The following is a 69,433-nucleotide window of genomic DNA, read 5'->3' on the forward strand; positions in this document are numbered from 1 at the left end:
TAAAGGTTCTATAATCGAAATAAAAAGCAGGGGGGAAAGAGGGCATGGTGCAGGAAAACGGAGGGGGAAAGGATGCCATTAGTACAAACAGATAATTTAAGGGCAGAGTATAGAAGCTTAACCCAGTCGACAAATGCCCCACCCAATCCGAATTTGGCCAGTACAGAATAAAGGAACCTCCACTAGACTCTGTCGAAGGCTTTCTCTGCATCAAGAGAAACCACAACCTCTGGTAGCAAAGAGTCAGGGGAACTGATTATATCAAAAAGGGGTCTGGTGTTGCAAGAGGACTGCCTTCCCGGCAGGAAGCCTGTCTAATCCATATCTATGACCGAAGATAACACATTGTGTAGTCGGGTGGCTAGAATTTTTGACAGAATTTTAAAATCCACTTTCAAAAGGGAGATGGGCCTATAACTACTGCAAAGGAGGGGATCTTTATCCTTCTTGAGAAGAAGGGAGATTGTGGCGTCTGAGAGGGTATCAGGGAGGCGACATAGTGTAAACGCTTCATTGTACATGTCTTTCAGGAATGGACCAAGCAGATCTGAAACTGCCTTAGAGTATTCTACGGTGAAGCCGTCAGGTCCGAGTGACTTGCCACTTTGAAGTGCCCTAATAGCTTCTAGGACTTCAGCAGTAGTAATGGGAATGCCCAGATTGTCTGCGGATTCAACTCAAATATGTGGTAAATTTGTATAGTCCAGAATGGAATCCGGGGGACGGGGCATGTCCAAGGTATAAAGATCAGCATAGAACTCAGGGTTTTTCGATTTTGCCTAAAAAACTGCATAGGCCTACTTATATTTAAAAGACCAAATGTAACGCTTTTAGAAATAGATCAAAAGATGATCGGAGTGGGACTTTAATACACAGCATTTCAAACAATACACCAAATTAATGCATTTCCACTGCAAATAAAAATGGGACGGAGATAACTATTTTGGAAATAGCAATCTTTATCTATTACTACATTAGCACGTAATCTTTGTATAAGAGTTGGCATTAAATATACTCAAAATGCACACCATAAAATGTTTTTATTTTCATTATGTGAAATGTGAAATATGAGCTGTTTGGAATTGTCAACCTACTCTTGTTTAATTAAGTTTTAGCTTTACTTTTTCAACTTTGTTCTACTGTGACTTTACAATGTTGTGATTGTAACTGTACAACTATTTGGGGAGGGGGATGTCAATTAAGTTACATCCTGTAGTTTGTTGTGGATGACAATGAGCCATTAGAACGATTTTTTTAATACTTGAAATACTAATTTTTCTACCAGACACATGATACACATGGTATAATTAACGGTTTCACAGGAATTTGTTTCTGTTGGGCCAACAAATTTAGAGGGAGGGATATTCCCAAAAAGAATGTGAACTGTTTTCGCGGAGGGATATGTGATGCGGTCCGACCGTGTGTAGTCTTTGGGCGTGGTTTGAGTCGTTGCTGTGAACAGATACTTCTTTTCTTACATGATTTAGTAAACAATAAATGTTCCAAAATCTTGGATAACGCCGGCGTATTCTTGTTGTAACCTGCAGGATAGCACAGTTTCTGAAGTTTTTTTGTTGCTTTATTTACAGATATCTGTTCTCCAGAGCAACTAGACTCTAAGGTTGTACTGAAGTGAAGAGAAGAAGCTGCTTGAACTATCGTGCAGCGATCATTGGTCAATATCTAGTCCAGTTGCGCTGAATAACAGAGCACCGTGGTATATTTTTTGATATTATTATAATTACTTGGTCGACAAAGGTTCTTCAGACACATTTTAAACGTTGTTTTTAGAGTCGCGTGACTGCTTCACGTGCCGGTCTGTGTCCACAGCAGGTCATGTTCCTGACTTTCTTCACCGTTTTCTATGTCCTCTTTGGTGAGTTCCGCTTATTTAATTTAATGATCTTTAAGCAAAAACTGGTTTTGGCTTAAAGGGTAGGAGGAAAGAAAACCCTTTTCTGAAAAACATTTTTAGCTCACACAAGTTTGGTCTTTTCTTTTACTTTCTTTGTTCTACAATGTATGCATCTCTGGAAGTAAAAACACGTGAAGTGTCACAGTTTGGTAAAGTTAGAATGGTATTCACAGATTCACAGCGGTAAAGTGAGCCGACAGCTGTGGAAGTGCGGTCTCGCTAGCCGTCACTGGCCTTTTCGCATGCGCGTTTACATCATAGTTTACGGTACACACGCCCAGCGAGCTGGAAAGACTGCATAGGTGCTAATATCACCCATGTCACAGTTACCCATTATCAAATAATCATCTCAGCAAGTTTGAAGAAAAATGACTGCAAAAAATACTCTAACCATGTAATACTTTATATGGAGGTTTATAAACATGATATGTTCTGACTATGAATGACGAGGCCTGAATTGGTCTATAATGTCAATATCTCTACTTTTCTACAGTCATTTTTCTTCAAACTTGCTGTGATGTTAGTGAACATCACTACTAACAATAATCCAGTGACAGTTTGGTGTCACCTTAAATGAAGCAACTTTAGAAAGAGTTGACAAGACCAGATGTTCCCCCTTTACGTGGAGTTTCTTCATTTCTGTTTGATTCCATTCCATGTCATGCTCAAAAACCCACAAAACACTCTTGTCAGTGTTAAATCTCACTTTTAGAATTTGTCTGATTGATTATATTTCAGACAAAACACATTATTTCTGGTAGTGTTATATGGAATGAACAGACATGCAATAGAAATGAATACATTTGTACATCAAATAACAATATAGGGCTTGCAATAACTCTCATTTATTTCAGAGCACAGTACATGTTATTTGATAATGGGTAACAGTGACATGGGTGATAAAAGCGCTTTAAACCGTCTTTCCAGCTCGCTGGGCGTGTGTACCGTAAACTATGGTGTAAACGCGCATGCAAAAGTTCAGTGACGGCTAGCGAGACTGCACTTCCACAGATGTCGGCTCACTTGACCGCGGTACAGATTCGGACTTCCGACCTCAATAACTCTTTTGATAAACGTTCAAATCAATCAATCAATCAATCAATCAATCAATCAAAACTTTATTTATAAAGCACTTTTCATATAAAAATATAACACAAAGTGCTTTACATTAAAACACAAAAAAATAAATAAAAAGAAAATAAAACACAACAAAATATAAAAACAAGCATGACGATTAAAATAAACAAGCACAAAAATAAAAAAAAATGGGCTCCCCTCCCCGTACCTAGCCCCCCACTCCTTTCACACCTCCCACCCAGGGCCAGCCCTGGTCTTCCGGGGGCCCTAAGCGAAATTTAATTTGTGGGCCCTCTAACTGATCAGCAGCACCAAAAAAACGCAACTGTTGTTGTAATATAAATGAGATCTGTTTATTAATACATCTGTGAATTATTGTTGCTGCCGAAGAATTGAATACAGTTTATTGCCTACATGTTGGATGCACATTTAATGGTGCCAAACAAATTTTAAATGCAAAGAAAAAAATATGAATGACAAATTTGTATATGTATATATATATATATATATATATATATATATATATATATATATATATATATATATATATATATATATATATATATATATATATATATATATATATATATATATATTTTTTTTTTTTTTAAATATTTTTTTAATGTAACATTAGGCACTCAACAAATTACATTCCCAAAAAACAGCAAATTAATAGCAAATCAAATATCAGTAAAACAATCCAACATAAAGAAAACAACAGCTCAATGAGGGGGATTTCGGAAAGTCATAGTCTTTCTCAGTCTGAAAAGGATCTCTTTGCACCAAATCCATTCTTACTGGATCAGAGAGTGTGGTTGGCCATTCAGCCGGACCAATTTGATTTGAAGTACCGGTAAGTGGAATTTTGGATCCAGTAGGCTCCTCTTTCATACACGCCTCTCTTGGAGCCTCTGGAACACAAGATACAGAACTTCAATAAAAGCAAACAGTGAAAAGTCAAACAGTCAAATGTTTTCCCTTTCAACAGTAGAAGTGGTGACAGGAGTTTATTCTGCAGCTAAAAAAACAAGAATTATTATTATACAATAATCAATGATAAAGCTAATAAAATATCTATAGCAGAATACTAATAATATATTGGCTCATTAAAATCGGTCTGCAGGTTTTTCCACAATTTCATGATCTTTTTATATATTTATAAGAGATTTATTGTTTGATTATTTGCATGAGGTCATATTTATTAATTTAATTATGAACAGTTTGGGGCTCCATACTCTTCAAGTGGTGTTTATGAAAAAAGGGGTTATGCAGCCACTGTTTTTTTTTAAATTACCAATACTTTTTGATGCTTTTTGAGAGCAGAAGAAACTGTCGGCTGAGACGGAACCGTGCGAAACATCCTCATGTAAAACCAAAACTGCAAAATACAAATAAGAAATAAATGTACCCATTTATTAATAATAAATGTGAACAATAATTTGAGTATAAATGGAAATATAAGCATTTATACACTTCTTTATCTATTATTTTGTATGTTCATAATTTTAAAATTAGTACATTTATTTTGTTTGTCATTCATAAATGAGAACATTTATTTCCTATTTGTATTTGGTAGTTTTGATTCTCCAGATTCCATGCCAATGCAAGATTTTAAGACACACACATTATTGAAAAGTCAGACTACCAGACTGTTAACTCTATAACAGATAAACAGCAGTTTTTATACTGACATAAACCGGAAAATCCAGAACGCACTAAATATGTGTAGCAAAACAATTAAACAATACGATAACATGAGTTAAAACATTGATCAGCCATCACCGTTGTCATTATTTACTCTTCTCTCCACTCCACCGTTTTAGAAGGTCATGTCGGACCTCATCTTGGAAACTGGGGTATCAGAATTATTTTCCAGTTTTCCATTGGAAGTTACGACAAACGGGGTCGTTTATGTACCATCTTCACCTCAGATCGATTAGTATCTTACGTAAATTGCGCAGCTGCACAGAAATACTGGATAATGTAAAAAACATCCTTCAAACTTACCTTGTGATTGATGTTGAAGTTTTTCATCTTTTTTCAGCTCCTGATGGATAAAGTCTCTGTGGCATGAAGTTCTCTTGTTGTCGCTTTGATCATTGTGACAAAATGCGCTCGTTTTTTTATTCTTTTTCCCAACTATATTGAAACAAACTGCGCTTGTAAATGCACATTGTGCCAGGATCAGATGCAGTGATGTTGACCAATCGTAGCTAAGAGTGGTGTAACGTCATTATTTGGGTTGCCAGATTGGTTCAGGTGTGTTGAAGGGGGGATCATTAAAGTGCAGGCATCTTTATTTTGCACAATATTCAGAGCGCACGTTGGTACGGAAGTTCTATGAAATGGGTTGCCAGATTTTGGTCTTTTTTATTTAATTTTTTTCGCCACTTCAGGGCCCTGGTGGTGACGGGGGCCCTACGCGGCTGCATAATTCGCGTAGAGGGAGGGCCGGCCATGCTCCCACCCCCTAACTGATGGGGAAAGACAGTGAGAAATAGGCTGAGCACGAAAACAACGCTGATAATTGAAACCTCCCCCTCTGTGAATAGCCGCATAGACAGCCAAATGCAGCATCACAGGTGTGGACCGCTCCACCACAGCTAAGTGGTGATGCAGTTTCCCATCCAGAGCCGCAGTGGCTGAACAGCAGCCGACCCAGAGGGAGAGGTTCCAGCTGAGGAAGCACCGGAAATAAAAATGAAAATAAAAATGAGAATGAAAAAGTAAACATATTGATAAAAACAATTAAACACTGAAATAAGGAAAATTAAAATAACGCGGTAAAAATCTAGTTCAAGTTCATAAAACAAGATGAAATGGGTAATTAAATAAATAAATAAATACATATAAATAAATAACTAACTAAATAAATGAAAGTAGTAAAAAATTAGCTGAAAGCCAGGTTAAAAAGATGGGGCTTTAACCTTTTCTTAAATGCATTAATGCTCTCTGCGGCTCTCAGGTCGTCTGGCAGACTGTTCCATAAACGGAGGCCATAGTGCTGAAATGCAGCCTCTCCATAGGTTTTGGTTTTATAGTCGGAATGGTTAAAAGACCAGTGCCAGAGGATCTCAGGGTCCGCGAGGGTTCATACTTTACTAAAAGATCTGATAAATAAGAAGGCGCAAGACCCTTAAGACATTTAAAAACTGTTAAAAGTATCTTAAAATCAATCCCAAAGCATATGGGGAGCCAGTGCAGGGATTTTAAAGTTGGGGTGATGTGAGCCCGCCTCCTGGTCTTGGTGAGAACTGGTGCAGCAGGATTTTGGAGAAGCTGAAGGTTCCTAATGTTGGTTTTTGGAAGACCAGCAAGCAGGGCGTTACAATAATCAATTTTACTCATAATAAAAGCATGCATTAGCATCTCCATATTAGCAAGAGAGAGTAGTGGGCGGACCTTAGCCAGATTTCTGAGATGATAAAAACCAGTTTTATGTGGGGGATAAAAGTTAGCTTAGAGTCAAAGATAACACCCAGGTTTCTGGCTGTTTCTGAATGACTTAATGAAATTTTCTGTAGCTTCAGAAACTGTTTTTCCCTCTTGGCTTCAGGACCGATACCTAAAATGTGACAGCAAGTATCTCAATCCTTTTGTATTAACAAAGAGAGTGAACTACAAATGCATATCAAAATAATTTTTTTTGTTTTTTTTCACTTTTTGATCAAAATTGTTCTCTTCGAGGTGTAAATGCAACAAAGTGCAACCTCTATGAAACAACTTTCTACAAAAATCAATAATCTTTTAAAAAGCGAATAAATGTCTTCATTTATGTGAAATGGTAATGAAGACCTGTCAGCATATTCATGCTACAATAAATGTTGTAGCAAAAGAGTTATTGAGGCCGGAAGTCCGAATCTGTGAAGATCTTTCTAACTTTACCGAACCAAGTGTCCCCCTCAAAAATGCTCATAACATTGTTGGAGACAAGCTACAAAATAAAACACACACAAAAAACTAAATGTAGGATCAACAGTCTTTATTAAGAACCAGAGTTTATCCCTTGTGCTATCTTAGATGACCCCACCCTTACATTGACATGTTCCCCCTACCATGACAAAGGTGGATAAAGGTGGAAAGATTTCATGTAATCCATGGACACCAGTGAAGATCACAAATCATTGAGGAAAAAAGGTTCAGCGCACTGTCTAGTGGGTCTAGATGACGCAACTCCCAATGTTAAAGTGCCTAAGATAGCACAAGGGATACAGACCAACTCCTAAAAATGGGACAGAGACGGTCAGAAAGAGCTGCATGGTGTCTGTAGGACAGATCAAGTCTATGACAGAGAGAGGACCTGTGGTTTTGTCTGAGGAAGTCTGACAGTGAAGCATGTTTGAGTTGTTCAGGACATGTGTGTGAGAGCTGGAGGACCACGGTGAGATGTGCTGTAGGTGTGACAGATGAGTCCAAGCAGGAGGTGGGACTACACCGAGGATCAGGTGGAGGAACACAGAGGTGGAGGTTTGCTCTGGAAAGGAGGGGAGAGAAGATCGGCTGCAGCAAGATGGAGTATCTGCGTGTCAATGAGAGGAACTGAAGTTAAACTGTGAGGTTTCAGGGAGCAGAAGTGAAGATGGTGGAGGACTTTAAGTACTTGGGATCAGCAGTCCAGAGATACTGAGCTAGCCAGTCAGGAAGGGTGGAGGAAGTAGGTTTTATTTTGGAGAAAGAAAAAAAAAAGTGTCAGGAAATGTATTATTATTAATATCAATGTTTTTTAAAAAGAGGCTTCTCTCAGTTTCAAATGCAAATCCAGCTGACTGATCAGAAATCATCACTTTTGTTAAAGAATTTACGCATAAATTTGGGTTTTGACCCGATTTACCCTCTGAATCAGCACCCTAAATGCACTCAGACAATGTTGCCATTTGTTAAATGAACAGAAACTGGGCAGTGTTCATTTTAGAATTCCTTTACGAAAACAAATGCCAGAATGCCTGGATTGGCGCCACCGGCGTTCCGCACTAGCGAGACCTGAGGTTGGGGCTCTCAGGTTAGTTCCTGCAGTGGCTGGGCCTTTTCCCACTTTCTGCTCTTCCCACCGTCTCTAAAGGATGCTGGAGGTTTTGTGTGAGTTTGGTGTCTGGTCTGGATGCCTCCTTGGGGAGGTGGTTCAAGCATGTCCCACTGGCTGCAGACCCCAGGGGTTTCCCAGGGATTTACTGGAAAAATGACATCTCTTGATGGAGAAAGGGAAGTCCGGGCCTCTTTGCTTAGACTGCTGTCACCGTGACCCCTGTCCTGGATGAGCGGAAGAAAACGGATGGATGGATCGTTTTAGTTTTAAGTTCTTTGTTGTTTCCACATCTCTGTAATTCATTTCTCTGTCTTTCTTTGGTTCTGCTTTAGGTTCTTCCTGTGGTTTTCAGAGAAAAGAAGTGTGCTACGGGCGCAGTGTAGATATAGATATTTATTCATATCCTTTTTACAAAGGGCCTCTGTATTTCTATCCAAAAGCAGGAGGAGCAAGGAAATTACTGATGGATAATCGACAGGTGAGTAGTATTTGTTAAAACAATAATATAGTTATTTTCCAGACATTCTAAGGTTAGTCTCTGTTCATAATAACTGTTTTTATTCTTTCTTAGGCCATGGATGCACGGCTCAAAGTGCGCTATTCCAAAGTAAAATTGACACAGTTGACTGAAGCCGATAATGGAAATTTTGTTATTACAGGCAGTGATGGACAAAACTTAAATCTATTTTCACTGAATGTCTTGGGTGAGAATTTCAGTCTTTGCATTCCTTTTCTGTCAAGTGTTAATTTAGTTTCACTAAACACATTAAAGCTGAACCTGCTGGAGTCACAATAATCAACACTGTTGTAATTTTTTTAAACATACATTTTATGATTTCATTATTAATCATATTAATAATAATAATAATTAGCAATTCATCATCATAATCATTATTAATATATTAAATGTATGATTTACTTGAAATGTAATAACCGTTACAAAGCTAAAGGTATTTTAATAATACATCACAATAGAGATTTAGTGAAGTTTGATGAGTCTAACTAATCAACCAATCCTAATTAAACTAAACTGTGGCTCCAGATTAACATAATTAACTGTACTTTCTTTTTAATTTTGCATTGTTTGCTTTTATTTTTAGATTGTTCTACAAAGAAACCGTTGTTTTACGAGGAGGAGTTTGCGCACAATGTTCCTAGACAAGCTGAACTCAGAGAGTTCACTTTATCTCAGGTGGACAATAATGGTGAGCCAAAGAACATTCTTTGAAAATGAGACGAACCAATGTTTTTTTCTTCTTCTAATCAGTATAACAACATCTAATATTTATGCTTTCAGAATCTAAGCATACGAAGACATATGTAATCGTGGCTGTCGTGGTTGCTGTTGGGCTTCTCCTCTGCTGCTGTTGGTGCTGTTGTAAAGCGTGCTGCTGTGGTGATGAAAAGGCTCAAACAGTACAGCTTATAACATATAATCATGTTAGTATTTATTTGAAAATAAACACAGCACAAAGTGGTTCCTTTTATGTGATGCTTTAAAATATAATCTCTTAATTTCAGGATTTAAATGAGCCTGCAGGTCCAGGATCTACTGCTCCACCTTATTCTGCAGTTTTGCCCCCCCTAGAAGTGAATGTTGGGATTTCCCATGATGCTGCAGCTGCTTCCACTGGACCTGTGGTAGGTGCAATGACAACTGGTGTTTTTCACTCTTTTTAATTTGTGTAATTAAAAACTGACTTGATTTTGTATCCTGTACATCTTCAATAACGTTTTGAAAAAAAAAAGGAAAAAAATGACAACTGGTGTAAGTGTGGGATGCCAATGAGTTATATCGCCAGATTAGACACACACGCTTGAGAAGCCTGACCGACAGTGGCGGAGTGCGACGCCATCTTGGTGAGGTCGTCGGCCCCCACGTGACAATGCTTTCCATTGCTTTTAGTGGCATCTAAGTAGGTTTTATATAATAAATATATTTTTACATTTATATATATTTATATATAAATATATTATATATATATAATATATATATACATCATTTGTCGTTGTTAAAGAAGAGAAACAGTCAGCCTTAAAAGCTCAAACTTTAATGAAAATGTATTGTGCGGGACTTCTTACAAATAAAAAAGTTATTACAAAGAATTTTTAAAAATAATTTCTAAACATTTAGAAGTTTTAGACCCCTTTGACATGTCATTTAAATTATTATAGAAAAACTCAACCATAAGTCAATAATATTAATAATAACAAATCAATAGTAAATCAATAAAAACAATAAATAAATAATAAGTCAATAAACAATAAAAAATATTAATAATAATTAATTAGTAATAATAATAATAATAATTATTATTATTATTATTATTATTATTATTATTATTATTATTATTATTATTATTATTATTATTATTATTATTATCAATGATAATAATAATAATATTAAAATAGTCAACAAAAAGTCCAAAAGTGAATAATAGATTTACCCTTAAAAAAAAACAACAACAAAGAAAAACAGTAGATTCATACTGATTCATGTGAGTGATCAATTTGGTGTAACACAGATATTATGGTGCTGGTTTCAAGCGAACAGTTTGACCTGTCTTTTCAAAATGTACTGTATTGCTAGTTGGTACCACAGTGATCCATCTGGGTTAGATGTTGTGATAGCTAAGGCCCACTTTTGTGAAGTCTGAATCCAACCTGCAAGAAAAGTTTAGTCACTGAGTCAGAAATGTATAAATCTATATTACTATAATAGCCTAGTATGCTGTATTTAGGTTTAACAAAATAAAGTTTACATTTATGTCGACAGCAAATTATACATTCATCATGCAGCATGTTGATAATAGCCCTGCAGCATCATGCATGTCAACATGAGTATGATTAATGAAGCCCCTGCAGCATTAAAAGAAAAAAATTATAATACTTACCTGTCAGATGTTCTGCCTTCCTCCTTCATGGACTCATTTGTCCGATTTTGGCAGTTGAAACCCGCACAATGAACTGGCATTTTGCAAAAAATGTTTTCACATGCATGCACGCCAGCAGTAAATTGACCTCACCAAGATGGCGTTGCTCTCCTCCCATGAGGAATCACGTGATGTCTCCTCTAGCAATAGAACTCATTGTGGGATGCACCTTCAGAGGAGATTGAGGGACTGGTTATGGTAACAAAAAACTGGTATCTCAGTATCATGGCATAGCAAAGATGAGTCTGTCTTTATAAAGGGTTCATTTTTACAACATATGCATCCAGTCACTTGTTTTAGTTTCCAAATATTTTATGTTCAGCTCTTAAGAGTCAGTCTGCTGTAGATTTTATGTTCTGGTTGGTTCAAAATCCCTCAGTACCTATATTTACTTATTATAAGAAAGTTGCAGTCAAATTATTTAAAAAAAATGAAAAGAATGAAAAATGGCATCAAATAATAGTAAAACAAGTGTTAAATATAAGGGGAATAGTTGTCCTGCTGCTTGTTTTTTTCATTTTTTAGTAAAAAAGTTAATAAGAAATTGTTCTTATGTGTCCAAGTAATATATTATCATAGACATGGAAATTGTTTATTATAAAACGCCTAAGAATTAGATTAAATTAAACTTCATTTGTATAGCCCTTTTCCAGCTACAAAGCTTCTCAAAATGCTTCCCATGATAAAATAGATAATAGTAAGATAGAAAATAGTAGTTAAAATAGTAAACAACATTAATAATAAAATAACAAATAAATTAAAAACGCATAAAATCCAGCACATACACATCCCACAAGTACAATCAAAATAGATTTAATTATAAGTTAATGAGATTTAAAAAAATCAAATAAAAACACGTGGACAAGTAAAAACTACATAAAGGCTCTCCTAAAAAGATGAGTTTTAAGAATTTTGTCTGAAAAACATCCTCAGTGGATGAAGCCCTCACCTTCTCAGGTCCATGCTATTATAGCAATGTATAGGCCCTTTAAGCCTAAAAAAACATTTTTTTCAATGAAACACTGATTGTAGGTCACACCTAAAGTTTCAAAGAAATCTGCTCCATCTACAATCCTCCATCTTTAGACTATCAGCCAACTACTAAGCTCCACTTTTGCTCAGTAATGACCTATGAAAATATGAATTTCAGTGCCGTATTTTCACAGCTGGGTTTTTTTCTAATGTGACCTTGGGTTAGGCATGATAGTTTGTCTAAACCTAATGCTGTAGCTTTGGTGTATTTTATTAACTATCGGTGAGTCCTTACCGTGAACGTTTGTAAGCTATAAGTTCATGAAGAATGTAAAATAAGCTTTAACTGTTTGGGGAATAGTTGTCTTCCTGCTTGCATTTTCCCTTTTAATATCAGTAATTAATGAACTGTTTTTTCTCTTTGTATTTCTCAGCAGTCATACCAACCAACATTTCAGATTAAGAATATCTCTCAGCCTGAGGTACATAAATAAACAACAGCACTTTAAACTTTAACAAAATGTAATCATTTGTATTGATATGGACCTTTTGTCACTCTCTCTAAATTACTGTTTGTGTTTTTGTTCTCTGTGTTTTTTTTTAACTCATTGCAGGTCACACCTGTTGCGTCAGAGACCTCTGCTCCATCTTCATCTTTTGGTTACAACCTTCTGTCTGCAGACTATGAACCAGTGTTTCAGGTGAAAGGACTAAGCTCCACCTGTGACCTGCCTCTCAGTAAAGAAACCTCGTCTCCAGATGTTTACAACTCAGAAAAAATGAACTTTCTATAAAAATAAAAGTGCTTTATAAACAACGCACTCCTTCATACAACAGTGTTTTACAGGCTTAAAACAATTAAAAATGCATTGATAAAACACTCATGGTCCATTAAAGGGCCTAAACCATGCAGAATCAACTTTTTGAGCTTTTAATTGTATTATAATGTTAATTTCTCAGGAAAACAAACCTCAGAGCGGTATTTTGATCCATTCACACATTTCTGACTTCCTAAAAACCTGCACTCTGACCACCAGCCCCTCCCAATCCACAAAACAAGCGGGTTTTCACATTGTGACGTAGATAAGTGAGAACAGCCCCTTCCAGGAAGAGTCTGCCCTGTCAGCTCCGCCCCCAGGCTAACACACACACACTTTCTCGGAAGAAGAGCTAGCGGTAATCCGCAAAAATGTTTATTTTATATACACAACATGCATATCCATCTTTGCAAAAGTTCTAATGTTGTTTTCATTGGAGAAACGCAGACACGCGGCAGAGGCCGACTCTAGGATGACATCGTTAAATGGGCGGCACCCACAGTGAGCAATAGGCCATGCCTCATAGATCGAGCCGTCTTACTTCCAGGTTAGAAAAGAGCTTGAGAAAATAACTAATATTTGTTTAAAAATGTGTTATTTTGCGTGCCAAAGGTAATAATATATTATCATAAAGATGGATACTGTTTACTATAAAAGGGCTTAAGAATAGCATAGCATAGGCCCTTTAAAGGTCAGTAGGGCTGTAGACTCTGTGCTGAGCTTACTTATCAGGCAGAGGATAAAAGTGGTTTCATTTACACTGTGATATCACAAAATCGTGAAATGCAAAGTTGCAAAGTCAAACGATAATCATCAGATACATTAGTAAAAAAATGTTACCATGTACGTTAATGACACTAATGCTGCAAATGTAATATGCAACAATTAGCCTGTGTTGGGTAAAAAATAGAAGGCTTCTGCTTATATTTAGCATGCATAAATTGTACACACTTTTCTTTAAATTGTCTTCTATGTTAAAGAAACCAAAGTGTAACAAACTTTGGTTTCTTATGCCAATGTGCCACTATATCTTTGTATATTGTTACTGGCTATACCACTATATCTTTGTATATTGTTACTGGCTATACCACTATATCTTTGTATATTGTTACTGGCTATAAGGTGTGTAAAGTTGCTGATATTTCAAGTGGGTGATCTCTATACAAATACTCTAAAAAAATGTAGGTTTTGTTTTTTTTTTTCTGTGTTTTTTAAGTTAAGTTAACCAGCTTTAGGCTGTAGCTTTATGACATAAATTTAAATCTTTTCTTTTGTGTCCGCTTTTTTCACGTGTTTATAATGTTAATATAAACTACATTTCAAGGCTGTGAACACACTATCTTGGAATTTAACAAGACTTAAATGTTTATGATCCTTGAGCAGGAAACTTAAAAAAAATGTCTTGTAGAATTCACAAATCATGTACTTTTTGTTTGTTCATGTCAATGACTGTATATGAGAACCGGACTGAGTGACCCCTCCCCCTTTTGCGTTCCAAACAGGAAGTACCCGCTGGTCCCAAAAAGCTGACTTCACGTAGACTACTCTTGAGAAATAAACTCTGTCATTTTTATCAGAATAACCATTCTTGCTCTGCTACCTCCTTTTTTTTTACATGTTGTTCGTAATCCTTATTTATTTATTTATTTATTTTTGCTGTAGTCCAAGTTAATCAAGTTATAAACCGACCAATCAGATGTCTCAATAAAAGTAGGTTGCCCCACATTTGATGAACAGATTGTCCCAAGCCCACTTTCATAAAGGGGTGTGGTCTTCTAACAAGCTCACTCTTGATTGAAGAGAATAGTTGCCACTGTGGACTCAGATCAATCACTGCGCACTGAGGAGTTCTGGTTCCAACATGGTAACTGAATTGACTTCATTTGGTTGGAACCAGGAGCAAGTCATTTTCTACACTTGCTCAGTCCAGCTCTCTTATACAGTCAACGGTTCATTTGTGTTTGACAATTAACCAAAGATCTGCCTATAGGAGCAAAAGGACCTCAAATGCCTTCATATCAAGTCGTCAGTCGTGTTAGAAAAAAGGAACATGTGAAAACCTGTTGAAGTCGGTCATTTATTTCTATTGCAACTGATTCACTTTTCACAGAGATGCCTGGAATACACTGCATTGGGAAAAATGTTCAGCTCAAATGGGGGTTAACTCTCTAAACTTTTCTGTTTCGAATCTGAAATACGACATTTTTGTTACCTTAAAGCAGTGGTTCCCAAACTGGGGGGCGCGGAGGTATTGCAGGGGGGCGCGGTGGAGTTGTTTTTTTTTCATACTTTATTGACAAACAACATAATACAATAACAATTTGAATGTCTCAGGGGGAATTGAAATGTGTATATATTGCAGAAAAATATAAGAAATAAAACAAAAAGTATATAAATATATACACATACATATACAACATAAGACAAAAAGAATTATTACTTCAAAAATCTTTGGGGATTAATAAATTTTAAATCTTTCAAAAATTAAATGAGTTGGAATTGCTTTTTGGTTTTGCAGATGTTTGATAATGGTACAGTACTGATTGATTTCACTCAAAAACTGCTGGAATTTAGGTTTTGAGTTTGACCATTTGGCTTTATGGATATGGAATTTTGCCAATAATAAAAACAATTGTGTAATGAACATACTATCTTTGTCTACTTTGACATTAAGGTAACCCAAAATAATGTCTTTATCTAAAAATGTAACAGTTTGTTTAGTTATATTTCCAATATAGTTTTCCACTTCAATCCAAACCTTATTTGTATGTCTGCAGTCCACAAACAGATGATAAATAGTTTCCTCCTGAGTTCCACAGAATGAACAAAACAGGTCCATGTCCACAACAAATCTATTCAAAGTTTTTTTGGTAGGATATATACAATGCAATATTTTGAAGGACACCTCTTTTATTTTGTTATTTAGACAGTATTTATTGCTAATAGTCCAAGCATAAGTCCATTTATGTCCACAAATTTGGATTCACAATAAAACCTCCCAGCAGGTAAGGTTGTGGTATGTAAAAGATTTCTTATTTGTTTATTGGAAACTGAATTAACACAAATATCCACATTGTCCAAAAAAATTGTCTGGGTTCTTAATTGACTTCTGTTATAAATCCCTTTAAACAGTTGAAGTAGACTGGTTGGAACGGCATCTAACACAATTGCATATTCTCTGGGTGGAGCAGGAATACCAAATTTTAAAAGAAATTCTTCATACGTCAGAAGATGTCCATGAGAATTGAAAAGTTGTCTAAAGATTGCATTAAAACAATATCATTATCATACCATCTAGGAAAAAAAGTGATTTATTCTTGTATTGTACATTACTGTTATTCCAAATAAAACAAGTTGTTGGAGAAAAATTATGTTTATAAAGGAGTTTCCAGGCCAGCAGGGCTTGTTTGTAAAAGTTTGAAAGTTTTGTGGGTAATTTTTCAATTTTACAATTACATTTTAGCAAGAATTTAATGCCTCCCATTGTGTCAAATATATATTTGGGAAATGCATTCCAGATATTGTCTTCCCCTTTCAATAAATTACTTTATTTTAAAAGAGTTGTTTAAAGTTTCAAAGGTTAATACATCCATGCCCCCATGTTTTCTGGTGTTACACAAAACAAATTTTGCTTAAGTAATGACATTTTTTCCTCCAAATAAAATCAAATAATGTTTTGTTTAATAGGTTATAGATGTGTTTTGGCATTTCTAAAGACAGAGACGCATAGACAGATCTAGAGATTCCTTCAGCTTTAGATAGCAGAATTCTACCGTTCAGAGAAAGATTTCTCATTAACCACATGTTATAAGGCGCGGTGGAGTTTAGAAACAAAGGATTTGTATATTTGTGTCAGTGTGGGGGGCTCGAAAATATTCTAATCTTCAGAAAGGGGGGCCCTGCAGAAAAAGTTTGGGAACCACTGCCTTAAAGTAACACAAAATAAGTGAGAATTTTTGTCATGGTTTCAGTTTGTTGTGTCTTGTTTTTCGTTTTAGTTCTTGTCCTGTCCTGTTTGGTTCTGTTTCTTGTTTTATTTTGAAAGGTTTCCTGTCTTGTCTTGTTTCTTGAGTTTTACTTCCTTTTGTCCCATCTGCCCTGATCGTGTTCACCTGTGTCTTGTCTGCCCTGTCTGTATATAAGTCTCGTCTCTGCCTTCCTCCTGTGCTGGTCCATTACCTTTTGTCATGGTGTTCATGTCTCCATGCTTTTGCCACACTCATGTTTCCATGTTTCATGCCTCGCCACAGTGAGTTTTTGTTTTGTTGTTGTCATCCTGCTCTGCAGCGCCTTTTGTTATAATTAAACCCTCTAGCCCTGAACCCGTTTGCCTCCCGCCTCTGCGTCTGGGTCCTACCGGCTCTCGAGCCTCCCGCACATGACAGAATGGACCAGCCATATTTTCTGGACCCAGCAGAGCGGGACATGCGGCTTCTGGAGGCCTACTGCCAGGAAGCCGAGCATACGAGGTCTTATTGGGTCTTCGACCAGGCCCAGTTCTCCTCGTATGCCTGGAGTGGGAGCCCCCTGGACTTTACTGGGAGCCGTCTTGCCCTGAGGGGGGGTCGTCGTTGCCGTCGTCCCCGCCGTCCCCTTCCTGTTCCAGAGGTGGTCCGGCACGCACCACATCCCTTTCCAGTGGTGGTGCCGGATGCACCCCATCCCCGTCATGTTCCGGTGGTGGTCCCGGAAGCACCACAACCACGTTCAGTGGTGGTCCCGGACGCACCCCGACCCGTCCCGGCTCCCAGGGGGGTGCCGCCTGCGCCCCCACCCGTTCCAGCTTCAGGGGTGCCGCCTGAACCCCGACCGGTCCCCGCTTCCACTGGCACGCCTGACCCGCCTGAGCTCGGCTCCACGCCTGACCCGCCTGAGCTCGGCTCCACGCCTGACCCGCCTGAGCTCGGCTCCACGCCTGACCCGCCTGAGCTCGGCTCCACGCCTGACCCGCCGGCGGACTGCTGGCCCGACCCGCCGGCGGACTGCTGGCCCGACCCGCCAGAGCCTGACTGCTGGCCCGACCCGCCAGAGCCTGACTGCTGGCCCGACCCGCCAGAGCCTGACTGCTGGCCCGACCCGCCAGAGCCTGACTCCATGCCTGACTCCATGCCTGACGACGCCTCCACGCCTGACGACGCCTCGCCGGACCGCTCGGCCCCCCGGCCGTCCTCCGGACCTGCCTCGCCGGACGGCGCGGACCCCCGGCCGTCCTCCGGACCTGCCTCGCCGGACGGCGCGGACCCCTGGCCGTCTCTTTGAACTATGTTGCCCGTCGAAGTTTGTCCTCCGGGCATCCCCCCCTCAAGTGACTTTTTAAACCTCGGAGCGGTTCCTTGAGGGGGGGGTACTGTCATGGTTTCAGTTTGTTGTGTCTTGTTTTTCGTTTTAGTTCTTGTCCTGTCCTGTTTGGTTCTGTTTCTTGTTTTATTTTGAAAGGTTTCCTGTCTTGTCTTGTTTCTTGAGTTTTACTTCCTTTTGTCCCATCTGCCCTGATCGTGTTCACCTGTGTCTTGTCTGCCCTGTCTGTATATAAGTCTCGTCTCTGCCTTCCTCCTGTGCTGGTCCATTACCTTTTTGTCATGGTGTTCATGTCTCCATGTTTTTGCCACACTCATGTTTCCATGTTTCATGCCTCGCCACGCCACGCCACAGTGAGTTTTTGTTTTGTTGTTGTCATCCTGCTCTGCAGCGTCTTTTGTTATAATTAACAAAAGACGCTGCACCTTGACAATTTGACAAAAGTTTTTTGTTTAAAAAACATAAAATTCAGCACACAAAACTAAGCCTTGTTTGTGTGTAAAAAAATATAAAGGTTTGAATTTCTTTTTTTTTTTTTTTCTATGAAGTTGTAAGTTTTTATTCGTTTGTAATAAATCGATATATGGTGTATATGTTTTTTTTTTTTTTTTTTTTTTTTTTTTTTTTTTTTTTTTGTGGGGAGTATTTTAGAAAACTTACCACCAAATGCTTCTCAGGTTTTCTGCATCTTTTCAATCTACTCAAGCTAACGAATAATAAATACAATTTGTTATCATTCTCACCATCAGGTTTTCATTTTTTCCGCCAACAAATTAATCTATAACCTGACAAGTTGTAGAAAACCTTCTCTTCCATCTGTTAACAAATGTCACTAAAGTGCTGATCTATCAAAAAGGGCAGCTGAGGCATGAAATCATTTCTGATAAACAATAAAGAATTAGATTTTATACTATAAATTTTCCTTTTTATTAAAAAACATATAAAAGTTTGGGACTATTTTAATTTTTATTTTATGTCCAAGCAGTGAATATTAGTTTTCTATCTTAATGTTGTTTAGAGGACAGCTAAAATTGACAGTTATTTATTTTATTTTGGTAAACAACCAACATCCAGGAGTAGGAATGATACGGCTGTGGTGCAGAGGTAGAGCAGTTGATGTCTGATCAGAGGATCACAGCTGTTATCAATATGGGTGTGACTGTAAAGCAGTTTGGGTCTTAAAGCAAGGCAGAAAGAGCGCTACATAAATACTACATGTACCGTTTAACAGTACGGCTGCCAGGAGCAAAGCATTCACCTTAGCTGCAGTGATAAAATACATAATGAATGAATGCAGTTTGAGTAGAAAAACAAACCAAGATTCATTATTCTAACTACTAAAAAATAGCTAGAAATCATATTAACCTACAACAAAAGGAAATGTAAAAATACATTTCAATGATCTTGAAGTGGATCATATTAAAAAAAGTTTCAATTCATGAAAAACAAACCTTTGCTTTTGGATCCTTTTAAATCCTTTTCCTGTTAGAAAATAAAAATATTTTTTTAAGGAAAAGGACGTTTATTTCCGTTTTTCTAAATTAAATTCTAAATAAATAGCTAATTAAATACATTTTTTAATCATCCTTGATCATAGTTAAGTTTCTTCTAATCTGGAAGTGAACAGAAAGAATTTGTATTAAAAAATCTGAAGGATTACTTTATTTTCCCCCACATTTCACAAAGATTTAGACATCTTTAGTGTTTCAACTTTCCCAGCCTGCATCACTTCTTCTCTACGGCCTTCAGTCGACCCTCCAGCTTGCTCAGTCGGTTCTCCACTGCAGTCTTACTAGCATTTGACTTTACTGATTTGTATCAATATGAGCCTTTTGTAGACACTGTTTTTATGTGTTTCTTTTTCAAATATTGTCTCTAGATGACACCACCGACCAAAGAGACGTGTGCTCCAGTTTCAGCCTTTGGTTCCAACATTCTCTCTTCTGATACTCAGCCGTCGTTTGAGTTGAACAGACTGAATTTGTCTTCGGATCTCCCACTTAATACAGAACAGCCATCCACTAATGTTAACAAACCAAATGAATTCAACTTTTTATAAAAAAAAAAATGCCATAAAATCTAGTAATATGTAAACTCTTTCAGTTTCTGACTGAATTTAAAAAAAAAATGTTCTGTATCCTGAATAAATATGACACTGGTTGGTGCATGATAGGTGTGTTTTTTAAGACTTTATATTTACTATAATAATAAGCGGTTAGTAAATATTTTATGTCATGGAATAGCTATTGTTTTTTTCTCAGGTAAAAAAAAACCTCAACAGCTAAAGCTGTTTTTTTAGTTTTATGTATAAATGTATTTATCTTAAACACAATACTGTATGTTTTGCATGTATACATTATGCATCCTTATATTCAAATAATATTTCTTCTGGCAAAAATTCAATGTGTAATTTTTATATGGTCTTTAAGTCTGTATAAACCCAAGAACATGTGGCTTGTAAAGGGTAGAGTAAGCAAGTGTACTTGAATGTACAATTTGATAAATAACCCAAAACAAGTCTGATTTAAGAAATTTAATTGTATTTCCGCACTACATTTTTCCCGACATGTTTGCTAATGATGGGTGTGTCACACAAAATTGTAATATTCTTTTTTTTAATATACAAAGAGTTTGAAGACATCCCTGATTAAAAAAAACTGTTTTTAATATATTTTTCTGTGTCTGGTTTAATTTCTGTTATGGAATAATGGCTCAACTTCTTCAAAGTTTATTTTTAAAAATTCTGGACTACTGTTTACTACCAGGCTACTAGTAATAATAATTTTAATATTGATAAATACAATGTATTGTCTTTGTCAGAACCTGCCTTGGTTTATTATTTTTATCGTTTATTTTGTTGTTGAGGTATGACCTTGATATGTTTGTTACCCCTGAATGTAAATAAAATCTATATAAATAAATTTAAAAATTAACAACTTTAAGAATTATTGCGCTTTTTAAGATAAAAAATATTAAATTGTTATTGCTATTTTCTATTTGATTGCTTATTTTTATTATAAGTGTATTCTTATTAATATTATTATTATTATTTTAATTATTTTTTAAAACAAACTTGCTTCTCTTTGAGTTTATAGAATGTAAACCACCATTGCGGAGGGATATGTGAGGCGGTTTGCGTTTGTAGTCTATGGGCGTGGTTCTGTTCTGGGCCACCGTAGGTTTGACTTTCCTGAACTAACAAGAAATGTTCCAAAATCTTAGTTATCGCGGGCGTTAACTAGGGTAACCTGCAGCAGGACAGCATCGTTTCTGACGTTTTCTCAGATATCTGTTTTTCAGAGCAACTGGACTATAGAGGTTGTAGAACTGAAGAAGCTGCTTGAATGAGCAGCGATCACATTTTAGTCCAACTTGTACAGAAGAACAGAGCACCTGAAAACATGACGTGGAGGAGTTCTTGTTAGGAGGAGGAAGGAGTAGTGCTCCATCTCTTTCCACGGTCATGATTTTCTTCACAGTTTTTTATGTACTGTATTTGTATGTCCTGTTCAGCTTATTAATTTCATTTATTTTATTTTTTACAAATAAAAGTTTTAAGTAGGTAAATAGCAAAACATGAGAAAACAGATTCTCATTTCTCGTTTCATTTTTTAACATTTCTTTTTGATTTCTGAATATTACTTTTTTCCCAAAAGGTTTCAATTTTATGTCATTTCATTTTTTTTGTAATTGTGTTTTTTTTTATCTTGTTTTGATTTCTATAATGTAAAGGCCCGTACACACCGGGACGAATTTCGCCGTAGATTTTCGCCGACGTTTAATAATGATTATTTTTTACTATTATTATTTAGTTTGGTTTTTTAGATTGTCATTGTGATCTTTAATATGTTTTTACATTGAGTGATTTGTTAGTAAGATTTGCACTTCAGGGTGATTGTATTTTTCGGGGGAAAAAATAGGGGACATACAGTATATAAAGGAAATTAAGCTTAAAATAGCATTTTTGAGTATTGCTTTATTCAAATCGTTGGTAATCAGGAGAGGGCAAAAAAAAGGCTTTTCCTAAAGTTTGTCGGTGTAACATATTACCCATATTACTTACAACAGCAAGCCACGGCCTAGCTGCTCCACTTATGATGCATTCAAATGCAGACAAATAGATCCATTAACATCTTTGTTTTCCTCATCTAAATGGTATCTGGCTCAAAACTGTATGACTGGATAGCTCTGTGATGGACCAGGCAATCATGTTCCAAGAGCACAGGTCTTTAGACCACAAAAGAGTTCCACTTAATAAACTTAAAATAACTTGTAACTTAGGAAAGAACTCAAATGACTCATCTCCCATTACCACACACATGACTTTTAAATGAGTGGGTTTAAACTACTAATGATACGTATCTAAAGATCCTTGGTCCTCACGTAATAATATTAAAAAAAATACCACATTGTTCTGTTCTTTAGTGCAACTGCACTAGATCCGGAAATCATCGCTGCTTGTGGGGGGTTGAGACAAAAAAATTAACAAAAGCAGAACAGAGAAAGCCATTCCCAGGTAGTGGCAGAACCCTCTTGGAGTTCTCAGTTTGGCACCATATTTAGGCCACCTCAAGAAGGTACAACTCCACATGAAAACTCAAGACAACAAATAATTCATACAAAAATAATAATAACGGATCGGATTTATCTGTGCTTTTCCAGACGCTCAAAGCGGTTACATTGTGTCCATTATCCATTCCTCCTCATTCATACTTGATGACGGTAAGCTACTGATGTAGCCTCAGCTGCCCTGGGGCAGATTGACAGTGGCATGGCTGCCAGTTCGCGCCTACAACCCCTCTGACCATCACCAGGACATTCATGCACATTCACACAGCAGTGGAGCAACACTGGAGGGTGAAGTGTCTTGCCCGATGACACTTCACCCACACACAATGACAGTTGGCAGGGGGGGAGCTGGGATCACCAGCAGGCTGGTGATCCTAGCTCCCCCCCCAGGCTGTCCAATAACCTTACGGTTATTGGACAGCCTGCTCTACCGCCAGAGCCACTGCCGAATACCATTGTCCATGCAGACAGTCCATCACAGTTTCTATTGGGACAGTCTAACTACAAGAAAACATGTGATAACTGTGCTCCCCCCACACAAAAAAAGGTAATACATGTCAGGATTTACTATAAAAGACTGAAGATTTTGGAAAGTCTCGTAAGAGCAAAGCATTTACCCTTCAACTTCAGTGGCAAGAGTTGGCTTTAAAATTAAGACAAGATATCACAAGTAAATTCATGTAAATTAACTTGAATGTTGACACCAAATGCTGATCATTGGAAAACCTGATGTACCGCCTGAGCCCTGCCACCCACATACATACACATGCACAAATCATAAAATCAAGTAGAACTGTACACTACATCTTAATGTTAATCCTGTGTGACCGTAGTCATCACAAGCTCCAATTTTGCTCTCTGTTTTTGTTGCACCACTAATGTTAGGTTGGCATTGTGAATGGCTGTACACTAGTGGGAGAATATTCAACGTAATGATGGGAAGTTACTCCAGTCCCACCCTCAACTCAAGGGGGAATTTCTGATGAACAGCTGCTGCTCTGCAGAAACTGTCCTAGTAAACGACACTGGGTTTTCGATTTTTTTTCAACTTTTTCATTGAACATTGTCAAACAGACATGCCAGTGCAAAGCAATTACAATTATGAAAAAAAAACGAGAACAATCAAACAATGTCACCGCCCCTCCCAACCCCTTCAACCCTTTCCCCTCCCATTCTATCCATCCCCCAACCCAATCCACATAACCCAGCCAGCCCTCCCATCTTCCCTTCCGAAAACCCTCCCTCCTTTCCTTGGCCAAAAAAATAACAAAAAACAAAAATAAAGAAAACAATATAGAATGACACCAAAAAATAAATAATAATAATAATAATAATAAAAATTTAAAACGGTTCTATAAACAAAATAAAAAGCAGGGGGGAAAGAGGGCATGGTGCAGGATAAGGAAGGGGAAAAGGATGCCATTAGTACAAACAGATACTTTAGGGGTAGAGTATAGAAGCTTAACCCAGTTGACAAATGCCCAACCCAATCCGAATTTGGCCAGTACGGAATAAAGGAAGCTACACTTGACTCTGTTGAAAGCTTTCTCTGCATCAAGAGAAACCACAATCTCTGGCAGCGAAGAGCCAGGAGAACGGATGTTATTAACAGGCATCTGGTTTTGCAAGAGGACTGCCATCCCGGCAGGAAGCTTTTCTGATCCATTTCTATGATCGAAGATAACACAATATGTAGTCGAGCGGCTAGAATTTTTGACAGAATTTTAAAATCCACATTCAAAAGTGAGATGGGCCTATAACTACTGCAAAGGAGGGGATCTTTATCCTTCTTGAGAAGAAGGGAGATTGTGGCGTCTGAGAGTGTATTAGGGAGGCGACATAGTGTAAAGGCTTCATTGTACATGTCTTTCAGGAATGGACCAAGCAGATCTGAAACTGCCTTAGAGTATTCTACGGTGAAGCCGTCAGGTCCGAGTGACTTGCCACTTTGAAGTGCCCTAATAGCTTCTAGGACTTCAGCAGTAGTAATGGGAATGCCCAGATTGTCTGCGGATTCAACTCAAATATGTGGTAAATTTGTATAGTCCAGAATGGAATCTGGGGGACGGGGCATGTCCAAGGTATAAAGATCAGCATAGAACTCAGGGTTTTTCGATTTTGCCTAAAAAACTCCATAGGCCTACTTATATTTAAAAGACCAAATGTAACGCTTTTAGAAATAGATCAAAAGATGATCGGAGTGGGACTTTAATACACAGCATTTCAAGCAATACACCGAATTAATGCATTTCCACTGCAAATAAAAATGGGATGGAGATAACTATTTTGGAAATAGCAATGTTTATTTGTTACTACATTAGCACATAATCTTTGTATAAGAGTTGGCATTAAATATACTCAAAATGCACACCATAAAATGTTTTAATTTTCATTATGTGAAATGTGGAATACGAGCTGTTTGGAATTGTCAATCTACTCTTGTTTATTTAATTAAGTTTAAGCTTTAATTTTCAACTTTGTTCTACTGTCACTTTACAATGTTGTGATTTTGACTGGACAACTATTTGGGGAGGGGGATGTCAATTAAGTTACATCCTGTAGTTTGTTGTGGATGACAATAAGCCATACGAGTGATTTTTTTAAATCCTTGAAATACTAATATTTCTACCAGACACATGATACACATGGTATAATTAACGGTTTCATATGAATTTGTTTCCGTTGGGCCAACAAATTAAGAGAGCTGGATATTCCCAAAAAGAATGTGAGTTGTTTTCGCGGAGGGATATATGATGCGGTCCGACCGTGTGTAGTCTTTGGGCGTGGTTTGAGTCGTTGCGGTAAACAGAGAGTTCTTTTCTAACGGGATTTAGTAAAGAAGAAATGTTCCAAAATCTTGGATAACGCCGGCGTATTCTTGCTGTAAACTGCTGGATAGCGCCGTTTCTGAAGTTTTTTTTTGTTGCTTTATTCACAGATATCTGTTCTCCAGAGCAACTAGACTCTAGGTTGTAGAACTAAAGGGAAAAGACTTGAACGAGCAGCGATCATTCCTGGTCAATAATCTAGTCCAGATGCGCTGAAGAACAGATCATCGTGGTATCATTTATGATATTTTCATAATTACTTGGTTCCTCGGACACATTTTAAACGTTGTTTTCAGAGTCGCGTGACTGCTTCACGTGCCGTCTCCGTCCGCAGGTCATGTTCCTGACTTTCTTCACCGTTTTCTATGTCCTCTTTGGTGAGTTCCGGCCGCTTATTGTTTTAATGATCTTTGAGCAAAAACTAGTTCTGGTTTAAAGGGTACGAGGAAACAAAACCCTTTTCTGAAAAACATTTTGAGTTCACACAAGGTTGATCTTTTCTTTTAGTTTCTTTGTTCTACGATGCATCTCTGGAAGTAAAAACACGTGAAGTGTCACTTTTAAAAATGCTCATAACATTGTTGGAGACAGAAGATACAAAAAAAAAAAAATACACACACACACACACACACACACAAAAAAAAAAATGTTGGATCAATAGTCTTTATTAAGAAGCAGAGTTTATAGACCAACTCCTAAAAGATACTTGAGTGGGACAGAGAGAGAGGGTTAGGAAGAGCTGCATGGTGTCTGTAGGACAGATCACGTCAATGAATGACAGAGAGGACCTGTGGAAAACAACATCTCTTGACGGAGAGAGAGAAGACTGGGCAAAGTGGGCGTCTTTGCTTAGATTGCTGTCACCGTGACCCCTGTCCTGGATGAGCGGAAAAAGATGGATGGATGGTTTTAGTATCAAGTTCTTTGTTGTTTCCACATCTCTGTAATTCATTTCTCTGTCTTTCTTTGGTTCTGTTTTAGGTTCTTCCTGTGGTTTTCAGAGAAAAGAAGTGTGCTACGGGCGCAGTGTAGATATAGATATTTATCCAGATCCTTTTTACAAAGGGCCTCTGTATTTCTATCCAATAGCAGGAGGAGCAAGGAAATTACTGATGGATAATCGACAGGTGAGTAGTATTTGTTAAAACAATAATATAGTTATTTTCCAGACATTCTAAGGTTAGTCTCTGTTCATAATAACTGTTTTTATTCTTTCTTAGGCCATGGATGCGCGGCTCAAAGTGCGCTATTCCAAAGTAAAATTGACAAAGTTGACTGAAGCCGATAATGGAAATTTTGTTATTACAGGCAGTGATGGACAAAACTTAAATCTATTTTCACTGACTGTCTTGGGTGAGAATTTCAGTCTTTGCATTCCTTTTCTGTCAAGTGTTAATTTAGTTTCACTAAACACATTAAAGCTGAACCTGCTGGAGTCACAATAATCAACACTGTTGTAATTTTTTTAAACATACATTTTATGATTTCATTATTAATCATATTAATAATAATAATAATTAGCAATTCATCATCATAATCATTATTAATATATTAAATGTATGATTTACTTGAAATGTAATAACCGTTACAAAGCTAAAGGTATTTTAATAATACATCACAATAGAGATTTAGTGAAGTTTGATGAGTCTAACTAATCAACCAATCCTAATTAAACTAAACTGTGGCTCCAGATTAACATAATTAACTGTACTTTCTTTTTAATTTTGCATTGTTTGCTTTTATTTTTAGATTGTTCTACAAAGAAACCGTTGTTTTACGAGGAGGAGTTTGCGCACAATGTTCCTAGACAAGCTGAACTCAGAGAGTTCACTTTATCTCAGGTGGACAATAATGGTGAGCCAAAGAACATTCTTTGAAAATGAGACGAACCAATGTTTTTTTCTTCTTCTAATCAGTAGAACAACATCTAATACTTATGCTTTCAGAATCTAAGCATACGAAGGCATTTGTAATCGTGGCTGTTGTGGCTGTTGTTGGGGTTCTCCTCTCGTTCTGTTTGGTCTGTCGTAAAACGTGCCGCTGTGATGGTGACAAACCTCAAACAGAACTGCCTACAACATATAATCATGTAGGTATTTATTTGAGCAGCACAAAGTGGTTCCTTTTTATGTGATGCTTTAAAATATAATCTCATAATTTCAGGATTTAAATGAGCCTGCAGGTCCAGGATCTACTGCTCCACCTTATTCTGCAGTTTTGCCCCCCACAGAAGTGAATGCTGGGATTTCCCATGATGCTGCAGTTGCTTCCACTGGACCTGTGGTAGGTGCAATGAAAACTGGTGTAATTGTGGGATGCACCTTCAGAAGAGATTGAGGGATTGGTTATGGTAACAAAACAGTTTTCTCAGTATCATAGCATAACAAAGATGAGTCAGTCTTAATAAAGGGTCCATTTTTACAACATATGCATCCAGTCATTTGTTTTAGTTTCCAAATATTTTATGTTCAGCTCTTAAGAGTCAGTCTGCTGTAGATTTTATGTTCTGGTTGGTTCAAAATCCCTCAGTACCTGTATTTACTTATAAGAAAGTTGCAGTCTAATAAATACATAAAAATGAAAAGAACAAAAAATAGCATCAAATAATAGTAAAACAAGTGTTAAATATAAGGAGAATAGTTGTCCTGCTGCTTGTTTTTTTTTTTTCATTTTTTATTAATTATTTTGTGTCCAAGTAAAATATTATCATAGACATGGATATTGTTTACTATAAAATGCTTAAGAATTAGATTAAATTAAACTTAATTTGTGTAGCACTTTTCCAGCTACGAAGCATCTCAAAATGCGTCCCATAATAGTAAGATAGAAAATAGTAGTTAAAATACTAAACATAGCAAAGAAAACATTAATAATAAAATAGCATAAATAAATAAAAACATATAACAATTTAACATCCAGCACATACACATCCCACAAGTACAATCAAAATAGATTAAATTATAAGTTAATAAGATTTAGAAAATCAAATGAAAACACGTGGACAAGTAAAAACTACATAAAGGCTTTCTTAAAAAGATGAGTTTTGTCTGAAAAACATCCTGAGTGGATGAAGCCCTCACCTCCTCAGATCCATGCCATTATAGCAATGTATAGGCCCTTTAAGCCTAAACATTTTTTTTTTTTAATTAAACACTGATTTTAGGTCCCACCTGGAGCTTCAGAGAAATCTACTCCATGTTCATCTTTTGGTCACAATCCTCTGTCTTTAGAGTATTAGCCAATGACTAAGCTCCACATTTGCTCAGTACTGACCTGTGAAATATAAATTTTAGTGCCGTATTTGTACAGCTGGTTTTTTTTCTACTGTGACTTTGGCTTAGGCATGATCGTTTGTCTAAACTTAATGCTAGAGCTTTGATGTATTTTAATAATAACCCGTGGGTACTTACTGTGAACGTTTGTAGGCTATAAATTCATGAAAAAATGTCGTACTAGTAAAATAAGCTTTAACTGTTAGAGGGAATAGTTCCTACTTGTATTTTCCCTTTTAATATCAGTAATTAATAAACTGTTTTTTCTCTTTATATTTCTCAGCAGTCATACCAACCAACATTTGAGATTGAGAATATCTCTCAGCCTGAGGTACACTAATAAACGACAGCAAATTTGTCTCTTAAACTTTAACAATATGTAATCATTTGTATTGATATGGACCTTTTGTCACTCTCTCTAAATTACTGTTTGTGTTTTTGTTCTCTGTGTTTTTTTTTTTAACTCATTGCAGGTCACACCTATTGCGCCAGAGGCCTGTGCTCCATCTTCATCTTTTGGTTACAACCTTCTGTCTGCGGACTATGAACCAGTGTTTCAGGTGAAAGGACTAAGCTCCACCTGTGACCTGCCTCTCAGTAAAGAAACCTCTTCTCCAGATGTTTACATCTCAGATGAAATGAACTTTCTATAAAAATAAAAGTGTTTTATAAACTAAGCACTTCTTCATACAACGGTGTTTTACAGGCTTAAAACAATTAAAAATGCATTGATAAAACACTCATGGTCCATTAAAGGGCCTAAACCATGCAGAATCAACTTTTTGAGCTTTTAAATGTATTATAATGTTCATTCCTCATGAAAACAAACCTCAGAGCAGTATTTTGATGCATTCACGCCCCTCCCAATCCACAAAACAAGCGGGTTTTAACCATTGTGACGTAGATAAGTGAGAACAGCCCCTTCCAGGAAAAGTCTGCCCTGTCAGCTCCGCCCCCAGGCTAACACACACACACTTTCTCGGAAGAACAGGTAGCGATAATCTGCAAAAATGATTATTTTATATACACAATATGCACATCCATCTTTGCAAAAGTTCTAATGTTTTCCTTGGAGAAACGCAGAGACGCGGCAGAGGTCGACTCTAGGATGATGTCATGAAATGGGCGGCACCCGCAGTGAGCAAAAGCCGATGCCTCATAGATCGAGCCGTCTTACTTCCAAGTTCGAAAAGACCTTGAGAAAATAACTTTTTTTTATTTAAAAATGTGTTGTTTTGTGTGCCAAAGGTAATAATATATTATCATAAAGATGGATACTGTTTACTATAAAAGGGCTTAAGAATAGCATAGCATAGGCCCTTTAAAAGTCAGTATGGCTGTAGACTCTGTGCTGCGCTTACTTATCAGGCAGAAAATAAAAGTGGTTTCATTTCAATTCAATTTTATTTATATAGCCCAAATTCACAACAACAGTCGTCTTGATGGGCTATCGGTAATTCAAAGAGTTAAACATAAAATCAAAAGGATAATGAATACATAGAATTCAATAGGAAATAATAAATTGAATTAACAAACTGACTAAGCTAAACTGGACATCCCTGCTCTTAGACCCTCCTTCACGGTAAGGAAAAACTCCTAAAAAAGAAAACAGATTAAGCGTTAGAAATAAAGGGAAAAATGGTTGTCAACAACCTGGCAAGGAATATTTGGCTATCCTCCCCAATTTTTGGTTGTCCTTCGATACCACTATTCAACAGATACGAAACCTACTCAGATGTCAGTACTTACATCTTCATTTCTTCTATACATCTAATATCAACTGCCTCTTATGATGGACATTTAAAAAACTCTTTAAATATTAAAAGCAAACATTTTACTAAATATTGAAGCATCTGGTTACACAAAGTATTGCCAAAAACTTCAAAGGTATATCTTTATAACTAGTATATTTACACAGGTTTAAATATATTGGTTCTTATTTTTCTTTGGTTTTGATAATTGTTGCTTACAGAATATAAAATACAAAGACTGTTGTATAATTTTAGAATATCATATCAACCCCATGGAAAAAGGGTTTTTTCAGCTCATGTCAGTCTGTTCTGTTGTGAATGAAAGTTATAGTGTTTTATGTAAGTGTATTTAAATCTTCTGTTAATGGGGCTGATTATTTTGAATGTGTTTTTGGAGACCTCTAGCGGTCACGCCAGGTACTGTTGTTCAACACGCTTAATTGAATAATCTTTATTCAAAAGTGTACATGTACAAAACAGAAAGGATTCGCTAGCATGCAGGCACTTCGTTTATCAGTCGAAAGAATTTGTTGCATATGTCTCAATTCAGAGGTTTCCAAAAACTAACCCTTTAAACTTGAAAAATAGTCGAAAAATACCAAAATGTTGAATAAAAGACCAGGTCGTCACACAGAAAACCATCAGGTTCATTTTTGGTTGTCCTCCGTGAAATCTGGTTTTCTCAGACAACAGGATAACCGCTTATTTCGAACGCTGGGAAAAACAAAGAAACCTCAGGGGTGCACACATGAAGGAGGGATCCTCCCCCAGGACGGACAGGCGATTACCAGAACTCATAGAGAAGAATTAACCTATCTAACTCTACAACTACATATTTAAAGGGCCAGCAGACGAGCTTCATCCAGCTGGAGTTGGGGGGACAATCGGGGCGCGAGTCGAGGCGGAGACAGGATCCACAGCCAGTTACACTGTGATAACACAAAATCGTGAAATGCAAAGTTGCAGTCAAACGATATTCATCAGTGCACTGATTTTAGGAGATACACTAGTAAAAGAATGTCACCATATGTGTCAGTGACACTAATACTGCAAATGTAATCTGCAACAATTAGCTTGTGTTGGGGGGGAAAATACACTGACCAAAAATATATACGCAACACTTTTGTTATTGCTCCCATTTTTTATGGTATGAACTCAAAGATGTGAAAAATTTTCCACATACACAAAATAACCAGTTCTCTGAAATATTGTTCACAAATCTGACTAAATCTGTGATAGTGAGCACTTCTCCTTTGCCAAGACAATCCATCCCACCTCACAGGTGTGCCATATCAAGATGCTGATTAGACAGCGTTTAAATTTTTGGTCAGTGTAGAAGGCTTATGCTTATATTTAGCATGCGTAAATTGTACACGGTTGTCTTTAAATTGTCTTCTACTTTAAAGAAACCAAAGTATAACAAACTTTGGTTTGTCATGCCAATGTGCCACTATATCTTCGTATATTGTTACTGGCTATACCACTATATCTTTGTATAATATTACTGGCTATAAGATGTCTAAAGTTTCTGATATTTTAAATGGATGATCTCTATACAAATACACTAACACTTTTTAGGTTTTGTTTTGTTTTTGCTGTGTTATTTGAAGTAGCTTAAGGACATACATTTAAATCTTTTCTTGTGTGTCAGCATGCCTTTTTTTTCCCTGTTAAGTTATAACATTTTTCACACGTTTATAATGTTAGTATAAAATACATTTTAAGGTCGTGAACACACCATCTTGGTATTTAACAAGACTTAAATGTTTATGACCATTGAGCAGAAAACTTTAAAAAAAATGTCTTGTCGAATTCACAAGGCATGTACTTTTTTATGTTCACGTAATTGACTGTATATGAGAACCAGACTGAGTGACCCCTCCCCCCTTTGCGTTCCAAACAGGAAGTACCCGCTGGTCCCAAAAAGCCGACAAACCCGTAGACTTATATTGAGAAATAAACTGTCATTTTTGTCAGAATAATCATTCTTGCGCTGCTACCTCCTTATTTTTTTTTTTTACATGTTATGGGTAATCCTTATTTATTATATTATTTATTTATTTTTGCTGTAGTCCAAGTTGATCAAGTTATAAACCGACCAATCGGATTTCTCAATAAAAGTAGGTTGCCCCACATCAAACGCTGGAAACATTTGATGAACAGATTCTCCCAAGCCCACTTTCAGTGAAGGGGTGTGGTCTAAGAGAATAGTTGCCACTGTGGACTCAGACCAATCGCTGCTTACTGAGGAGTTCTAGTTCCAACATGGTAACTGAATTGACTTCAAGTCACTTCAAGTCATTTTCTACACTTGCTCAGTCCAGCTCTCTCATACAGTCAACGGTTCATTTGTGTTTGACAATTAACCAAAGATCTGCCTATAGGAGCAAAAGGACCTCAAATGCCTTCATATCAAGTCGTCAGTCGTGTTAGAAAAAAGGAACATGTGAAAAAACCTGTTGAAGTCGGTCATTTATTTCTATTGCAACTGATTTACTTTTCACAGAGATGCCTGGAATACACTGCATTGGGAAAAATGTTCAGCTCAGACGAGGGTTAACTCTGTAAACTTTTCTGTTTACAAGTCTGAAATACAACATTTTGTTTACCTTAAAGTAACACATAAGTGAGAATTGTTTGACAAAAAAAGTTTTTAGTTTAAAAAACATAAAATTCAGCACACTAAACTAAGCCTTGTTTGTGTGTGTTTTTTTTTTGTTCTATGAAGTTGTAAGTTTTTATTTGTTTGTAATAAATCCATATAGGGAATATGATTTTTTGTGTGGGGGGTATTTTAGAAACCTCATCACCACCAAATGCTTCTCAGGTTTTCTGCATCTTTTTCAATCTACTCAAGCTAACGAATAATAAATAAAATTTGTCATCATTCTCACCACCAGGTTTTCATTTTTCTCAGCCAACACAGACTCCCTGTTGTCTTTGTCCAAATCTGTAAATATCTCGATGAGATGCCAGCTGCTGGTGACATTACTTTCATCTATTCCTATTTAGCTAAGGTAAAAAAGAAAAGATAATTTTTAATATAATTAAAAATTAATCTATAATCTGACAAGGTGTAGAAAAACTCCTGTTCCCTCTGTTAACAGATGTTGTCACAAAAGTGCTGATCTATCTAAAAAGGCCAGCTGAGCCATGAAATCTTTTCTGATAAACAATAAAGAATTAGATTGTATACTATAAATTTTCTTTTTTATTAAAAAAATATAAGAGTTTGGGACTATTTTAATTTTTGTTTATTTTATGTCCAAGCAGTGAATAATAGTTCTCTATCTTAATGTTCTTTGTTTAGGGGACAGATTAAATTGACAGTTGTTTATTTTACTTTATTTTGGTAAACAACCAACATCCAGGAGTAGGAATAATACGGCTGTGGTGCAGAGGTAGAGCAGTTGATGTCTGATCAGAGGATCACGGGTTCAGTTCCCGCCCTGTCCACCCATGTGTCAAAGTGTCTGGGCAAGACGCTGAACCACACGTTGCTCATGGTGGTTGGTGTTGGTGAAAGACAGCAAAGCTGTTATCAATATGGGTGTGACCGGAAAGCAGTTTGGGTCTTAAAGCAAGGTAGAAAAAGCGCTACATAAATACTACATGTACCGTTTAACAGTGCGGCTGCCAGGAACAAAGCATTCACCTTAGCTGCAGTGATAAAATACATAATGAATGAATGTTTGTGAAGAAAAACAAACCAAGATCCAATTCATCATTCTAACTCCTAAAAATAGCCAGAAATCATATTAACCCTTGTGCTATCTTAGATGACCCCACCCCTACATTGACGTGTTCTCCCTACCATGACAAAGGTGGATAAAGGTGGAAAGATTTCATGTAATCCATGGACACCAGTGAGGTTCACAAATCATTGAAGAAAAAAGGTTCAGAGCACTGTCTAGTGGGTCTAGTTGACCCAACTCCCAACGGTAAAGGGCCTAGGATAGCACAAGGGTTAACCTACAACAAAAGGAAATGTAAACATACATTTCAATGATCTTAAAGTGGATAATATAAAAAAAAGTTTCAATTCATGAAAAACAAACCTTTGCTTTTGGATCCTTTTAAATCCTTTTCCTGTTAGAAAATACAAATATTTTTTAAGGAAAAGGACGTTTATTTCAGTTTTTCTTTAGAACCTTACACGTTGGATTGTCTGTTTTCTTTCTCCACAAACATTTGATTCTCTGATTCAATTCAAGAAGGCACTTTGTGAACCTAATGGTTAAATTCTAAATAAATAGCTAATTAAATACATTTTTTAATCATCCTTGATCATAGTTAAGTTTCTTCTAATCTGGAAGTGAACAGAAAGAATTTTTATTAAAAAATCTGAAGGATTACTTTATTTTCCCCACATTTCACACAGATTTAGACATCCTTAGTGTTTCCACTTTCCCAGCCTGCATCACTTCTTCTCTACGGCCTTCAGTCGACCCTCCAGCTTGCTCAGTCGGTTCTCCACTGCAGAATGTTTGCTGAAGTCTGTAGTGTAGAGACTCAGCAGGACACATGTCAGCACGAGGCCGCCCAGTCGAAACGCTGTGGTGTCTGTGGAGGCGCTCTTGTCCAAAACAATCAGTCCGAAAACCCAAAGCGCCAGGACGGTTTTCACCGTCCAGAACACGTGCTTTAGCACACTGATCAGCAGACGCAGAAGGATGGTGAGCAGCCAGTAACCGATGAGGCAGCCCAGACCCCACTGGGCGATGGAAGTCACACCCTCAGGAGTGAAGCGGGGCAGCGTCAGTGCAGCTGTGAAGGGAAAAAAACAGTAAATAGTGCTATTTATTTGTTAGAATGGAACTAAAAAGCAAGGGTAGAAAAGGAGTGGCAGACAAGTGGCCCCGAGGGAGAGCTGCATATCTCCACTTGTTGTTTCAACTTTTATTGCTATGCACTCCCCCCCTACTGTGGCATGCCTTTTCCAGCAAGCTAGACGTGCAGGAAAAGCTGCAAAGCTGGGGTCATCCTCATACCCACCATTGAATCCTGTGACCCTGAGGATCTCCGTGACGTAAACTGCAATGACATTCAGGCCGCTGGCAGCTCCTTCAGCCAAGAAACGGATCGCAGTCTGTAAAATCTGTGGGTGGAAACCGATTTTACTTTATCGCATGAAACAACAATGAAGCGAGACGGCATTCTGCACATGCATGTAGAGCGGAAAAAAAACAGTGCAGGCAGTCACAGAGAAATGCAGGCAGATTAAGAGACATTTGGAGCAAAGCTAGTCAACAAATGCCTCTGAGTGAAAGGGCTGCACCTTATGTTTGACTTGAACAAAGAGCTGTGCATGAGTGACAGCGGCAAAGCCCAGCTTTCTCTGAGATTGTCTCTTCCAGCCCTGCCAACACTCACAAAACCAACACTAAGGCGCCACAGCCTTGTCCTGCGGGGTCAAGGGTATCCCAGTCTAGCACCAGGATCTTATCTGCACCTGTTGCACTCCACACGAGAACTGTCCCGTCTCAAAGTGGGCCTCCAGCATCTGTCACAATCCGTATTAATCCCAGCTACGTGAGTCTGGAAGGAGTGATTGTGGAACTGAAATGTTTTGCACTTTTTGTGCGTTTTCTTTTCCTCGTCACCCCATGATGGGTTACTTGAGAACACACCTAAGCATTTCTATTTTATGTGCAGAGCATAAAACAAAGCATAATGAAGACACACAAAGGCAGCTCTGATCACTGCAGGTTCCGTTTATTTAATAAATAATCTGAGGAAGTCCTTGAGTCTGCACAGCATGCAGAACTGTTTATTTGATAAGTTGACATTACTTTGCTTAAATTTCATCGAGTCATGTGCTTTGTATATTGAGCTTATCAGCTTGCCAGCACATACAGGACCTCTTATCTTCACAAATAAGCTTGGGTTCAAGCATGCAAACGACTCAAATATGGGGTTCGTTCTCCTATAAGGTCTGCTCCAGGTAGTACAGGTGTGCCAGGAGCTAAAGGGAGTCCATCTGTTTGGAGGACAGTGATGAAAGCATCTAAGTTCTTACCAGGCTCATTGAATTGATGTTCTCCTGACCAAGAAGTGACTCAAGAAACAACACAGCCCTCTGAGGAGGAAGAGGAGGAAGCCACGGCAAAGTGGAGGTGCAGAGATGGAGATGAATGGGTTCAGAGAAAATGAGAGGATCGGGAGGATTATGGGTGGAGGAGCAGTTTGTGAGAGGTTGAGGAGAAGTGAAAGTAGCTGAAAATTAGTAATCAAGTACACGTATTGATTCAAAAATAGCACAAACTGTGTGAGAACATGGAGGATCGTGGTTCTCTGTACCTCAGCAGTTGACTGAATGACGGTGGTTCCCAGGATCGACTCCGCGTGCCGCTGGATCTCCTGGCAGGTTCCGGTGATCAGTGTGCGCAGGCTGACCACCGGCGCGCTTCCAGCCGTGGCCTGATCCTCCCCAGCGGCAGCCTCGACCCACAGCGCCACGAGGACCAGCACCCAAGCAGCAGACAAAAGCCGAACCATGATGACGGCACGGAGACCCTTCAGCTTGTGAAAAAGCACAAACGCGCGCGCGCAGCTTCAGGAAATCCAACAAGACTTAAAAATGGCTTCTGTGTTGGAGAGCAGCCTCAGTCGACGCGCATCACAGCCGAGTCTGAGGAGGAACTGGAGCTACGCCGAACCCAAACCCAGGTTCGGTTCTCTAACCGGATCAAAACGCTTGAGGTTTAACAAAATTCCAGCTGGATGGAAATAATCTACGCGTGGAAATTTAAACTAACCCAATCCGAGCCTGCGCTCCTCCAGCGTTAACGCTGCCTATATTTGGAGGCTAACTCTTAAAGGAGTCCACCTCAGAGTAAAAAAAAAGGCAGAAACGAGGTGAAGCTAAGAGCGCGCGTGCGCTAAAGTCTCTTAATTCACCTTGGAATTACGCAGCGCGTGCCTTCAGTACGATCAAACAACAAAAAGCGCTTTAGAGATGGATTCTGTTGCACAACTGTTGGAGGGGGTGAAAAAAGCCTCCTTCTCTTTAACCACTCCCTTCCTTCCAGCGTTTCCAACGACTCCTTCCACCAATGTAGCAAACACGTCTAAACCGTGAGGAGGAGCAGAGCTCTGGGTTTCCCAGGGATAAACTGAGATTTGCGCCCTGGGAATGGGGCTCTAGTAACCCGGATCAAACACTAACCTGGTTTAGAAATGGCACAAACATAAAGAGCACCTTTGATAAGTTTGATAGGAAGCAAAATAAACAGGAGAAATGAAAAATTGTGAAGAGACATTAATATATTTCATTTCCAGTTGAACAACTACCAGTAAAACGAATGAATGTCTTTTTGTTTTTTTTTTAAACGTTGTTTTAAGCCTTTTACAGCACACTCAGACACAACAGTTTTAATAGGTGATCCCAACATTTTTTTTCTGCATTGAAAAAGTACAAATACAGTAGTGGAGACTTGGGAGGAAGAAGCTTTGGTCATCGTTTAAAAATAAAAAGTCAACAAGCCTTCATGTCACTTCACACTAATCCTGCAGGAGGAGTGAAGCACACGAGTGCTGAGCTCATTCTGGCTTCAGGCAATCTTTGTACCACATCCTGCCCACCCTCCTTCCTCTGCTTCTGGAGTGAGGAAGAGGGGGGAGTGTGTTTAGCCAATGTAAATGCGATGGAAGTCGTTTGCGCCGAAGGCTGCGTTGCACTTGGGACACTTTCTCTGACGGGTGTCGTAGCGAGTCTTGACGCACTCGAAGCAGAAGACGTGGAAGCACTTTGTCAGCACGGCGTCCTTCACCCGAGAGTTGCAGCACGGACAGGTCAGGCGAGCCTGAGTGATGGAGGAGAGAGAAACGATCAAAGCCACGGGCCGTTTCTGAGCCCGGATGAGCGGATCACAAAAGGTTGGATGGAAATATCTGGGGCAGCAACCGTGCCATGTGCCTGACTTCAGCAAAACACCGGAACACACAAAAACAATGTTCAACACGCGATTCCCACCCTGAAAAATTAAATCTAGAGTTTGAGAAAGAAAGGGAGATTTTAAACGCGTGAAACCCACCTTGTACTCATTAATCTCTTCATTCAGGATGTCGTCTCCATTGCTGATTTTCTCAGCTGGTTTCTTGGCTTTCTCAATCTTTCTCCTCATTTTAGAGATGTCCTCCTGGAAAGAAAAAGCTCAGTTTTACACACCCTGCTATTTTTCTCTTGGAAACAACTTGAAAAGCTTTTTAAACGGACCAATAACAGTAAAAACAAACCTGGGGGTTTTTCCAAAAAGCAGGTTATGCTAGTTACCACGGTAAGTTTGAGGCTAAGGAAGTTGATCACCTCAGGTTCCGGAAATGGAGGTATGTTTCAGGGTAGGTCAAGTTCCCATAGCAACTCATGCTCTGAACATAACCTGGTCTGGAGCAGGTTTAGTTGAAGGTTAGTTGGTTTCAACAGTTGAAGGAGCCGTATTACTTTTTTGATAGGCGTATAATCTTCATACGCCGTCGTTAAAATCTCAGACTCTGTCTAACTGAAGTATAGCGCTCTCTTTTTTCACCACGCGTTTTACATGGTGACTCCGGAAATCGGCGATCCATTGAGAATGTCTTTATGTACTTGTTGTGTAGGTGCATTAACCCAGGGTTACCAAGTCGAGCGTAATTACGCCAACTCATATCCGGTTTTTTGGAACCGACATACCCAGAATAAGCAAGTTCAGGCGGATTTCAGCCAGAGTTCAGGCTTAAAGTCAGGGTAGTTTAAACATGCTTCCTGGAATACCCCCCTGAAGTACGATGGCCCTGAAGTGCAAATCACACCAAAAGTGCGACAGTGCAACAGTTACGAAATTTAAAAAGGCTAAAAAAAAAAAAATAAACATTACATTTTAAAAATAAAAAACTCCAGAAAAAAATTACAAAAAAAGAAACCTTTTGGAAAACAAAAGTCATTTCCAGAAATCAAAATAAAACACAAAAAATAGGAAAAGGAAGGTACAATGGGACATCGCGGATTGGATGATGTTTGTCCATCATTTCAACCAAAGGTTATTTGTCTTAAATGCTCCATACTGATTGTGAATTGAAGAGGTATTTAAAAAACCTCAAACAGCGTCATCCAATCAGCGATTTCCGGTAGTTTCTTTTCCCAGTTTTTTATTGCAGTTTTTTTTTTTTTTAAATTTTATTTATGGAAATCACTTTTCCTTTTTGAAACGTTTCATTTTTATTTTTATTTCCTATTTTGCTCCGGCTTCTGAGATTTTGTTTATATTTCTAAAATAATATTTTTACATTTTTTGTTTTGCTTTTTCAATGATTTTAAATGTTTTCGCATTGAGTGATTGATGAGTAACTATTTCACGAAAAAGTGTGTTTTCCTTTAGCCGTTTCTAAATGAAACACTGCTTCATGGGAAAAAAAGCTCATACAGGCATGTACTTGAATGATTAAACACATGACATCACTGTTTAGTATGTTTAAGTAAGGACTAAACAACAGAAAGAAACTCCAAAGGTAGTCTGACTAATAAAACCTCTCTTTGGATCTGGATCTTCTTCAGTTTTGTACCTGAGCTCGACGGGCGTTGAACGACTCCTTCTCCCTGGAGATGCTGTTCTCTACCACCTCCTCTCTGACCAGTTTCAGCTTCTGCTGAACCTGCTCCAGCTGTGCTCGGAGCTCATCCGACAGCAATGCCGAATCCTGAGCCTATACAGGGAGAAGCGGTGTTCTCAGCCTCCAGTCATTACAGAGAAACCATAGCAGTGGGGTTGACGTTACCTTGCGCTTGTTCATGTCTAATGCCTGTGTCCTGAGGTTCAGCTCTCTCTCTGCAGCGCTGATAGTGCCCTGTAGGAGGCGCTCCTTCTCCTCAAGCTTCCTCACCACCTGCAGCTGTGCATCCACCTGAGCATGTCATGCAAAGCACAATAAAAAAACGGTCATTACTGACAGTTATCACACACAAAAAAAGTCATTTGAGTTATGAATACTGAAAGAGGTGTGTGTGTGTGTGTTCCGATTTTCCACCTGAGTCTTCAAAGTGAGAAGCTGATCGGCCAGCTCCTCCTTCTCCTCCTTGAGAAGTTTATGGATCTGGTTGGATTTGATCCGCTCACTCATCAGCTTGAAGTTGGCGTCGTCCTTTTCCCGGAGCTGCTGCATGAGGCGAATGTTCTGCTCCTGCATGTCCTCGAACGCCTGACCCGTCACGTCCATCTCGCTCAGCAGGGCGTCTTCCTCCTGCAGGTGGAGGGGCAGGGGGCGAGTGCAGCAGAGCAGATGAAGCACATTGGAAGGAGGTTTGTGAAGATTGAAACAGAGGAGCAGTTCACACACCTGCTTGGCTATGGACAACTTCTTGTTGAGAATGTCGATCTGCTCCTCCACGGAACGGATCTTTCTCAGAGCCTCTTCATCAGCCATTTTCTTGCCCTCCCTCCTCTCCCTCTCCTCCAGTTCCCTCAGCCTCTGTCGCAGCTCCTCTGCCTGAAAGCAGAACACAGAGACAGTGGAGTCATTTGATCTTGAAAACATCATAAAGCAAATCATGAAACAATCTTTTATTACCCTATTTTTTGGAGTACAAGTCAGTGTTTTTGCAGTTTGGCCAGGGGTGCTACTTTCAGACAAGTTTAAAAAAAATAAATAGCAAGAACCACTAGAGGACACTGTGGGTGTCTGTATCAGTATTTGCTGCTGACAGCAATGCAGAAAAGGAAGCACTGTTCCAAAGTGACATGATAGCATGATAGCATGATCTTAATGGTTATCTGAATTATTGTTTATATATTATGCTAATATACAGGGATCCTCCTATGTTTCATGCAGCTAAATAAGCCTCAATGTATAATGGTAGAGAAGGGTGCGTTTTTTTGTGTCTATTATCGGAATCAATCCCGTTTTAGCAGATTTATTTTACGTATAAGAAGGGAAAAACATCATACATGAAATATTTTTAGGTTTCTTTGAGAGGGACATTATTTTTCCTGCATATGAAACTGTTTTTCAAATGCACACTAAAGACAAATCCTAAAGCTGACAAACAGCTGCACATTTAGGATGCTTTTATGCTCCTCCACTCACTGATACAGCACTTTGATTTTTTTCCTCTGTTAATATCTCATGCGGTTATGCAGACACGCCGTCTGGGCAGTCTCACAGAGAGTCGGTTACCTCTGACTTAGTTTTCTTCTCTGCAGCCATGAGCTGAACTTTATCCCTCTGCTCCTTGGGGGCTGAGCGATACATGTCCAGCAGCAGCTTCATCTCCCTCTGGGACTCCTGAGCCTTCCTACAAGACAGGATGATGTGATAATAATAAGAATAAATCATCACAATATGAATAGATAAGGTTTCCATACACCATCTACAATAAAAAAAGCTTCTATGAGAAATAGTTTTCCATTTTCAAATTTCTCACATACTTCAGCTCTGCTCGGATAATCTTCAGCTGCTCCATTTCCTTCCTCTTGGAGCCCCCAGTCATAGAAATCCGCTCCGCCGCAGACTCCTCCGGCTGGCTGCTGCCTCCTGGCTTCTCCTCTTTGATCACATTACTGCTCCCGCTGCTGCGGGTGGGTCTCTCTCTCTCTTTTTCCTTCTCCTTCTCCCGCTCCCTCTCTTTCTCCTCTTTCTTGATAAAGTCCTTCTCTCTCTTTTCGTCTTTCTCTCTCTTCTCATCCTTTTCTTCTTCCTTTACGTTGGCATCTGCCTCAACACCAGACTCTGTTTTCACTGAGGCACCTGCGGGAAAAGAAAAGCTAGCTATAGAAAAAATATTATATTGATGTAGTTAAAGAAACAATAAGAATGGTAGATACCAGTGCTGCTGGGTGTGGAGGAACCATTATCTGGCTCCGTCTTGACCGCAGGTTCCCCAGAAACTGTGGTGATTGATGGAGAGGTGGTCTCGTCTTTCACGTCCATCTCTGTGCTCGACTGCGACTGAAGGATGCTGCTTCCCTTTGAGGCACAGACCTACATGAAAATTCAGGCGTCTTTAGGAGGATTTTGGGGTCGATGGCAAAGATCCTGCGAGTTTCATTTGACCCGCAGGTGATAGATACTACAAGGTCAGAGCCAGTTTTGACCTCGGTGTGACTTACCTTGTTGAGCTCAGCTTGTGTCTCCCTCAGTCTCAACTTGTATTTCACAACTTCCCCCTTCAGCTGCTGGTTGTGGGTTTGCAGTGTGCTAATAAGATGTCGCATCTCTCTGTTGATTGGACCTTGATAAAGAAGGTTGAAGGGATTTAAAGTTAGAAAATTGTAATCTAATTTCATATTTTAACTGAGCGTATACATATTAGAAGCCAAACCTGTTACCTGCTTGCTCGTTGGCAGCAAGAGTCTGCTCAAACTCGATCCGTAACATCTCATACTCCTTCTTCACCTGAGCCAGCGTGTCCTCCAGCTGGAACACTTCTGTCCGAACCTTCCTCTGCAGAGCCACCTCATCGTTCTGCACTCAGAGGGGGCAAGAATGGGTAAAACGGGCAAAAAAAAACAAAGGTCTCAGTACATGAACGGTGGCTGAACAAACCTCCATGTGCTCCAGCTGTCGAAGCCGTGCGGTCCGGGTGGTGTTGAGGCGAGCCCGTGTCTCATCTAACTGAGACTTTAGAGTCAGCGACTCGTTGTAGAGAACAGAAAACTGCGACTGCAGACAGCGATACTCTGATGTGTCTTTAACTAAACCCTCAGCTCGACTTAGAATCTCAGCCTGAAATGAGGGGAAAGAAAGAGGTTTGGAACAGCAGTTTGAAAGTATACATCAATTTTTTGTTTCCTAATTCGGGTGCTATGATACCGTCACATTGTTGTTTTCTTGTTGAACATTTTGCAGGTCCTGCTGGAGCTTCTGCAGCTCTATGAGGCGATTCTCTGCCAGTTCTCTGTTCTCCTCCAATTCGCTGTTCATTTCCTCAAACTGTCAAAAACATATAACAAGTGAGGCAGAAAGACACAGAAGAAAAACAACAATACACTTCTGACCAAAACCTTAAGACCAGTAAAAATGCAAGAATTTGCAAGAAGGCTCTAAATAGAGCTTCAAAACGCAAAAAGAAGAAAGAGGAGCAAGAGAACAAATATTTTAGCTGCCAATTTATTAGACATAACAATTTAAATGAAAAGGACTGTTCATCCTTTAAGACCACAGCCTTAAAAGCTAGAATCTGCACCCAAATTCAATTGTAATTTTTAATAAGTAATCATCCTGTCAAGGTCTCTTGATAGCAAAAGGCAAAAAATCCCAATTTCTTTGAACATGGAAGGATTGTTAAGCTGCAAAAGATGGACCTCCCACAACATGCTATCGCTGCAGAGGTTGACCCAAAGGACATTAAGCGGCACTGGGCCGGAGGATCCAAAGGGCTGTCTACCAAGACACGGGATCTAAGATTTTGATCAGGAGTGTGTTATTAGCTGCCAAATTTTACATTAAAAAGCAAACCTTTTACCTTTCTCTTGTTAATAGTTATGGTTCCACATACACTGCTGGCCTCTCCACACACTTTGTAGCCTTTGCTGTTTACCTGAGACAGAAGTAATGTTAGAAAAGACACAAATAGTATAAAATCATGTAAGTTGTCAAGTTTCAGCTTTCCTACCCTCTCCAGGATTTCACTCAGGTGAGCGTTTAGTCTATTCTCTCTGCGGCGGATCTTCTCCATGTCCCACTGCAGCTCCTCGATCCGGGCTTGAAGTTCTGTGACTCGCTGGTCTGCCTTGTTCGTAGCACGACCCAAAGCCCGAGACTGGGGAGGACAGATAAGAATAAGGATTTTTTTTCATGACTTGCAGAAAGTGTACTTAAAATTTTATGAACCTCCTACAGAAATTCTCTAATAACAAACTAAAGGCTCTTTACCTCGCTCGTCATGTGACTGTGTCTCTGCTTCAGATCCTCTGTCAGCTGCTGAAGCCGTTCGTTTTCACTCGTCAGCAGGACGTTCAGCTTGGAGACCACCTGCCAAAAACTACCCTCTGAAAGAATATTAAAAATATGTAAGCTATCTTTATTGTGTTCAAATCTGACTCCAATACAGAACAATGTTCCCGTGTTCCTCCACAGAAAACCTCACCAGTGCCTGAATCCAACTCTGTCTGAAGCTGGTCCACAGTGCTCTTCAGATTCTCATAAACGTCCACCACGCGTTGGGCCTGCTTCTGGCTTGACTCCACCCTCTCCTGGAGCTCCGCCTCCATCTCCTCACTGGTGCTGCTGGCCAGTGTGGCCAAGAAGGAATTGGAGGTCTCTCCCTGATGGGCTGCATGACAAATTTAGGAAGCAAAGTTAATATTTTGTGTTTCTATTAAGTAAAACGAGGCCTAATAGTTTCTGTTCAAATAGAGGACAGTCCTTACTTCTGTCTTTAGCTCTTTCCTGGTTCGAGTCACCATCGGGTTCAGGAGTTTCAGGCTTCAAGCTTCTTCCCTCGCCTGTTGGAGATTTCTCAGGCTCACTGCTTCCTTGATCATATCGCCTGATGATCAGTCGAACGTTTTCGTCAAACTGAAAGATAATTTACGGTGTTCCATTGTTACGGGTTCTGAGAGAAAATCCAGCAGACTGTGGTTTTGTTTTGAGGATACATACCTGGTTCCAGTATCTGTTAAGGATCAACAGACTAGCATCATCGGTAGCCTGACGGGTCTCCAGTCTTTCAATCCGCTCCCGCAGCTCATCTTCAATCACCTGCAGAAAAATAAACCAAGCTTCATTACATGTTCAAAAAGATCAGGGCTTCGATGTATGCAAAAGGCTGAGATTGCTAAAAGAAAAAATGAATAAACCTGTCTTTGATCGAGAGCTTCTCCCAGCTTTCGGTTTTTGGCTTGAAGAGCTTTGATGTCCTGTTCCTCCTGAAAAATAAAAGTATAATATTATATATAGCTATTCATACAAAAAAATCCATGTTTTGAGATGAGATCGTTTAAGATATTGGTGAAGATTGAAAAGGTCTTACAGAGTTTGACACTCCTCCCAGTTTGATGACCGTTTCCACAGCGGTGCTCCCCCCAGCAGCGCTACTGACGCCGGCACCTCCCTCCTCTCCTTCCTTCTCCCGACGCTTCTCCGGTGGGCCACCGGAGGACGATGGCCCACCGGAGTCTGCAGGACGCTTCTGTCCCGACATCCTCGGATTCTGAAACAAAGAAAACATACAGAACTTAAGCAGGAATTCGGATTGACCAAGAAAATGAATTCGATGATAAAATACACGATCAGTCTGAACCCAAAAACAAGAGAAACCAAGGAAATTCATAGCTCAAATCGTCTGTCTGGAGGAATATGGTTATGCTAGCGTTAGCCAAGCGCCAACTTTAGCTAGCGATTTTATCTATATTACATTGGGAACCGATAAATGAAACGGACAGATGTGTCATGTTTTGAAACGTTGACCCACACTTAAATCTTACCAATTTCAACCGTTATGTGTAAAAAAACAGAACCCGCCCGTCTGAGGTTGTTGATATTGCGGCTCCGTGGCCCAAGGAAACGGAAGTGGTGTTCACTTACGAATAACACTTTTTCGGCGGAGACTGCGCCCCCTGCTGTCGTGGAGGAGGTATTAGCAGTTAGGGGACTTTTAGTTCTGGTCACTTGTTTGTTATAGGTGTTGGGCTTGAAAACAGTGCATCTACTGCACAGAAAAAACAGCTTTCCCTTTTTTTATATCTTCCACTGCAGGAACGTATCATTTTTTGTGCCTGAGAGTAGCCAAAAAGTTGTCCTTAAGTAAGAGGAGCATTATGTCAAAGAAATACCTATAGAAAAATATTTCCTCTGGCAACATAAGAGTAAATAATTGGGACCAATAGAACTACATAACCAATGAGTGTATTTGACCCCACCCCCAGCTAAATATAAATACATAATAAATAAAGTTAAAGTTGAAGAAGTCAAATACTTACCTCTTTGAAGTATTTTTCTTAAAGGAAAAATTCGACTACCTTTAGAAGCTCTAGAATTATTTATGTGCAGATCCTTTTCCCAAAACAATGTGAAAAAAAACATATTTCCTGTTTTCACACATTGTAAGAACCATATTATGAGCTTTAAATTTAAATAAGAATTGTTCTATGTTTTTTTAATTTCTACTTACTAATTTCTCTACACACAGTAATAAGATAAGGTGCAAACAGTGAAGTACCAAAAGACACATAGAGCGAGTTAGGTGTGTTCACAAGCAGTATTTGAGAGGAAGTATTTGCTAAAGAGATAAAAGATATCAAGATATTCTTGTTAGTAAAAGGGTATAGTTCCTTTAGATAACAGTTTTCATCCTCAATTATATACAGTACTTCCACAACATGGGAGTTTGGTTGACCTTACACGTCTCACTGTTTCTGTGATGTTTTGGAATTCATAGAAAAGTAATCGTATCTATTATGCTATGACAATTCTTCTCATATTTTGATATTTTATTGACTGCCAAAGTTAGATTAGTCTTCTCCCTAAAAATTCAAAACAAAATAAGATTAAAAAAAATTCTAGTGGGTTTAAGTAATGATTGTAATCGCATTTTCATTTAAATCTGAAAACACAAGTCAACACAAGAAGGATACTCATCTAAATATAATACCAAACAACAATTAGCTGAGATAACTGAAAAGAAATACTTTTCAGTAAAGTATAACTGTTCACCTTTTATATCTACAGAGAGGAACAGAATTGAATCAAGCTTTATTTTTTTTAGCACGCCAGTCAAAATAACAAAGGCTCTTCACCATGTGGAAGGTTCTCCCTCAAAAGTGAGGCTTAATTAACTTTTTTCCTCCTATTCTTAATAAGTAAAATGTATGAGGGAAAATCGTTAAGAAAAAATGTTACATATTGTATTTCTGCTATACTTTTAATTGTTTATATTTTTATTGTTTTGCCTGGGATTGCCTTACATGCTTTTCTCTTGCCTATATTTTGTTCAAGCGGTTGCAATTCCAATTATGCTTCATAAATAAACAATGATCATGAATGTAACTGGAATGTAGCTTATCATTTCAACTTATGACCTTATAACCCTAACTTATATGAAGTGCCAAGAGATCACTTTATTTGTGAACAGGCTCTTAAAGTGAGCTAAAACCTTAATAGGAAATTTACCCATGCAGCAGCTGTTTGGAGAATAACACAAGTCTTGTGTGCAATTATTAACAAAATCTATATGAATCTATGTGTTTAATATCAAAGTTTTGATGAATCTCACTACAATTTTGATTAGCAGACCCTCTTATTTCCTAAAAATAGAGTAAAGTCCACAGTGTTTCCACATGACAAACCAGAGGATCACATGATTATTCTGGGTTGGTTTTTACCTCGAGGTCACAAATTCCTAATTTATCAAAAGATTTGGGGTTTTAGCTGGTAGTTTTCCATCAGAAATGAAACATAAACATGTATTCACTCAACTACTACCATAAGGATGTTACTAATAAATCTTTATTAAATGTACTCTCACTAAGTTACTGGGTAGAACTGATTGGGTGACAAAATCTCTTGCCTCTACGCTTGTGCAAAAAAAGTATTTTTTTTAAATGAAAAGCTCTTGAACTCATTAAAACTAACCTCTGCTTATCTGTAGTGTTAAAGGAACATTGCACAGGGAGCAGAGTCCAAGTTGTGTAAAAACTAGCAGGCCATTATTTTCGTGTTGCAGATGCAACCCGACATGTAAGCTCAAAGATCTTTTTGTCGAAATCAGTTGTCGTAGAAAGGCAGTTTTGGAAAACTTCAATTTGGAGCAATCTGGTCACACATGACACAACTGAATTGCACAAAAGTGAGCAAAACGGATGCAGGTTTTGATGACAGAAAACACAAGGATAAACACAAGGATAAACATGGTGTATGGCTGATTTGCACAGTGAAATAAAACACATGCTTTTAAAGGTTGCTGGTTTGTTGCAACTGGCAGTGTTGTTAACGATGCGGCCCAGGAAATTCAGAAAGAATTTATAAATTGTTTCCTTAAATAAAGAATTTGTGGCCATGAATATGTGTTTTGTGTTTACAAAATTAACATTTAGTGGCCACTAAATTGTGCTAAAATGAGCAAACAAAATGCTAACGAAATGCTAATGTGTGCCCACAAAATACAAATTTGTCCACACAAAATACAAATTTGTGCACACAAAATTTTCATTTAGACCATGAAACACGAGTTTGCGCGCACAGCATGCTAATTTATGCACTTAAAAAGTAATTTGTGTGCACGAAATGCTAATATATTCCATACAAATGCCTATTTGTGTGCTTAAAAAAGTACATTTTTTGCACAAACAAATGACTAATTTGTGCACAACGTGCTCATTTGTGCACACAAAATGCTCAATTCCCCACAAAATATTAATTTGCGTGCACAAAATGCTAGTTTGTGCGTGTGAAATGCTATTTGTGTGTTTTAAATGCATTTTGTTTGCACAAAGGCCTAATATGTGTTAAAAAATAGTTATTGAAATGCATTTTGTGCACACAAAATACTCATATGTGCAAACAAAATGCTAAATTTCCCACAAAGCATTATTTTGCGTGCACAAAATGCTGGTTTGTGCACATGAAATGCTATTTGTGCACCTAAAAGACTACTATGTGTGCACAAAGTGCTCTTCTGTGCCACAAATTATTATTATAAGGGAACTTTTTGTTATTGTCATGTTCAGGACTGTTTAGTTTACAGTTTCTCCAGGACACGAAGAAATGATAACCTGTATTGCAACATTAGATGCCTTCTTTGTTCGGATTTCATCATATGAGCTCAGAGTGAGAAGCAGGGTGAGGGGGCGTGGCTACAGCAGGACCTTGGTCTTTGGCGCGCGCGCGCACACATACTGACACACGCGCTGTTCCGTTTCTTGCTTTTGACTACAGTCGCTGATAATGACGTAAAAGAACATTGATCCCACAGCGTGAAATCTGTCTGATCAGACAAACAGCCTCTGCGTTTCGACACCCATCCCTGCCACCACACGGACACCTCCCCCTCTGTCCCGAGCAGGCGCTATAAAGGCGGCGTTTTGCCGAGCCTCTGCCTTCTTCTTCATTCCAGTCGGGAGGCTGTGCTGCTCCGCGTGCCACTTCACGTGTCCTCGTTGAAAAAAACAAGTCTCAAGTAAGGCGTGTGATCAAGTTTGTACTATGTGTTCATATGTTTTCTGCAAAGAAACCTGCAAAAGTTTTTTAGTTTGTTTTTCCCCCCTTAAAAGTGTGCAAAGATGGGTTTTCAGTTATCTGTATCTTTAGGTAATCCGGTTTCTTTACGCTTTGTGCAAAAAAACAGATCTATTCCAAAAAAAGAAGGATGTTTTATGTCTTTTTTAGCTTTCCTCCTGCCTGGGTTTGTGCACCTTCTAAACTAGTTTAGTATTCTACTGCCTGAAACTAAAAAAAAAGGTTTGACAGTGAGTTGCAATGCTCTAGCAGTTGACTTCACGTGAACTATGAACTTGTGTTGCACATAAAAGACGTGATCTGTTTTCCAGGCCAAAGTTCAACCCTGCATGCCAAATATTTGTCTGCAGTGGCTGAACAAGAGAAGCAGGATGTTGCACAGTTTTTTGTTCTTTGATAGCAAACGCATATATCTCCCTGCAAGTCCATTATAAGTCTGCATTTTTCCACTTCTCATTCTATTAATAACCTTTGCCCTTTTTTTTGCCTCCCCAGGATGACCCATCAGTATCCATCCCTATCTCCAGAGCAGAAGAAGGAGCTCTCTGACATTGCTCAGAGAATTGTTGCTCCAGGAAAGGGAATACTGGCTGCAGATGAATCAACAGGTCAGCCTCAGTTATTACTGCGTTACAGACACTTGCAGCAGTGAATGTGTGCGTGTAACCCAAACTCTGCTCCTCTGTGCAGGTACCATGGCCAAACGCCTGCAAAAGATCAACGTGGAGAACACAGAGGAGAACCGCCGTTGCTTCCGTGACATCCTTTTCTCCAGCGATCAGTCGATTGCTAACAACATTGGGGGGGTCATTTTCTTCCACGAAACCCTCTACCAGAAGGCAGACAACGGCAAGCTTTTCCCCCAGGTCATCAAGGAGAAAGGCATTGTTGTTGGTATCAAGGTGAGGAGACGTTCGCTTTACCTGCAAACATTTTTGGTCTTAAAAGTAGAAACAGTCTAACACGTCAGGGATTTATGCTTTTATTTTGGATGTAGGTGGACAAAGGCACAGCTGGACTGAATGGAACTAATGGAGAGACAACCACACAAGGTAAAATGAAGATATTTGTCAGAAAAAACCCAACAACGTGTTCCAGGAAAAATCTTCCAGGATTAAAGTACTACCATCCTCTTCAGGTCTTGATGGCCTGTCGGAGCGATGTGCCCAGTACAAGAAAGACGGCTGCGACTTTGCTAAGTGGAGGTGTGTGCTGAAGATCTCTGATGGCTGCCCGTCAGCTCTCGCCATTGCAGAAAACGCCAATGTCCTCGCCAGATATGCCAGTATCTGCCAACAGGTGTGTATGACTCTTCTCTCTTCTGTGATGGTTCGAATGTCATCATTACATAATATGCCTGGATGCGTCTCCACCAGAACGGTCTGGTGCCCATCGTGGAGCCAGAGATCCTGCCTGATGGTGACCACGACCTGCAGAGGTGCCAGTATGTGACGGAAAAGGTTTGTTTAAAATAATTGTTTTCTCCTCATGCAAAACAAAGCACAGCTTCTTAGCTCTTTATGTTGCTTTGAAGGTGCTGGCTGCCACCTACAAGGCTCTTTCAGACCACCATGTGTACCTGGAGGGCACTCTGCTGAAGCCCAACATGGTCACTGCTGGACACTCCTGCACTAAGAAATACACCCCCCAAGAGGTTGCCATGGCTACAGTGACTGCTCTTAGGCGCACCGTTCCCGCCTCAGTCCCCGGTGAGTCCCTAACGAGGCATTTTACTTTAATAAGTGTTTGTGAAACGGTGCAGAGGAGTTAACAAAGTTCACACTTTTGTTTTGAAATATCTTTTCAGGTATCTGCTTCCTGTCTGGAGGCCAGAGTGAGGAGGAGGCCTCTGTTAACCTGAACGCCATGAACCAGGTGCCTCTCCATCGCCCGTGGAAGGTGACCTTCTCCTACGGCCGTGCGCTCCAGGCCTCTGCTCTTGCAGCCTGGGGGGGAAAAGCCGCCAACAGGAACGCTGCCCGCGAAGCTTTCTGCAATCGGGCCAAGGCAAGTCTCCTAAAGGACAAATACTTATCACTCAGAGCACACCAATCCATTCACACCTATGTGTTCACGATGATGATCGTTGCACAAAACTGGCTCCTAAATAATTCTTATCATGCATTAGCCAACTTTATCCGGTCTGGTAAATGATTGATTCTGGAAAGCTTTTGGCTGGGGTCTTGCACTGATGTGGTGCATGCACCCTGGCTGATGATTAACGCTCATATCTGACTTTGCCCCCTCTCCTTTACTCCCATCAGATCAATAGCCTGGCTTCCAAAGGAGAGTACAAGCCCTCAGGTTCAGCTGACCAGGCGTCCATGCAGTCTCTCTACTCTGCCAGCTACGTGTATTAAACCCAGGGAACACTTATTCAAAAGAAAAACCAGAAAAATAAAAGCCCACAGGGCCAAACATCATTCCTCTACATGATGTCCTTCTTTCCTGCATGACCAACACCGAGGAGACTTCCACCAAGCTACTGTTTCTCTACTTGATGAAATGACTTTAAATAAAATAAAAAGACTAAAACATTTGACAATCATGTAGGTTTTCTTTGTCACAACCCCAGAACTAAATTACTTTAGTGGGAACAAGTGAGAATCTGTCCAAATAACAAGGCAGCTATAGGGTGCATATTTATATATAATATATTAAAACATCACATAAAACAACCATATTACGATGTTCCAATCCGGCTCAGTCAAATCCCTATAGTGGAAGATTAAAAGTATTCACATTTGAAATAAATACTCTTCCTACAAACCGATCCTGGTCCTCAAGCTCTACCACCCTGCCGGTTTTCCAGCTCTACTTGCACTCTTGTTGCTGATTACCTGGGATTGTTCAGCCAGTCAGAATCAGGAGACACCTCAGTCAACAAATCAGCAACAAGGAGCCCAGAGACAACTGGAAAACAGGCAGGGTGGTAGATTTCAAGGACCAGGATTGGGCAGCCCTGTCTATTGAAAATGAAAAAAAAAACAACAGAACAAAATAAAAATAAAAACTCATGAGAAGCATTTCTGAAAATTTTCTGTTTTTCTTTTCATTTAGGTCGTTTTCTCTCTGATAGTCCACCAACAACTGTAATAAGAAATCAGCAGAATGATAATGTGAAGAAAACCTAGATGACCTTAAAGAGACTGCTTAAGAGTTTTGTGGGTTTTTCTTTCTGTAATATGGTCAAGTAACACGTTAAGGGTGAAAACCTTCCAAACCATCAGCGTTTATAAGAATTACTTTGTATAACACGTTTTCTTCTTCTGCCTCCCTCATTGACCTTGTTTTGGCACATTTTGGGAATGGGAATGAGCCAGCAGCATGTGGTTAGATGAGTTACTTGTTTCTGCTCAGTCTTACATAACATGAAAAGTGTTTTTTATCCTCTGTGCAGCAGTTACACACAATATACCACTGCTGATATGCCCAGCACACATATTTACCTCATAAATTAACAGGTTTCAGTTCAGTGGCCTAGTGGCGGAGTGTCTGCCCTATGACTGGAAGTTTATGAGCTCAAATCCAGGCTGAGTCGTACCAAAGACTAGTAAAATGGGACCAGTTATTCTTTATGAAGCAAAATAAACCCCGCCATAGGAATTTTTTTATTTTACACTTATTTTTGAATCACCAGTAATGGTATCAAAAAAGTAACCACAAATTACTATACACTGGAGATTTAACAAGATAGTTACATCACGTGAGTCTTTGGATATGACGTCTTCTGACTACAAACCATTTCCTTTGCACATCATTAAAAAAATCATAAAAAATTACACTAAAACACCAACAAATATTAAATGAATTCCGTAAACCTACATAATAATTAAGAATAATCATAGAAGCATAAAAAACTAGACTCACCCATCCAATAAACTGATTTCATTTGTTTAAAACCCTTTCATGACCACAGGGGTACAAAAGAACGCACCTAATGCAGATGATTTCTAAAAACATTTAAGAACGCACACTTAAAACAACTGGGTTATTTCTTCAACACAATTCTTGGGTTTTTCATGTTGGGATATATTTTGTGGTTACTTTGGAGCAATACACATTTTCTTTTGGGGTTATAGTGGTTTCATTTTATATTTTCTTCCTCAGTTAAAATAACACAGCAGAAAGTTAGTTCATTTTCTTTTTAGCCCTGAGTTGGGTTAAAAACAACCCAACTTGGGTTATTTAAAACTTTACAGTATTATAGGTACCATAAACCTAGAGTGGACATTTCTACATTAAGTACTTTAAATCTTTATTTAATCACTTAAAAATACAGGATTGAGGATAAATTTAAACAAATTTCCAAATATAACAATGACAACTATTTGCATCTGAAGCAATTTAACCAAGTGTGAAACATGGTGGTACCGACTGTACGTTAAAGGCTGCAACTCAAAAAAAACGAACAAGAGAATTGAAAAAAAAAACAAAAAAACAACTGTTGCTACCATTGTGCTTTACTTCAAGGGAAATAAGTAACAACATTACCTACATACAGCCCCAAATACACTGGAATGCAATAATGTTAAGTACACTGCCATGGAACTGTTTAGCAAGGGAGAGATAAATCCCACCCCTTCATCTGATGTCTTGATAGGTGAATTTGTGTTTGGAAGTTGCCAAGGTAACGGCACTAATCTGACAAAAAGATAAAAGTTCAATGTAATTTCATTTTATTAAAATGCAATCCCATCATGTGAATACAAATCCAAACAACTGCGCTGTTGGAAACACCTTGATTATAATAAATACACTGGCAAAAGAAACTGACTGCACAGACATTCATCTTTGGTAAAAATACTTTCATATTATGCTTCTCTTTGATTTTAAAACGATTCATAGTTTTATTATTATAAAAACCTTACCACGATTACAAAAAAACAACAACATGATTCAGTTTGCAAAATATAAAAAGACAAAATTTAAACCGGTTTTGTTTCTTTAATACATTTTAAGACAAAAAGATTTGCATTTATTTATATTGTGTGTTGCTGCTGGGTTAGAAGGAGCTGGTCCACGAGGTATGAAGCTTTTTGTCTTATTTCTCCTTCATCGTTGTACTGAATAATCTCCAGGATGGAAGCCCCACCTTCCCTCAAAAACTCCTCTTTTACCTGAAAAAACAAAATATTTTTGTGCTCATGACACTTTACCCGTGGCCTTTTTCTAGTTAAAAAAAAGCTAGTTAAAAAAAAGCTAGAAGTACCGGTACTCATTTGTGTTCTTACCTGAGGACTAGTGAGCAGCAGCATGTACAAGACTTCCAGACTCAGAGTCACCATCTCTTGATCAGCCATTTTAAGAGTTGAACAGAGGGCAGACAGCAGCCCGAGCTGCACCAGCTGGACGCACAGCTCCTTTTTTTTGGAGACTATATTTGCTAAAATTCTGAGGACCTAAGGATGATCCACAAAAAGGAGCAAAAACACAAAAACGGTAAAGTACACTTAATGAAAGGGAATGCAAAGACTGAAAGAAGAAGAAACAGTGAAGTTGCGCTTTGCTTTCCACGTACCATTGTGTTAATGCCATGAGAAACAGGTAAAAGCTGAATCAGTGGGGAGACCAAGTTGAGAGTCACGACAGCTGAGCAACATTCAGTGGAATGAGCTGAACACGAAAGGAAAGGAGGGAGACAAGAAGACACATTACATCATTATGCAGGAATAAAAAAATAAACATAAAAAGGAATTTCAGGGGGGAAAAAAACTGGAATTTTTTTTTTAATATTTCACAATGCCATTTTTTTTCTTCCAATTTTGAGAATTGACTTCAAAGTCTAAGGGACTGCAATGACAAATCAATTTTTTTAACATTTTCATGTAATATCAGTTTAATAATAAGACGACAATTATCAGATGGGGGGTCAAGAAATTTTTAAGATCAATCCATTTGCTTTTTTTCTAATTTAATGTGATTTAAATCTTCAAACTAAAGATTGTCTCCCTAACCCCTACAAATGTAGCTTTTTGCTTAAGAAAAGAAATGATGCAAAAAAATCTCACAAAAAATAACCAAATAATACAAACATAAAAACATTGCAGTGAAGATCCACAATGTAATTTTGTTGTTTTCAATACTTTTCTTGTAGATAAATATTCTTGCTGTTGCTTTAGGATTCTGCAATCTAAAAAATTTCAAGTAAAATATATTGATTGCTTAAAAAAAACGATAATTGTAATTGTTTTACTAAAATCTCTTCACTGTACAGTGGCTACTTCTGTCTCTACAGTGAAATGACTCCTATTGATGTTTTTTTAGTCTCCATCCCAGCTTCTGCAAAGCTGTGTGAGAACAAACATGACAGACCTGTGAGGTTGTTGAGGACCCAGGCCGTCTCTCTGGCCAAAGATGGCGAGGAGCTCAGATATGCCTGAAGAAATACACACAGGGCATCCACCAGCAGAGTAAAAACCGTGTTTTTGTCCAGATCTTCCACAAGGCAGGAGGGCAGGAGGTTTCCAACAATCCTCAACAGAGGGCAGACAAGCTATAGACAACACAGCATAAGAACAAAGACATGTCACCTATAGGGTAGATTATACATATCATACATCCCTGATGTAGAGTAGTTTTTATTCAGAATAAAGCATAAAGATCCAAGAACAGTAAATTCCCTTCAATCTAAAATGTAACAGTACTTTGCATTTATACTCATCAACTACAAACTACAGCAAAACAAGCAACTTCAAGAGATTATGTTATGTTAACCCCTTAAATTAAGGACTTTGTTCAAACGTGTTTTAGCAAAATGTGCAACAAGTATTTCTATAAATGCATTCAGGTGGGGTAAAAAAGTATTTAGTCAGCCACCAATTGTTCAAGTTCTCCCACTTAAAAAGATAAGGGAAGGCCTTTAATGTTCATCAACAACGAGAGACAACATGAGAAAAAACATCCAGAAAATCACGTTGTCTGATTTTTTAAGAATTTAGTGATTATTGTTTTTTTATGTTAAAAGAATAGCTTCTTCTTTTGAGGAGCATTTAAAATATATGAAATAAATAATAATAATAAAAAAAAAAAAATCGATGATGCCACAACTTACAAAATTACAGAAATAAGCGTTTAAAAGACTGGGACACATTTTAAACATAAAATACAAATTAAAACTAAATAAAAACAGAACAAAAAATAATTAAAAAATGCAATGAATCTAAAAGGTTACAAAAATTTGAAACATGTTTTTTTTTTACCAGCTCCATTCCATCTTCTTTGTGTCCTTGAGTCACAGCTCCACTTAGTGACACTAACTCAGAACTGCAGTGCAGCAAGGCTCCACGAGCCAGCAGCTCTTGGTGATCCTCAGAGCTGGGAAAAGCAGAAAAATGACAGATCCTCTCTTCTTATGAGTGTAGCCGAGCTAATGATGTTCAAGGCTTCAACGATGACCCGCAACTCTCACCTGCACACCAGGTAGTGCAAACACCATGCACACTCAATGGCAGCACCAAGGCCAAACTCAGAGTCAGGAGTCAGGAAGGAGACCAAATATGTGGGTAAACTGGAGCACATAACCATCCTGCAGGCACAGAAGTTAACAATTAACTATTCAAAGGGCACAGTAATGAAAAGATGAACAGATGAATCCCAAAAGCACTTACGAGATTATTTTTTGGATTGCACCTGTGGCTTGAAGAAGCTGAGAGAGAGTAAAACCAACCGCTTCCACCACTGCAAGATTGTATCTTTGATTCTAGAAAGTAAACCCCAACAGAGAGCAATTCATATTCAAACTCTTTTCAAAATAGTTTTAGCAAAATCTACACAATTTGAACTGCGATCATTACCAGACGCAAACATTGAAAGCATACCTCCATGCAGCTGGCAAGAGCAGGGATTATTCCCTGTGCAAGAAGTTTTTCTTTTACAGCCTCGCTGACTGGACATAAATTCCCAAGAGTGTAGAGACACGTCTCCTGTGCACAGAGAAGGTTCAGTGGTTGCAGAGATGGTTAGCTGGTATAATTCTACATGCACTTACTGTGAATTTGGTGGTTGGGCCAGACAAGAAGGTGAGTAAATAAGGAGTAGCTGGCATGCAGGCTGATGCCACGCTGGTGTTGGGAGAATAAGACAGCTCATGCAGACAGCGGACTGCTAACAGACGGCACTGAGCATCCGAGCCGGTGAGGAGACCAACAAGCAGGTGCATGCTGTTCTCCTGTCTGAATGGGCAAAGAAACACGGTTTGAACACACAGATACATATGCTTTTGACTCATATCAATAGCTGACAGGGATTTAAAAAAACTTTTCATACTTGATAAAGGAAAGTTGAGCAGATGACTCCCGCAGAACTTTACTCAAAGCTTTCAGGTGAATCTCCTTCTCTGTTCCTCCTCGCTGAAGTTTGAGCAACAGACTGACCACATCCTAGTAAAGGCGAAAACCTTTAGCACGACGATACAACAACATTTTTACAACACGTGTCTCTCACCTGCTCTCCGGATGCTGTTTCCATAGTGACCCCAGTCTGCTCTTCCTCTTCATACAGCAGGAGTCTCTTGCTCACCAGCTGTCTGTCTCTGCGGGCTTGTCTCAGAGCTACAGCAAGGAGCAGTCATCAAAGTTTTAATGATGTAAGACCAGCTCACAACTAACATTTATTTACAAAAATTCGTGTTGTAATGTTAACAAATTAATTTTTAACAAACTTGAAAAGCGAGTGAAGCTTTTCCAAAAACAAAATGCGTACACACATAACAACGCCAATTTAATAGTTCCAAATTGCACACAGGACATTTATGAAAAGAACCGTTTTTTTCAACAAAACATTATGAAACAGAAAGATGTATGTATTCGAAACAAACCTCGTTCCTGTTCTCGCCTCCTTAGCCTCAGCTCATCTATGTTATTTTGATGCCATCTTGATTTATGGTGAATTTTGTTTAGTCTCCACATTGTTTCAAAGATAATATTAAAAAGACAACGAAATATTACATCTAAGTTACTTCAATAACGATGAACTGAAGCTAGCTTGTTTACCAATACATTTCAAACGGTTAAACTCTTCTTCGCTGTTGTAACTTTATCTTCCACCACAGTTGCAGCACCATCTAGCGGCCAAACACAAAACAGCTCATTTGACATGGGAGGGCAACTTTTGTTTACATTTGAATTCAATTTACTTTCAAATAGAAATCGTGTAAAAAAAAAAAATTACAATTCTAGGAATTTGTTAACTTTAGCATAGTTCCATGCATTAAGAATGTCTCGTTTTTTTACATACTTTTTCGTACCATTATTAAAAGTAGATAATGCATAAACTGCATCCAAATGGTAAGATAAACAATCCTGCTCAATGCCTCTTCTGTGTCCCATTTTTTGAGCATTTTATATTACTTTAATTACACATGGTTCATGCATAAAAACTAAAACAAGTTTAGTTCACCCAGTCCAGGGTGTACCCTGCCTTCACCCAACCTCTGGCAGCCCTGTGACCCTAAAAGAGATGAATAGTTGGAAGGCTCATTTTAAAGCTGAATGTGTAGAAATGTATGAAGCAAAAACTAATTATAAAAACATATCTTTATTAAAAACCTGCTTTAAAAAAATTAACTGTTAAATCGATTTTAATGCAACTTTCTATCCCAACAAATCCCTGGTTGCCTGTATACATATGTTCTGCTCCTGTATGTAGTTTCCTCCTCTGACTTGATTTATCATAAATTAATATAGCAACATATAGGGTCCTGTTCTGAGCAGTTTAGCTTTAATTCAAAACATTCATTTTATTTGTGTGTATTTTAAATTGCAAAATCTGCAAATAAGTTGCTTGTTTTTACTTTTTTGTGGATACAGTACTAACATGTCTCTTGTGTAAATTATCTGGCAAACAGCATCTTTTCAATGACATTTTATTTATTATTTTGGGTTGTTCTCTTGGAAAATGATCTATTAAACTTCCTTATATGGAAGCACCCTGCTAAAGTAATACAATCACAGGTTTCATAGAATGCAGGTTTGAAAAAGAAGAGGGGCAATACTTGTTGATAAACAAAGCAATATATTCCATCAAAGTGTTGCTAAAAATGTATTAAAAATAGAAAATCTTTAAAAAAATCTATTTTCATTTCTGTAAATGTAAAAAACATTTAGATTTTCATGGAAAGCAGACAAAAACATTCATTTAATAACTCTAAAAACCTTTACAAAGAGCTGTTTCAGTGGTAAAGACTCCAGTCTGAGCATCAGACTGAAGCAAGAGGGAAAATAACCTCATAAATACCAGCAGATGTTCATGCTGTCCATCCACTAAAATCACAAGTACCATAAAAAGCATCTGACAAAAAATGTACAATTTAAAACATGCAAAAAAACAGAAGATTTTAAAATAAAAGTGTTCAATTGTATTTACAGGATCAAAACTTGGTTAAAAAAGGACAGAAACTGAATGGCATCATGGTTGCTCAGTGATAGGGACCTCATCTTCACCGCTCCATAATTTTCTTTTCTGTCAAAGAAAATAAACATTGAGTTAACTCTTAATATTGAACCATATTTTGTTGACTTGTTTATTTATTAATGCTTTCAGCTGTGACAGAACCAGAGTGAGCTCAGTTTGAGTGCATGGCTGCGTTTCTGTACCTTTTTGTGGCTGCTGACGGATATTGGCGTAGCTTCTGTTGTTGAAGCATCTTGGACGTCCTCTGCTTTCTCTTTGTTTTTCTCTGGAGGAATAACAACAAAATATCAATTAAAAGGGGACATATTTATAATCACGACAGTGAAAGGGCTTGAACTCACTTTTCTTCTTTTTCTGAGCACTCGTCTCCAGGCTGGGAGCAGATGGTTCTGTTTCTTCTGAGGTCTTAGCTCTCCCTTTGGTCTCATTTGTTGTTTGGTCGTCTTCATTTGCTTGCTCAGACGTCTCGGTGTGTTTTTTAACCTTTTTTGGTTTCTTGATCGTTTCCTCAGAAATCTCAGAGTTCTCATGAACCTGAGCTTCTCGTTTTTTCTTCTTTGTCTTCTTTTCTTCAGCCACATGTTCTGGATTTTCCTCTTTTTCAACAGTCTTGTTTTTTTTCTTCTTCTTCTTCACTTCCAAATTTCCAGCATGTTCTTCAAGATTTTGCTCCACATTTTCAGTAACTGGATCATCTGAACTGATCTCAGTATTGATTAATCTTTTCTTTTTCTTCTTTACTTTTTGGCTTTGATCATTTTTTTCTGTGTTTTCTAAATTCGGATGATCAGAACTGATCTCTGCGTCGACTAATTTCTTTTTCTTCTTTACATTCTTGTTTTCAACACTCTCAGACTTTTCGTCTACTATGTTTTCATTTTCTAAGCCCTTCTCAGCACTTTCTTTTGTTTTCTCAGTGGGGTGTTCCGAATCTCCCTCATTTTCAACTCTCTTCTTCTTTTTCTTCTTTTTAACAATTTTTTCTTCCTCTCCATGAGCTAATGGTTCTTCCTCATCATTTCTTCCTTTTTTCCTCTTTTTGTCTTTCTTTTCTTTCAAAATAGACTCTAAAACATTTTCTTTGGCTCCTTTATTTCCCATGAGATCATCTTCAGATTCTATGTTTGTTACTTGAACTTCTTTATTCTCCTCCACAGATTTATGGTCCTTCTTTTCTTCTGTGGCTACACTCTCCTTTCCATCGCTCTTCTGTTCTTCTCCATCCATCTCATGGGTTTTCTTTTTTAACTTGCTTTCACTCGATCGTTCTCTTTTCTTTTTCCTGGGCTCTGCTGCTGTTTCTGCTGGCCTGTTCACTTCGTCTTCAGCTTGTTTGGATGGTGAGAGAGCAACAGTTGTGTCCTCCACAGCATGGCTGTTCAGTGTTTCAGAGGAGGACAGAACTGCAGATTTTCTCCTCCTTGGTGTGCTTTTTTTCACTGGTGTGGTGGTTTCTTCCTTTGTGTCCAGATCAGGATTCTGCTCACTGGGAGTGTGGGTTTTTGCCACAGGCTTTGCTCTGGGCTTTCTGATTCTCTTTTTCTTGGGTTTGGAGGAGTCCAGAGCGTCGATGAGCTCCATCTTGGCCAAATCGGCCTCTGCAGAAAAACAAACAAAAAAACTTTATTTTAGTGGCACAAAGGTCTGAAAGTGGAAGAGTTTCCTTATGCGAAAACACAAGTTTCTAAAGTAAAGCAGCTCACAGAATAAATGTTCCATCTTATTGTGTAATATATACATATCTAAATCTTTTAGTGAATGCAGTGGAGCTAGAAAGTATCTGTCAATCACATATTTTGCAAATTGTCTCACTTAAAAAGAGGGTAGAGGTCTGTAATAGACATACTTTAATTGCGAGAGACAGAATGTAAAAAAAGAATCCAATCATGATTTGTGAAGTTGTCTTGTTACGTTGAGGATTTCTTAGTATTTTCTTTTATTTAATTCTTTTGTGTTTATCTGAATAGTGATTCTATGTTTAATGTGTAAAAACTGTGAGCATCAAATACAATTAGATTGGGAGTGGGAATTAATAAGATTGTCCTTCACCCATTCCTGTATTGAGCACTTAATTGCTTTCTGTTTATTATTTTTACTTAGTTGTTTTAAATTTTGTGATTGAAAATCAATCAATGCTGGAAGATCAAGCATCATCCTCACTGATGGAAGGAGGTTTTTGCCCAAAATCCCACCATACATGGTCCCATTCATCCTTTTTTAATACAGAACAGTCCTTTTGTCCCCTTTGCAGAATAACAGTCACAAAGCATGATAGTTCCCCTTCATGGTTCCCAGTGGCTCTGGTGTTTTGGGGATATTTTTGGCAGTTATGCCCAAGAATTCCATTTTGGTTTCCTCTGACCACATTCTACCAATCCTCTTCTGGATCAAACAGATGGTCTCACCAAAATTTAGACAGACCTGGACGTGTGTTGTTCCAGCAAGGGGACCTCCCAGAAAACAGTTTTGTTACAGTCTGACTTTTCAAGGCTGTGAGGATAAAAGAGCTTCTTAAAGAAAAAGACACCTGTGAAGAAATGCTTAATTTCTGCAGCATTGTGCAAATAAAGGCTTTCAAAACCAAGCAATGTGATTTTCTGGATTCTTTTTTTGTCTCTCACAGCTGAAGTGCATCTACCATGAACTTTACAAACCAAACTCATCTTTTAAACTGGGACGACATGCAGAATTGGTGACTGACAAATACTTGATGTACATAAAAACACTGACCTGTCATCTGCAGGACCATCTTTTTCCACTTCTCTACATCCAGACTGCTGTCAGAGTCTGAACCCTGAACCGCTGAGCCAGACTTTGATTTCTTTGAGATGCTGCCATCTTTGGAAGCTTTTCCTTCATTTTTCTTCTGTTTTGCTTTAACAGTCTTTTAAAGAAAGGATAAAGAACAAAGCGGAGGAAAATGACAAACTCAAAGCAGAACTAAAAAAATAAACAAGATCATCAAAACTCACCTTTTTTGCTGGACTGCCAGTCGTCTTTCTTGGTGACGTGGATTTGTCTGGACAAATCAAGATAATAATATATGTCCACAAATTGTAACACTGTGAGCTTGAACATTTTCACAAAGATTAAATGTTATTTTCCAAGTTTAGACATGGATATTTTTACACAACTTTGGTACTAGAATTATTTTAGTATAACACATCAGTAATTCAGACTCTGCTTTAAGTGTCTAAACTCTAAATGATTGTAAAAAGCACAAACCTGCAGCTGGAGCTTCTTTTTTCTTCCCTGAAGTGGAGCCTTTAACTGAGTTTTGCTTCCTTTTGGAGTTTCTAACAGGAGTGAAAATAGCAGTTTGTATTTGTCCAGGTAAATTATTCCCCTAACTCAAGAAATGGACAACTTGTTGCTCACCTACGCCATGCTTTGTAGATATCCAGTAAGGACACAGACGTTTCTGTGCCCTCCTGAAAAATAAAAATGCAATGTTTTTTCGTCAATAAACAATACAGACTTTGGTTTAATGATGCTTAACACAAGTAGATGTAACTGATCTATGTCTATGTGAAACATCACCATGACTTAGTTTGGGATGATGCATGGAGGAAATTCTCTTATTGCATTGATGTTGTCTGTGTTGCAGGTGGCAACAACATTATAAGAAAAGAAAAATGAAATGGCTTTTGTATTATTTGTCTATAATAAAGTATTTAAATCATGAAATCAATTCATTCTTTTTGAATAACTCCATATAAAATACCTAAACATATGCTTTATTATATGCAAAGATAAAAACATCCGATTGCTGTAAAATATTGGAAACTTAAAAATGTCAACACTCCCTTTTCTATTACAACATTTTTCTTATTTAGATTTTCTTTGCATGGGAAATGTGATTCAAATGGCAGACAGCTTTCATAAAAAAATATTTTTTATTATATTCTTTACTTTTCTTGACTAAAGATCTCTGACATAGCTTTTCCATTTTCATCTTTTTAACAGAAATTTTGTTTATAGTGATTTATTAAAAAAAAAAACTAGTCTTTTAATTATTACAAAACAGGAGAGCTAAAAATGACAAATGATTTCAGAAAAATGCAGTTTCCTAGGTAAATAAATAAACGAATAACAATTATCTTAGTGTTCTATTATTGATTAATTAATAACAGTTTATTAGCATGTTATTGTTGGATCACTTTTGAGACATTATTAGCAGGAGACTATCATGCATTATAAGATAGCATGCACAGTAGAATTACACATTAATGCACTCTGATTAGTTTTTAGAGCTTTAATTTTTTTTCACTTTAATAAAACTTGATATTACAAAAATCGAGGTTTGATTTTACATTAGTTTAAATGTTTAAGTGCTTTCCTTGACTACAAATAATAGTTTACTGCTACTAAGCAGCTCTCTTAGCTTGACAGAATGAACATTCAGGAGGGAAAATGAAAGTATCAAGTCTGCGGAACTATCGATCACAAAGTGTCAGAAAGCCTCTGGATGTCAGGTGTGTGTGTGTGTGTGTGTGTGTGCAGAGGGTTGACCTGTGGGCTGTGCCTCCGAAGCTCATCTGCTGCTGAACTGAAGCCATGCTCCTTCAGGTGTTGGTAGATCAGCTGCGTCAGTTCGTGCTTTGATGAACTCGCGTCCATTTTTTATTTATTTGTTTCAAACAGACAACCAGAAGATCCACAAACACTAAAAAATTCTACAACGATAAAGAATAACGCGTGTAAACCATGGCCACATGGCGACAGGAGTTTGGAAAATTGAAACCCCCACATTGAACTCTGACCTCACAATTGTATATCCGCTTAGTGCCCCAAAGCATTCTGGGAGCTGTAGTTAAGTAAGGATCCGACAATATTATTAAATATTAGAACATAATATATATTTTTATTTTAATAAATGTATGAGATTCCGTTTGTGCCAAAAAAGTGTTTTTGGTCCCGTGTCTATGTCTACTGAACGAGTTAATTGAACTTTGCTTCATGCTTCACGTTCAAAACTTTGCATTTCTCTCTGTTATTCTGTCGTGTCCCCCTTTGTACGGCCGGTAAATTGTTTTCTGTACTACCACAGAACAAATGGCGATAGCCATGACAAACACGCATAAAAAAGTAAATAAAATAAAAATAAAATAAAATAAAATAAAATACTTGATATTCCTGCAAACCAACATTGCCAGAACGTTTTCACGGTCCGAAAGGGGTTCTTGTTTGGAGTTATTTAGAGTATGGCTTCTTTTAAATCTGGTGATGACATTTAAAAGTCTTTAAAAAATAACGAATCTTTATCACATATGTTGTTTCAGATCTGATGGATAAACGAGGAGCAGACTGGCCAGAAAGAGCAATAGACTGGTCCTGACAGCGCCATCCCGTGGTCAAATGAATACACAACAGAAAAAGAAAGGGTCTACAAAATTCATTTCAAGATTTGGACTGTTAATTCCTTATAGTATAATTGACTTGACCCACGAACATTTTGAACGGTTTTAAATAATATTGTCATCACCAGTTTTAAAATAAGCCATACTTTAAATAACTTGGGGAACAGGCAGCACAAACCGGGACAGAAAGAGACTCAACAAGCTGGTCAGGAGGGCCAGTTCTGTCCTGGGCTGTCCACTGGACTTTGTGGAGGAAGTGGGTGAAAGGAGGATGTTGGCCAAGCTAACATCCATCATGGTCAACACCTCTCACACACCACATCAGACAGTGGAGGCGCTGAACAGCTCCTTCAGTTGCAGACTGTTACACCCCCCATGCAGGAAGGAACGGTTCCGCAGGTCATTCATTCCAACAGCTGTTGGATTGTACAATGCCACAGTTTAAATATGCATGTACAAACCGGTTCGGTTATAATGCATCCATAGTCCATCTGTATATTCTGTCTTTTTACTTTATTTATTTAATTTTATCATCACGCCTAACATACGTAATGTCGTAATAGTGTACATAATTATTACTTTTTGTATTTTTTTGCACATTTTGTATTTGTATTTTTGCACATTTTGAACACCCTTCATTCTTTTGCACATTGCTGTTGTTCTTCTTTTTTCTTTCTCTTTTTTTTTTGCACTGAACTGCTGTAGCAATTGAACTTCCCCAACGTGGTATCAATAAAGAATATCTTATCTTATCTTATCTTATCTTATCTTATCTTATCTTATCTTATCTTATCTTATCTTATCTTATCTTATCTTATCTTATCTTATCTTATCTTATCTTATCTTATCTTATCTTATCTTATCTTATCTTATCTTGAAACAATTAAATTCCTATAACTAGGAAAACAAAAAAGGGAATGGGAATTCTGAGATTAAAGTCAGAATTTCTCATTGTTCCATGACCCAAATCCTCTTCTGTTTTGCAAATATACATAAAAGTGAGGCAGTATGCTTGAATTATACTTTTTATATACTATCTATATAATGTAAAGTTGAAATGTTCCAATTTAGTCGAAAGAAGTATTCAGTTAGTACAGTACACCACAGTATACTTTTTATATTTATACTTATACTCAAATATACTTTATACTATAAATATACTTTATACCATAAACTTAAACTCAATGCCAACACTCAATTGTTAAGCCAATATATTATTTTGTTAAAAACTAAAAAACAAAAAACAAAAGAATAAACAGTAACAAAAACCAAACTGCAAATCAACCTGAAATTCAAAAGTTGGTGAGAAGTCACATATGGCTCCATATGTTTATTTAAAACCTGAAACAGCCTAGAGTTTCTGCATAAGAGCTGTCTCAGACTTCAGAACCTGCTCATTGCTGTAGGTGTTGTGTTGAAGTGGCCTCACTCCATTGTACTACTTGTTAGTTAAAAGAAGGACAACAGAGGCCTTTGTATGCTAAGTGGCATGTAAAAATACAGATTTGGTAATAACTGATCAGATTGTTTTTACCTACTGCTGCACACTCCATGGCGATGCCCTCCAGAATGCTAAAACACTGAACAGAGAGACAAGGAGTTTCATTGAAACAGAGTCATAGGTCAAGTTTACTCTTTAATCTGTTTTTGGTTGTGTTATCTAATGCATAGAATTGTTTTAGGCATTTTTGTTAAGGTTTAAAAATATTTAAAACTTGTTGAGAACATTGGATAAACAACCACTTCTCTCTGCTTTTGCATAGGATTGTGATCACGGTTATGTTTTAAGATTTTGCCAGATTGTTCTTAGGAACGTCTGTTTTTCAGGGTAACAAGTGTGCTCAGTACCGGAGAGTATTTTGTTTGGTGATGCGGTTTTATGTTTTACTTGAACTATAAGGGTCAGTCCACTAGACTGGTACTGCGTTGTTTGCAAAAACTGCCAGAAGTTCACTTAAAAAGCTGAATGTTGTTTGTTCTGAGAGGAGAAAGGCTGCTCTGTAGCCTCTTTAGATTCATAGGGTTTAAATCACATTCCATCTCATATATCCTTCTATTATAGAGTTTTTCATTGTATGTACAGTATTTTCTTCTTCCCTTCCTTTGGGCTTTCGCCACAGCAAATCAGCTTCCTCCATCTATCCCTGTCTTCTGCATCTTCTCCTCTAACACCAGCTACCTTAATGTTTAACATTTAAGAAACTTGCACAGACAGTCTAAATTTTCTGCATAATAAACAGCGGTTAAGGGGATGTTGGATCTTGCTTATAACAAATGAATACCCTGTTGATGTACAATTGCATCAGCTTAAGAAATCTTTACATATTTAATGAACACTGCACTGTTACTTTGACTCATGCGGTGATGGTGTAAAGCTTTGTTTTTTTCACAATCACAAAAAAAGTGAAATAACAGAGAAAACAGCATTTTGGCCGTGCAATTTATAGACTGTTAAACATTAATAAACTGAAATATCAGACAGTTTCTAAAGTTTTTATTATTATTTGTATTTTTGATTTAACTGTACAAACATACAGTATTTTCATGTTCAATACATCTTTGGTGAAAGAAGTTAAAATAAAAAGCAAAATATCAAGACTACTTAAATTAAATGCAAAACAATTTCTCCTAAATTACCCATGTAGATCAATTCTAACAACATATCTCTACAATCTTTTTACTTTTAACAATTTAATTTGAAAGGACAATAATCCCCTCTGTGATCAGTGTCATAAGAGAAGAAGACCTATAATGTGAGATTCCTGTGATTTGAAAGCAGAACCTTTCTGGTACGTGCAGCATTGCAGAGGCTCCTGTTCTGTAGCACACCTTTTTTGCTGAAAGATTTTTATACTTTTAAGTTCATAAGGAAAAACAAATCAGGATGATGGAGTGAGTTATAAAGAAGCTGACTATGTAGCATTTTAAATCAGACCACCTCAACAAGGTAAACAGCTTGTTAGGTCATTCACAACCTCATTATCACACCATCCCATGAGCTAGGGATGTCTGAATAGTGTTGTCTTCATTTGTGCTCTGTGATTGTTCTTCAGCAGAACTTCCATACAGTAATTATCTTCAGTTTAATTCAGATCCCCTTTTCATCTTTTTTGATATTTTGTTTGAACTTTCTCTTTTGTTTTCTAATTTGTCTTTCATTTCTTCTTCCTTCTGTTTGTGGATTTTGCCTTTTATCAACCTAATCCTGGTTCTGCTTTACGTCTTTTAGACATATGTCTTTTTTTACATATTTTTAAAGAATTTAGGAGTTTGTCAAACATTTATAGACCACAATTGCAATTTAAGCAACAATCAAAAAACCTGTGCTGTTTTCTAAGACATAATTTCTGCAGAGCGGAAGGAGTTCATAAGAAATCTGCCTCTGTGTCGTGGGCGGGACTGTTGGCGCAGAGCAAGCCCGCCCACTTCCCCGGCATCCATCCATCATGTGGACGGATGATGGATGGATGGATGCCAAAAGAACACGTGGAAAACACCTTAAATGCCATTTCCATCAAACTGGGTCTTTAAAAGTTGGTTCCGATTTGACTTTAACATTTAAAAGAACAAAAAGGAAGCAATTCAGATAGATTACTCATGATTTTCAGTTCAGCTTCTGGTTTCTAAAGACATGAAAAAAAAATCAATTTAAGACAGGGAAACATTTGTAGTGTAACCTGTTAACAGCCTCCCTTTTTTTAATGTCTGCCTGAAAGCTCTCTCTATTTTGATCGTGAATTACTGCTTTTCCAAGACCTCAGTTCTAGTGATCAGTTATTTTGTCAGAGAAAAATCATCTGATTTTGTTTATTTTAAAGTTGTGATAGTAAAGAAGAAAGTTTGACATCTTTCCTGATTTCATTTCTTTCTTTCCTGATTTCAAAAGCTACGTCAAGCCACTGGAAATAGAAGTCTGTCTCAGGCAAGGACTGGGTAACGGTAACCATGTCTGGACAGAGTCGTGCTTGGACAGGATGACTGATCGTTGACTCCGTTCTGGTGGACGATGACGGTCATTGCATGCAAAGGAGAGATCATTTGCATATATTAGCATGTGA

General features: G+C 38.1%; 6 protein-coding genes across 12 annotated transcripts; 2 read left to right on the top strand and 4 right to left on the bottom strand.

Moving 5' to 3' along the window:
- Window positions 1-1,434: 1,434 nt before the first annotated feature.
- Window positions 1,435-29,382, top strand: LOC101174512. 5 transcript variants are annotated; one of them, XM_023959201.1, is made up of 9 exons: window positions 1,435-1,876; window positions 8,348-8,493; window positions 8,587-8,719; window positions 9,116-9,220; window positions 9,313-9,455; window positions 9,537-9,656; window positions 12,355-12,402; window positions 12,535-12,621; window positions 19,916-20,707. In XM_023959201.1, exons 1-9 carry the CDS (start codon window positions 1,837-1,839, stop codon window positions 20,093-20,095), a joined length of 1,002 nt encoding a protein of 333 aa, XP_023814969.1. In that variant the 5' UTR covers window positions 1,435-1,836; the 3' UTR covers window positions 20,096-20,707. The 5 variants fall into 5 exon arrangements, with proteins under 5 accessions (XP_023814969.1, XP_023814970.1, XP_023814971.1 ...); XM_023959202.1 differs by having other exon boundaries at window positions 12,358-12,402; XM_023959203.1 differs by lacking the exons at window positions 8,348-8,493; window positions 8,587-8,719; window positions 9,116-9,220; ... (3 more) ...; window positions 12,535-12,621; window positions 19,916-20,707 and adding exons at window positions 26,415-26,560; window positions 26,654-26,786; window positions 27,183-27,287; ... (2 more) ...; window positions 28,989-29,036; window positions 29,179-29,382 and having other exon boundaries at window positions 1,444-1,876.
- Window positions 29,383-33,779: 4,397 nt separating this feature from the next.
- Window positions 33,780-37,550, bottom strand: tmem109 (transmembrane protein 109). 2 transcript variants are annotated; one of them, XM_004073302.4, is made up of 4 exons: window positions 36,757-37,550; window positions 36,476-36,535; window positions 35,452-35,554; window positions 33,780-35,223 (listed from the first exon to the last, which is right to left on the bottom strand). In XM_004073302.4, exons 1-4 carry the CDS (start codon window positions 36,952-36,954, stop codon window positions 34,877-34,879), a joined length of 708 nt encoding a protein of 235 aa, XP_004073350.1. In that variant the 5' UTR covers window positions 36,955-37,550; the 3' UTR covers window positions 33,780-34,876. The 2 variants fall into 2 exon arrangements, with proteins under 2 accessions (XP_004073350.1, XP_004073349.1); XM_004073301.4 differs by lacking the exon at window positions 36,476-36,535.
- A 154-nt stretch (window positions 37,551-37,704) lies between these two features.
- rnf20 (ring finger protein 20) lies at window positions 37,705-45,963 on the bottom strand. Its single transcript, XM_004073303.4, has 22 exons — window positions 45,855-45,963; window positions 45,401-45,580; window positions 45,228-45,296; window positions 45,031-45,129; window positions 44,799-44,946; window positions 44,516-44,701; window positions 44,302-44,417; window positions 44,042-44,188; window positions 43,892-43,966; window positions 43,240-43,359; window positions 42,973-43,152; window positions 42,756-42,891; window positions 42,537-42,658; window positions 42,252-42,408; window positions 41,856-42,174; window positions 41,605-41,722; window positions 40,768-40,917; window positions 40,459-40,671; window positions 40,210-40,335; window positions 39,997-40,137; window positions 38,493-38,597; window positions 37,705-38,261 (listed from the first exon to the last, which is right to left on the bottom strand). Exons 2-22 carry the CDS (start codon window positions 45,569-45,571, stop codon window positions 38,085-38,087), a joined length of 3,075 nt encoding a protein of 1,024 aa, XP_004073351.1. The 5' UTR covers window positions 45,572-45,580; window positions 45,855-45,963; the 3' UTR covers window positions 37,705-38,084.
- A 3,264-nt stretch (window positions 45,964-49,227) lies between these two features.
- Window positions 49,228-52,147, top strand: LOC100049273 (fructose-bisphosphate aldolase B). 2 transcript variants are annotated; one of them, XM_011480223.1, is made up of 10 exons: window positions 49,391-49,543; window positions 49,914-49,968; window positions 50,098-50,210; window positions 50,293-50,504; window positions 50,600-50,654; window positions 50,741-50,901; window positions 50,979-51,062; window positions 51,137-51,311; window positions 51,410-51,609; window positions 51,867-52,147. In XM_011480223.1, exons 3-10 carry the CDS (start codon window positions 50,099-50,101, stop codon window positions 51,960-51,962), a joined length of 1,095 nt encoding a protein of 364 aa, XP_011478525.1. In that variant the 5' UTR covers window positions 49,391-49,543; window positions 49,914-49,968; window position 50,098; the 3' UTR covers window positions 51,963-52,147. The 2 variants fall into 2 exon arrangements, with proteins under 2 accessions (XP_011478524.1, XP_011478525.1); XM_011480222.2 differs by lacking the exon at window positions 49,914-49,968 and having other exon boundaries at window positions 49,228-49,543.
- Window positions 52,148-54,258: 2,111 nt separating this feature from the next.
- Window positions 54,259-58,690, bottom strand: tmco6 (transmembrane and coiled-coil domains 6). Its single transcript, XM_004073305.4, has 12 exons — window positions 58,421-58,690; window positions 58,048-58,154; window positions 57,871-57,983; window positions 57,593-57,776; window positions 57,423-57,527; window positions 57,213-57,304; window positions 57,014-57,130; window positions 56,805-56,919; window positions 55,918-56,098; window positions 55,124-55,218; window positions 54,837-55,004; window positions 54,259-54,722 (listed from the first exon to the last, which is right to left on the bottom strand). The coding sequence occupies exons 1-12, from the start codon at window positions 58,509-58,511 to the stop codon at window positions 54,585-54,587; spliced, it is 1,506 nt and encodes a 501-aa protein (XP_004073353.1). The 5' UTR covers window positions 58,512-58,690; the 3' UTR covers window positions 54,259-54,584.
- Window positions 58,691-59,450: 760 nt separating this feature from the next.
- LOC101174754 (DNA ligase 1) lies at window positions 59,451-64,789 on the bottom strand. Its single transcript, XM_011480225.3, has 8 exons — window positions 64,528-64,789; window positions 63,394-63,446; window positions 63,241-63,311; window positions 62,988-63,034; window positions 62,746-62,899; window positions 60,357-61,613; window positions 60,198-60,280; window positions 59,451-60,063 (listed from the first exon to the last, which is right to left on the bottom strand). The coding sequence occupies exons 1-8, from the start codon at window positions 64,633-64,635 to the stop codon at window positions 60,010-60,012; spliced, it is 1,827 nt and encodes a 608-aa protein (XP_011478527.1). The 5' UTR covers window positions 64,636-64,789; the 3' UTR covers window positions 59,451-60,009.
- Window positions 64,790-69,433: the final 4,644 nt, after the last annotated feature.

This window comes from Oryzias latipes, chromosome 10, assembly GCF_002234675.1.
Source record: "Oryzias latipes chromosome 10, ASM223467v1".
NCBI lineage: Eukaryota > Metazoa > Chordata > Actinopteri > Beloniformes > Adrianichthyidae > Oryzias > Oryzias latipes.

Bases quoted from the DNA above. Each gene is read 5' to 3' on its own strand.
- LOC101174512 (XM_023959201.1), top strand. From the start codon at position 1,837: ATGTTCCTGACTTTCTTCACCGTTTTCTATGTCCTCTTTG. The intron at 9,221-9,312 runs GTGAGCCAAAGA...TTATGCTTTCAG, and splicing joins ATCTCAGGTGGACAATAATG to AATCTAAGCATACGAAGACA. The intron at 12,622-19,915 runs GTGAAAGGACTA...TATTGTCTCTAG, and splicing joins ACTATGAACCAGTGTTTCAG to ATGACACCACCGACCAAAGA.
- tmem109 (XM_004073302.4), bottom strand. From the start codon at position 36,954: ATGGTTCGGCTTTTGTCTGCTGCTTGGGTGCTGGTCCTCGTGGCGCTG. The intron at 36,536-36,756 runs GTACAGAGAACC...CTTCCTCCTCAG, and splicing joins TCATTCAGTCAACTGCTGAG to AGGGCTGTGTTGTTTCTTGA. The intron at 35,555-36,475 runs GTAAGAACTTAG...TTCCACCCACAG, and splicing joins ACATCAATTCAATGAGCCTG to ATTTTACAGACTGCGATCCG.
- rnf20 (XM_004073303.4), bottom strand. From the start codon at position 45,571: ATGTCGGGACAGAAGCGTCCTGCAGACTCCGGTGGGCCATCGTCCTCC. The intron at 45,297-45,400 runs GTAAGACCTTTT...TTTATTTTTCAG, and splicing joins TGGGAGGAGTGTCAAACTCT to GAGGAACAGGACATCAAAGC. The intron at 40,336-40,458 runs GTGGAAAATCGG...TGACATGCTCAG, and splicing joins TTCTCACTTTGAAGACTCAG to GTGGATGCACAGCTGCAGGT.
- LOC100049273 (XM_011480222.2), top strand. From the start codon at position 50,099: ATGACCCATCAGTATCCATCCCTATCTCCAGAGCAGAAGAAGGAGCTC. The intron at 50,211-50,292 runs GTCAGCCTCAGT...TCCTCTGTGCAG, and splicing joins GGCTGCAGATGAATCAACAG to GTACCATGGCCAAACGCCTG. The intron at 51,610-51,866 runs GCAAGTCTCCTA...TACTCCCATCAG, and splicing joins CTTTCTGCAATCGGGCCAAG to ATCAATAGCCTGGCTTCCAA.
- tmco6 (XM_004073305.4), bottom strand. From the start codon at position 58,511: ATGTGGAGACTAAACAAAATTCACCATAAATCAAGATGGCATCAAAAT. The intron at 57,777-57,870 runs GTATGAAAAGTT...TTGCCCATTCAG, and splicing joins GCTCAACTTTCCTTTATCAA to ACAGGAGAACAGCATGCACC. The intron at 56,099-56,804 runs GTAAAAAAAAAA...TGTTGTCTATAG, and splicing joins AAGAAGATGGAATGGAGCTG to CTTGTCTGCCCTCTGTTGAG.
- LOC101174754 (XM_011480225.3), bottom strand. From the start codon at position 64,635: ATGGACGCGAGTTCATCAAAGCACGAACTGACGCAGCTGATCTACCAA. The intron at 63,447-64,527 runs GTCAACCCTCTG...TTTATTTTTCAG, and splicing joins TTCGGAGGCACAGCCCACAG to GAGGGCACAGAAACGTCTGT. The intron at 61,614-62,745 runs GTCAGTGTTTTT...GTTTTTCTGCAG, and splicing joins GATGGTCCTGCAGATGACAG to AGGCCGATTTGGCCAAGATG.